The 72,089-nt window shown below is 40.6% G+C and overlaps 1 protein-coding gene across 1 annotated transcript; it reads right to left on the reverse strand.

Annotated features, from left to right (window-relative positions):
* Positions 1-9,383: 9,383 nt before the first annotated feature.
* On the reverse strand, positions 9,384-48,218 carry baiap3 (BAI1 associated protein 3; the record flags this gene model as incomplete). Its single annotated transcript, XM_081367473.1, has 33 exons — positions 9,384-9,487; positions 11,251-11,456; positions 11,552-11,675; positions 13,795-13,915; positions 14,722-14,805; positions 14,886-14,957; positions 16,830-16,938; positions 17,143-17,222; positions 17,306-17,374; positions 17,916-18,131; positions 18,417-18,515; positions 18,673-18,816; positions 19,783-19,906; positions 20,109-20,260; positions 20,375-20,426; positions 20,881-20,978; positions 21,369-21,425; positions 22,520-22,610; positions 22,980-23,104; positions 25,522-25,639; positions 25,855-25,958; positions 26,042-26,134; positions 27,141-27,248; positions 27,350-27,455; positions 27,585-27,662; positions 27,742-27,786; positions 27,884-28,097; positions 28,487-28,553; positions 29,135-29,194; positions 30,731-30,838; positions 30,951-31,028; positions 35,030-35,117; positions 48,070-48,218. The coding sequence occupies 33 exons, from the start codon at positions 48,216-48,218 to the stop codon at positions 9,384-9,386; spliced, it is 3,543 nt and encodes a 1,180-aa protein (XP_081223599.1).
* Between the last annotated feature and the right edge of the window lie 23,871 nt (positions 48,219-72,089).

A 72,089-nucleotide genomic window follows, 5' to 3' on the forward strand; every position in this document is an offset into this window, starting at 1 on the left:
TCATGCGGAGGTATTCTAGTCTTTGTACTAGGGCAGAGACCCTTTATTGATACTGTTTTTGATATATGGATCTAAATTGTCTTTGCCTGGAGTAGCTGCTGTGCAATAAAGACCTACTTTGTCATCGGCAAATGATAAAAGACATATGATATGCCAGTTTTGCTTGCTATAATGGATTGTATCCACCTCATTTTGTGCTTTTTTTTTGTTTTCTGTCGTATAAAGTATCCCGTAATTTTTCCGTGTGAGAAACCACTGCAAATGATTCAGTGTGTGAGTAAACTGTCCAAATGAATCAAACTGAATCTCGAACAAACGATTAGATCAAAAGGGACATTCAGTTGTAAATCTGACATTGCTAGATCTGACTTGATTGCTAAAATAAATCATCAGGGAAAATTATTCTCAGGTGTATTGTATATTTCTGTACAGTAATCTCTATTGATAGACAATGATTTATCAGTAATACTTTTGTAGGTCACATCAGTATTTCGGGGCTCCTGTCCCAGTAAAAAGAGTCATGCCCCTGGTTTCCCAAGCAAGTATGATGAATGGGCGCGAAATTAAATGAGCAATGTGGAAGATGTCAGAAAAACTCATCGTAAAATTTCAAGTTAAATCCTAAATGGTCAAAATAGCAAATTAGCATTTGTCCGATTACAGAAAAACACACTCAAAACAAGAAGGTCCCTGGTTCGAGTCCCAGCTAAGCCAGGAGGCAATTCTGTGTGGAGTTTACATGTTCTCCCTGTGTTTGCCCCCATTTCCTCCAATCCAAAGACATGCAGGACAGGTGAACTGGATACTCTACTCTGTGTTATTTATCCAGGATGTTTCCCTCACTACTCTGTGTCATCTATCCAGGATGTTTCCCTCACTATGACCTAAGATGCTGTAGCATCCTTGCGACCCTACATTGGACAAGTGGTTTGGAAAATTTATTGTTTTACAACCTGGGCAACTGGATGATGAGTAGATGATGATCTACTTCTGTTTGTCCAGTGGGACTATTTTTTGCCATGTTGTTGCTTAACACTTTGGCCTCCTAATATGCCATAGTTAGAATAGCAACATATACCTTCCTTTTCCTTTTTGCACACTTCTTTCACTTCACCAGAGATGACTCTGCGCTTTCAGAAGTCCTCTAAGGCGAGAGGGACAGGGACGATGGAAAGGGGTTGAGCGAAACCTCCATTGCCGATCCAGCTGCATTCCTCAAGGGCGAGCTGTCCAATATCATTCTGCTCCCTTTGACAGGATCTCTGGCAGCCACAAAGGAGTCTCTGTGTCGGTCTATCCTCACCCCAGCTCTCCCAACCTTCCTTTCTGAACTGCTTAATTACCCTGACGCCACTTCCAATCTGCAGCCCACCTGTGGCCTTCTGCCAAAGGTCCTTTCAACAGGTGCCTCTTTCCAACTTTTATCTGTGGGATTCTAATTATGTGCTCTCGTACAAAGCAAAACATTTTACACAATTTTTTTTTGTATAACAAACTTTCTTTTCTGTTGTTAGCATGATTTTCATGGGGTAACCTGATTTCTTCGATACTGTCTATAAATTCGGTGAGCTATGCAAAACCTTTTGTTTTAAGAGCGGATCAGTTTTCTGTGCCTTTGAAGGCATTTGCTTTGACTTGCTGGAAATCTGGAAGTTCCCCGTGAGAGGAGTTCGGCTTCTAGTCAACATGTTTTAACATGAGAGAAGTAAAGCGAACCCTGCTGTTAATGACAGCCCAGCATGCATAAATCTCGAATGGAAACATATCCCCTCTGATATCATTACTAATCCTGAGGTGCGGGCTGCTCATGTGAAGCAGAGCAACGTGCAGGTGTAACTATGTGGTGGGGCCGCAGGGAGTTGGCCTGCTATTGATGAAACTCTTTACTGCTACATTTCTGTGGGAGGATTAGGGCTGTGTGAGAATAGATAAGGGATGTGAGATCAGAGCGCTGTTAAACGTACCTGACAGAGCCAGATCCAAACTTAAACCCACCCCTGAACACAGATCTTTGCCAGCATTCCTCACTCTCCTTCTCTTAGGCCCTTTCTCTAAAAAAAAAAAAAAAAACAGAAATACAAATATACAAAAAATAAATAAAATAAATGTCAATCTCTTATTTAAGTGAAGTGGATAATTTCTGTGCTAAATCACAAAATGTAATTACAAAAAAACAAAGGCTGTTTTTTAAACAGGCTTCCCAAACTCCCGCTGTTTGCCATTGGTTGGTGAAACAGAAAGCACCGCCCCAAACTCACACTATTGGTTGAGCCAGAGTTGCTGTGTGGTTTAACAAAGCAATGGCTGATTTCTGAATACCATACAGTACTAGCATCCTACTCTTAATATTTCTGACATATGCTGGAAGTATATTTTCAATATTTGGCAGAAATTTAAGAGCAATATGCCAGGAGTGGTATGCTAGTATGCTGTTTTGAATAGCCAATGGCTGCAGGCTGCATGGAGTAGGTGAAAAGCAGTATGTGTCAGAATTCACATGACCTACTACTTCCGGTGCATTTTTAGAATCGAACATCTAATGGACACTTTACTATTCCATGAGGTCACAGGAAAGGAGTTGTGTATGGCAGGGAAACAACATATTTTTATGTTAGCCAATGTTTTGATAGCATGATTTACACTTTTCTGTGAAATTAATCTATATTTATTTTATAGTTGTCTTTGTATATATCACAGAAACTAATTTTTTACTCCTCCCTCACATTGTAAAAAAGATTGGAAAACACATCAAATTCCAACTGGAAGTGAGCATCCCTATGCTCTACTACTCACTCTGAAGGCCAGAGCCCTACTTTGGAGGGAGAAGGTCACTTGTGTGTCATAATGAAGCCGTTTTGAACATACTTAGCAAAGGGAGAAAGGAAAGACAACTGCTGCGTCCGAAATTACATATTTTCTGAGTAGGTACAATCTGAATTTGAATTTACTTTGCGACCGTTAAAAAATAAAACTGAATTGAATAAATTTTTTATAAAAAATAAAGAGACCACAGACACACAATTTGTGTATTTTTAACTTCAATCCCATGAAAATGTGAAAATAATCATAAATGTTACATTTGTAGTTGTTTGAGGGATACATGGGTAGGCTAGATGTTTGTTTTATAACAAGTTTTGTATAAAATCTTTTTTTTTAAATCAATCAAATGACATTTTTGTCCACTATGGGATTGAGAATAAAAGGTGTTTAAATCTGAGAAAAAAAAAAAAAAAAAAAACTGAAAATAATAAAAGGTCTTTAATGCCTGAGGTGGGAAAATATGATTTGTTGGAGGTTTGATATGTGCCTACTGATGTGCGGTATTTCGAAATTTAATTATATGTAGTTTAAAAAAAAAATTACAAGTTGAAATATTACCAAAGGAATGACCCAGGTAGTATGAACCCAGACGGCAACATAGTGTCGGCCCAGATCCGGCGCACATCTGGTACACATGGATTGCACACGGCCCAGATGTGGGCTATATCTTGGCAGACACTATGTTGTTGTCTGGGAATGAATGTTCATCGAATGCGCACTTCATATTTTCAGTGTAATTAGTTGGTCATCTGGTAACGTTTCATTTTTCGACCTGTCATTTTTTGAATACTATGAATTCAAAATAAGCCTACTACTTTTTAGGCGTACTGTTTTTCTCATACTATATAGTAGGGAAGTATTCAATTTTGGATGCAGCGAATGTAATTTCATTATTATCTTCACCTGGAATTTTACCATAACAGCTCAGTGCGGCATCAACAGGAATTTCTTATAATTGTTGCAAATAAACATACATTTTATCATTAAGTTTTTTTTTTATAAATTTACTTGAAATGACTATCGCATGTACCCCTTTCTAATGGACTTGTAGTCGGACCCTTTGCCAATGGATTCTGTTGTTTAAAACACATCAATGGTGTCCCCTTCCTAAAGGGCCCTTCAAGGGCACACAACTTCGGTTATGCACTACATAATGTAATTTTAATGGAGTTTGCTCGATGCACACAGTGCTTTGTGGATTCTGTCACATTTTTATGCTAACACATTCCAAAACTAATCTTTAAGTGTTATTATTTCAAAACGGTCTGAAATATTTTTGCGTAAACAGTTACATAACATTTATTCCATTGCTAGGGCATTAAGAACGAGTAAATACATTTTCATTAATGTTTTCAAACTGAGGGATGAAGTTATCTTCTGTGCTAATCATTAGCATCTGCAGCAATAACTTAAGAATAGTCCTTTAAGGGATGAAATCAAACTTTCCAAATGAGTCGAAACAAAATGAAAAAAGTGCTGATTACCCAAATGTGGTAGTTTAGAGAATGTGCTCGTGCTTGTGAAGACGCAGAACTGCATGTATAATAATTCAGGATGTTCAGCAGGGCGTGGGCGTTCCTATCAGCACATTCCATCTTATCAAACGCGCTCTCGTTCTCTGCTTCTCATCAGTCATTCTATGTAATATTTATATAGGAATGACACTGCGTCTGCACTTCTCTCCTCATCTACCCTCTGTTCTTCATTAGCTTGCCTCTGCGGTCCGGGACGGTTCCCCAGCAAGCTCCTACTCTGCAGCAGGCGTCCCAAGCATCATGTGGCCCTCACACATGCACTCAGAAGAGGGCCACACTCCCCCACAGAGAGATCCGCATCCAGGACAGAGTCTTCACCGCCCCTGAGCGAGTACTGAGGGGGGTTACAAAGGCCCGTTGCATCTGTCTCCTTTAACAACACTACATCCAGGAAGTTCGGGCTGGATGAGGACCATGTGTAAGGAGATGTCCATCATGACTAACATGTGTGACAAGTGGAATGGAAATGCTATTAGCCCTCCCCCCGCCACCAGACACGACTAGGCCTGTTATGTGTTAATAATGTGATGTAATGGTCATAAGGATATAGCAGTTCCTGTACGTGACATCAGGGGATCTCATCTATATCCGCCCAGAACATCCGAATGAACGTGCGAGTGAACAAGCGCTTTAAGGGAATGAGTGAGTCAGTGAGCAAACAAGAACAGAAATCAGTTGCTCTTTTCCAAATCTTAGTTGACTGCCTACAGAGGCAGCATTTAAAGGAAGCACTGCATATATTCTCTGTGGAATAGGCAATCCCACAATGCACTGCCGTAAGTTCCCTTGTGGAAAAGAAGTGCCTTAATTGTATTGTCACGCTATAGTATTGTTCAGTCAGGGTTTTGGTGTTAATTGTGAGCCAAGTCTTCCACGCAGACTGCTAATTTTGAGTTGTTCCCAATGTAGAGTGTTCCAAATCACTCACATGCGAGGTTTTATTATGGATGCTGCCTTAGAAGACATCTGACAATGTAGGCCTGTTTTCTGCAGAACTGCTTTATAGATTAAAGAACTAATTTAATAATTGATGATCTTTACAATAGAACTGAAGCAACACTAAACTGACTTCAGCTGAACAATGACTTTTGTTTCTAGAGCTGCTGTACAGCCGAAATCATTGAATCATTTTCCTGTTCTCACAGTAAAGCAGCTTTGAAACAATCTGTTGTATAAAGCGCTATATAAATAAAGGTGATTTGACTTGACTTGCAGTGAAAGGGCTCGTTTAGAACAGTGACAGTGTAAAACGAGTCAGTAAATGTCATGCTAGGTCCAGTCAGGCCCACACACCAGGTGTGACAGTCCAGAGCCTGACCATCAGCAGAAGCCACTTAGAGCTTAACAGCCCATGGCTGGCTTTATGACACGCTGCCAGGACACAAACATGTGGAGAAGGAGACTACAAGTGGACCTTTCAGGTCAGTTTCCAGCACACGCTGATCTCAGAGCACAACTCAGGAGAGCAATGCTGATGTGGATGTATAAACAAGGATTAAAAATAAGAATGGTACCTGCACAAATATCATATGAATACACATGTGATGTGTGAATTACATACTAATTCTACCATGATATAAATACTATACAATTTAAGCTATCCATATATATATATATATATATATATATATATATATATATATATATATATATATATATATATATATATATATATATATATATATATATATGGATAGCTTATTTTACACAGTATAACTGTAATGCGTCAATTGTCATATATATATATATATATATATATATATATATATATATAAACTGTGTAAAATAATAAAAGCTAACATATAACGTAAATATTATAATAATAAACAATAATAAAATATGTTATACTTTTATACATATACATTTTTTTTAGGGTGAAACATGACCGAGGTATGTTTCTGACATGTTTGTGAGGTTCACTCGCCTCAACCAGATGAAATGCATTTAAGCATTGTATCGCTAAAGATATTCTATGACCAGAATGCACGTGCAAAGAGGTTTTACAATACACTTTGTCCTTGAAGTCAAAGCAGTATTAAAACACCACGACATCTAATTTTAGCAGTCTAATGATAAGCTACATTGTAAACAATATGAAGCAATGTTGCCATGTTAGTTTTGAACTAGGACTGCTATCTCAGAAGTATAATAACTATGTACAATGGAGTTAATAAGTAGGTGTCTTCTATGTGCTCATAATTATGATGCTGCAACGCAACACAGATTAGCTTCCCACCTCTTCCAGTGGGCGTTATGCCATTTTATGATACTGTTATCTGTACCTTAAAGAGCCCTGTCAGTTTATAGGTAATGATTCAACGTTTTTTAATAACTGACCTTTTCTTTACGTCTAAATTAAAATGACCCATCTCACCTCTTAATACGCCATCTAGTGTCTGGTCAAAGAACTAAAGATAGTAATACTGAAATCTGTGGGGACACCTGGTGGTGACTCCCTCCCTCAGTGTTTTACTGAGATAGATAGATAGATAGATAGATAGATAGATAGATAGATAGATAGATAGATAGATAGATAGATAGATAGATAGATAGATAGATAGATAGATAGATAGATAGATAGATAGATAGATAGATAGATAGATAGATAGATAGATAGATAGATAGATAGATAGATAGATAGATAGATAGATAGATAGACTTAAAGCAAACTATGCTTTACTTTACAACCAAAACCCACCAAGAGTTTTAATTTGCCTTTTAAAACAAAGCAGGGGTATACACCTCTGCTACTGTTCAGTTCTAGTGTGTAAATATGAATTTGAATGTACTAAGCAATCATTGTATTATATGGCAGATGAGATCATATTGTATTATTTGGTAAGTACCTGGAAAAACTCGTGAGGATGTATTGTGTCTTTGAAAGCATGCAGTGATAATGAGGCTGAAGACGGCTCTGCTGTTGAGATGAGATGTCACAACATCATCTGCGCAAAACGGGTCTCTCCGATTCAACTTGCTTTAATCATAAACGCGTCTCTTTCTAATCGTTATCTCTTTATTGAACTCAGAGTGCACGCAGCCACACACGTGCATGCACACACACCATATACACCATTACTGGAGTCACAAAGGAGACAGAGAGTTGCTGACAGTATCACATTCTTGAGCATCACATGTTTCAAGTGGAGCAGTAATATCAGTGTTGCCGGGTGCTGCGGTATGTTTCAGCAGGCTTTGGCCTTCATTTGTTTGCGAGTGGCTCATTTCTGGTGGGTTTCACTCACCAGGAGGTGAATAGCGCATGAGATGTGTGAAGGTCAGAAGAGGAGAGATGCTGCTGAGGAAAAGTAACAGGCTGAAGTTATAATAGCTGAACAGGAAGTTGCCTGCTGAGAGCTATTCATAATGTACTGATGGGGGGAGAAATGTGAAAGAAGAGTTCATAAAGCCAATAAACTCTGCTTCTGTCACAAAAATAGCAAGACATTCAAAACGTGGTGGGTGAAAAGCCTTTGCGATGTGAAAAAGTCCTACTTTTTTTTTTTTACCTAATCGTTTACTGGCAATAAAAACAAGTAATTTGGCAGAGAAAATACAAGAGAAGAGAACCATCTGAACACTAAACCCGTAAATTGAAGAACCACTTGGCATAAACAAATACATTCTTTAGGAAAGACGACATCTTACAGAAATGTTACGATAAAGTCTCAACACAATCCAGTGTGATTCAAGGACAAATACTGAACATTCACCGTTTAAGATAAAGGACTTTTCTGAAAGTATTTTCCTTGATAAGAGCGAACAGAGAACACTTAATAAGGTAAACATTATCGTATCGGCTCTGCTGTATGATTACATGGAAAAAGTCGTCAAAATTCTGTTGCCTATCTTGCTAAACGTTCAGGCCACATACACACTGCAAGGTTTTGGGAGTGACAACTGCATTTAAATGTGGCAGTGAATGTCTTCCATGTGTACAGAATACAGGAGTCAGTTTTGGCATGGTTATAACCATAGCAACAGTTTGGCTATAAAAAAATAATAAAAAAACAGAGATGCCAACCTTTTCCATCTCAAATTGTTTGGGGAAATATTAAAGGGCAAATGAAAAAGACACTGAGGGTTTGAGACATTTAAGAATCTGTTTAGGGCTAATTGACTGTATAACAGATTTTGGACATAATTAATTTATTAAAAGTTGTGAAGAAATTAATATTATTCTGCAAGGGTGCATTAAATTGATCATTAAATTTATAATGTCACAAAAGATTTCCAATTTAAATCACTGCTGTTCTTTTTATCTTTCTAGTTATCAATTTATTTGGGAAAAAATGATCATGGTTTCTACAAAAAATATTGAGCGGCACAAAATTTTCTGATAATAAATGTTTTTTGAGCAGCAAATCATCATATTAGAATGATTTCTGAAGGATCATGTGACACTGAAGACTTGAGTAATGATGCTGAAAATTCAGCTTTGATCACAGGGATAAATAAAATTTGAAAATATATTGAAATAGAAAACAGTAATTTTAAATTCACATTATTACTGTTTTCGGTGTACGTTTTATTCAAATAAACTGATTTAGAAAAGGATTTTTTGGTAGTGAACCGTACTTGTCTACAGTGTGTACGTGGCCTTGCAAAACTGCTACATGTAAAGAAATTCAGTTTCTTTTGTAGCATTTTTGAAAATCCTCAAGTAAACATCGAATTATTTCAAAGTTCAAGATTTCCAGAGTTCAAGTCACAATCTATAGCTCAGAAAAGCGTTAGAATTCAATCCAACTGAGAAATGTTTCTTTCAAAATAGACTTTCTACTACTAAATTCATACAATTCTATGAACAACAAGCTCCATCAGAGGGCTTCAACATCAAAACACAGCACACACTGAGTGCTGAACAGTGATAAAATACTGATCTTTAAACATGATCATTTACCTCACCTTTTTTCTTCTTCTGGACAACAGTGAAAAATACATTTAAAAGAGTGCATTTGAAGAGTAAACATAGTACAACAGGTAAAAAAGACCACCATCAGAAATACGTGCACTACAGGGGACACATTACTCTTCCTCCATTGACTTCTCAATCTCTTTCAGCTTTCGCACAAACTCTTGAGCCTCTTTGTCTCCCGTTCTCGCCTCCAGCATCTTCATGATGGGCTTCTCTGTATCAAAAGAAGAAATGAATCCATCAGACCAGATGCAACAATAATGTTGAGGTGGCAGACCTCTCGATAGGGAATGACACATGTAATTGGAAATCTTTTCAAGAGGACAGGCTGCAACAGATACTAAACACCAAGCAATGCTGACAAAACATTGAAATCTAACCAGTACACTACTTCTTTTTCTCTCTGAAATCTTGAAATAATCAGTAGCCTTGAAATAAAATTTCATATTTACTGTAAAACTCTTAATTATTCCATTGGGCTCAACAAAGTCACTTATTGCGAGTTTATACTGTTCTACGTTATGTTAAAAAGATTGTTTTTACAAGATATTTATGCAAACTTGGGATTTTCTTCAAGGCTGACTTTCAAGAGTGTGACAATTCATTCAAGAATAAGTGTAGAAACTATCTGTTATTGAGTACAAAAGGACGTAATTGTGAATGCTGACTGTGTAGTCTAGTTTGTGTACTTTTTGTGTAATGTTGATAGTGATAAAGTTAGTTGGGTAGCACTTTATTTTACAATCCTGTTCCCCATGTAGGTACGATGTACTTATACATTGATTACAATAACTGGGTAATAACTAGGTTCTTACCCTGAACCTACTCCTAAACCTTGCCTTAACCCCTGTAGTTTCCTTATATTACCTAGTAATTTCTTAGGTAAGTAATCTATAAATAAACATACTGTAAAATAAAGTGCAACCGTTTGCTGGTTTATAGCTAAAAGGTTTGCGAGACAAACAACAACACAAGAAAGGTATAATACAAAGAAAAGTATCAATTATGAAGCAATTGCAGTTTATAGCAGAAGCAGAAAAGCTTCCTGTGTCTTCCGCGCGCGCACCCGTAGACCAGAGCGAGAGAGCGAAAGCAGTACGCCCATCAAAGCGCTGTGCTCAACTTTAGGGAAGTCAGTGTCACCAAATAAGTGTGTTTTTGGTTGCCAGGGCAAGACAACCCTGCACAGATTCCCAAAGAACCCGGCGTTAAGGGACCAGTGGATGGAGTTTGTTTTTACAGAGCATCAACGGAGTTGTGCAAGTGTTCTTGTTTGTTCCCTGCATTTCGACGATGATTGTTTTATAAACAAGGCCCAGTTCGACGCCGGATTTGCAGATCGTCTAATGCTTAAGGATGGAGCAGTCCCAACGATAAAGGTTCACGGTCGTGCGTTGGAACCGGGCGGTGAGTAAAACTGCTTCAAATGTCTGTGTATTGTTAGCTATCTGCGCGTAAGCACAGCTTTAGCTCCGCCCACACGGCACGCCTCCAGCCGCTGGTTTTTTTTCCGGAAAGACTCGGTAAAGCCTATCTTTCTTTTATAAATATAATAAAACTAAAGACTTTTTGGAGATATGAAGGATGCACTACTACTCTATAGGTACTCAAGATTAACATGAGATTGACTGAAACTGAGTGTTTCACCCCCCTTTAAGAATGAGAAAGAAATATGAAATTGTCTAACACTTTTCTATTTTATTCAGATCAAAATCACTTGACTGTAATCACAACGTAATTGCGAACTCGTGGGTAGGAATTTTACCAGAAGGACTCGAAGGTATACCATTACCTTCAACCCTAATCAAACACATCTGATCCAGCTAATAAAGGTCCTCAGGATAACTAGAACATCACAAGCAGGAAAGAGCAGCGCTAGATCTAAACTCTACTGGAAGGTTCAGTGGGTCTCCTGAAGCAGAGTTGAGTACTCCTGATTTTACTTGTAAGGTGGATACATCTGAGAGATTATCATACCGCTTGGTTTTTGGCGGGACAAGTGCAGGATGACAGGTTGAAGGGTCTTTCCAGCAGGTGTGGCACTCGGCCTGCCCGGCCAACAGAAGTCACTCAATGGGGCCACAGCCTCGCCAGCGAAATCATTAGTGGACAACCAATCATAGTCCATCACAGTGAAGGTCAGACAGGCACATCTGTGCCTGTACTGCTCAGGGCTGACATGGCTGTGATGGAGAAAATGGAATCAAAATGCTGTTTGAGGTGCTGGGACTCAAAGTTAATAGCAGGTGTTCAGGTGAGCAGTTGTTGTGGTACTCACAAGTAAAAAAGCTCGTCAAAAACAGGGTGCAGGGTTTTGAGCTTCACTTGGGTGCGCTGACTCCGAGCCATGGGGAACAGATGGTGAGGACACAGCTCCACGATGACAAACGGGTCGCTGAGGCCTAGGAAAGCAGGAATTAGGAGACAAATCCAATAAACAACAGAAAATTTAAGCAAGTAACTAGATTTGGAAATACCAGTGCCTGCATGGAAGCCTAGGAATAGTGCCAAAGCTTTAGGAAAACTTTCAGTACTTTATAATCAACACACAAATGCAACACCATCTCTGTGATGTATAACTGGCAATAAATGCCAGTTAAAATACGTAAGAAAGACCTGATGTAAAGAAGGGTCACTGTGATTTTGCCAAGCAAGATATGTTCCTGGATCAACAGATATTGCGCTGCATAGGATTTGTTCAAGAATGTCTCCAAAAAAGTGTGTTTTTGGATGTGAGGGAAAGCTTACCGTGTTCAGCTTTCCAAAGAACCCAGTGTTACAGGAACAGTGGATGCAGTTTGTTTTTCCGGGGCAGCAACGGAGTGTACTAAGTGCGGTTGTGTGTTCTGCCCATTTCAGTGACGAATGTTTTATTAACAAGGCCCAGGTCGACGCTGGATTTGCAAATCGTTTGCTATTAAAACGTGGAGCGGTCCCAGTGATAAAAGACCCCATTCATGTAAGTACAATTGGATCAGATTTCTGTATTTTGCTGGAAATCAAGCACTACCGCTTGACTCTATAGCTCCGCCTCCAGGACCTCGGCTTTTTCCAGAGATAATCGGAAAGCTGTATTTTTCTTTAATAAATATAATAAAACTAAACACTTTTTGGAGATATTAAAGATGCACTACTACTCTATAGGTACTCAAGATTAACATGAGATTAGGTGAAACTGTGCATGTTATGTACCCTTTAAATATTTTGTATGCATTTTTGTGAAGTTTGTGAAGTGTAAAATAGCATTTATTTACAACTGTGCTGACACCATTTTTGGCCAAGTGGTCAAATCAATCTTTAACTCATTATTCCCAGCCCATAATTCAATAAATCACTATATGGCATGTATTAGTTATATTATTAGATGTTATTTTGTGGGTTTTAGTGAAAATGGTCAAATGGAAGGAGCTTGATAAAATGGCTAAATCTGGTCAGTCAGTTTTGGATATTGCTCTTGTGCAGGATGTGAATGGCCACAATATCCATGGAACTATTTCAAAGCACAGTGAGACCACTACCATTCAGAATGTAAAGTGCTGTGGCTGGTGAAGTGGCAGACTAGTCAGCATTTTGACAAGATGATGAAAATCACCTGAATGTGGGACCACTTCAAAACCGCTTTTAAGACCTGGATGAGTCCTCCAACCTCCAATTTCATTTTGAACTGTAAACCAACAGCTACAAGAGGCTGGATTGAGAGCTTCTGTATCAGTAAATAAACCATTTATTGGTTGTATCTTATTCAAAAACCACCTCACATTTGCCAAAGAACATTAGGACTGGAGTGTAGAAGATTGGAGCCATGTTCATGTCTGCAGCAAGTGTTGGAAGGATCTATAAAGCTGCTGGCACTTAGAAAATGGACCAATACTAGGGAATCCAGTTGAACACAATGTAGCCAAGTATAGAGGATCTGTTTGGAGATCAAATGTGTATTTTAAAGCATGATCCCAACAATCCCAAACACATTGCACATGCAACAAAGTTGTGCTTCATGAAAGTGTTCATGCTCAGCATTCTGAAGTCTTCAACTGGCCTCCTCAATTCCCTGACCTTAAAGCCATTGGAAACATTTGGGAAATTATAAACCTGGGTTTAGTCATGCATATCTTCCAATGAATCTCAATTTTGGGAAGAACTTGAGGACTAGAAAAATATATCCATATTTAAAACTTTATCAACTGAAATAACTAGCTTCCGGCAGACGGCCTTTGCAAGTCGACTTACGCCAGAAGAGTAACACTGTGTGACGTAGGATGTAGGAGTAGCGTCAGCTTTGCCGTCTCTCGCGGTTCAAACAAACAAGGGTGGGCAACAAACTCAAGCTCCTCCGACATTTCTCTTTAAAAGTTGTCGTTTTAGACTTCTAATTCATGACTGGTGTTTTGTTTTGATCTATCCTCTGCGTGTCCTCTGTGTGTGTGTGTGTGTGTGTGTGTGTGTGTGTGTGTGTGTGTGTGTGTGTGTGTGTGTGTGTGTGTGTGTGTGTGGTGCTTGCAAATTGGTGTAATTGGAGTTTACCATTGGCATCCAGGGCAATGAGATCAGCTGCATGCAGTATCTCCACAGTGAGTCTTTGCTCAGGGGCATCATAGTAACACTTCAGACTAATACGTCCAAAACGACTGTGCTTTAAGATTCTCTGTAAAGCAAATGGGAATTTGTTAAGATTACTGTCTACATCACAGCAGTAATAAGTTTAGAACCAATAACACATTAGCCAAGGTTGAGACTCTATAATTGATTTTAGAGACATGTTTTATCTTAAAGCTAGTGATATATCATTTTTGTTTAGCACTGTCAGTGACACTGGCGTTAAGATTGTCTTCAATTGAAGGTAGAGAATTTATGCTACTTTCTGAGATTGGTCCACCACTCTGTGACCAACATTTGAAGAATTATTATTTGATAATGCAGCCTTCAATGTCAACAACCAAAATGATGCCTGGATTTTCTTTGGTCGTCCGCATCCAGGCATGTCAATTCAGAAGAAATTTACTTTAAGTGCATTTTCTGCAGGCATACTATTGATGAAGTAAAGCTTGCTAGAAAATGTTATACCCACATAAGACAATTTGAAGGCACAATTGTATTCAACACTGAAAACAATTATCACAAGTTAACTTTGTAATGTTGCTGTTAAAGTTGCTGTCTGTTCAGATCAGACATTTTTGAGGTTCGGTTTGGTTTTATAACTAGTAATGTAGACATCTGCCCCCGTAGGCAGTAGACAGCAAGTCAGCTTAGCGGGATTTGAGACACAGTCAGAGACTGCGAAAATCTTACACAGTGCAAAGAACGCTTAGTCAAAGAGGAAATGACTGATGTAAACTTTTAATCATCAGAGGAAGGAATAGTATTTGTGATGTCTTAGCTCCTAATCAACACCTCCTCTCTCGGCAGGGCTGGAGCTAAAAGCTGCGGCAGCCCAGCAAGACTCCTACCCACCTGCTGGGAGATTTTCTCCAGGAAATACTGTTCGATCAGCTCAAAGGAGGAGCATTTGTTCAGACGCAGCTCCTCGTCCAGGCCCTAATGGGAAGGAAGAGGGAATGAAGATGAAGCCATGCTTAATTCATTTGGCCAGCCACATTGGTTGAAGGTGAGAATACCTTATAATCTCCACTCTTAAGGTCTTCCAAGAGCAGCCCTTCTCCATCAGCTTGGAAGAACCGCACCAGCGTCTGCACGAAAAAGAACTTGTTAAGGTGTCTGATCACTACCAGACTGACAATCAACACATGTTTTCTTCTTTTATGCCATTATATTATTCTTGTGCTCTTTCTTTGACTGCATGGACTCCAGCAGACATGCACGGACTCTCGTAACACACTCTTGAGACTTGTTGTGCTAATAGACCAGCTATATGGTTAACAACATGTTCAACCCTTGAGTTTTCATGTAAATCTGTGGTGAGCTCCAGCCAGTTCCTCTCTGCTGGAATACTGTGTCATGAGCTGTGGCAGCGAATATATGATGTGACTGTGACCGTGGCTGAGAATGCAGACAGAGGGAACTCTTGTACTAAACTGCTAGCTGGCAAAACACATTGTTGGCTTTCAGCACCATTTTCGAACTAATCTAGTACTCATTTCCTCCCGAAATGGTGCTGGAACTCAACCAAGGGACCTGTGGACCTCTCTCAAAACCAATTTTATTAATCTTCAGACTGTAATTTCATCCTGTCAGAGGATATCAAACATGTTTGATAATTTGAGCTGATTTTAGAACACATTTGTTTTCATTTCTCATGCATCTCCTAGCACCGAGGCACATTTCTGTGTGAGTTTGTGGTGTTATAACCCCTTGAAAAACTGGTAGTGTGGGATTCTCAGTTGTTTAGTTTTTCTCTGTAACATTTAAAAAGTCGGCAAGTGTATGTTGCCTAGTGTTTTAAAATAGATTTTAAAAGTCATGTAGAGTAATCCTGTATTACAAGTTTTGTGAACATATTAACATCTTAAGTAATTGATTCAGACTTTTCAACGCATTCTCATCCTAGGGCGTCATATACTGACGCTTTTGACATTTCGTCTACATCAAACGCACATGGCACCCTTTAGCGTCAATATGAGACGCAGATAGCTTTGTTCGGTTATGGGTAGGTTTAGGTCTGGGGTGTAGGGTTAGGGTTAGACCGCTAGGAGGCGCCTTCTGGCCCATTTCTATCTGCGTCTCATATTGACGATAAAGGGTGCCATGTGCGTTTGATGTAGACGAAATGTCAAAAGCGTCAATATATGACGCCTTGGGATGAGAATGGGCTGGACTTTTATATGAGCTGCTTTTATGCAATATATAATGAATACAATTTATAGTAATCACATATGGATGTGTTGCTTCGACACATTGGGCAATTATATTGGAGTCTAGTTTTGCAGAGTTTAGATTTGTTTTGCGTTATCCAACCCTGGACTATGATGTTAATGGTGGTTTGAGAGGTTTTTTTTAGCCATTGTATAGCCAATTTAACTGGCCTAGAACCCCCCTTTCTTTGGTGGGAACATGTGGAATGCTTATAGGTTGAGCACCAGAAACCAATCTGGGTAAATGGGCATAAGGAATTAGACAATAGCTCTGGACGTGATACCAAACCAGGATGGTTCACTCATATTACTATGAATGGGAGAAACTGCAACGCAAAATAGTGCACAATACGTACTGCCCTCTAAATAAAAGAGCCAGTGGCCAACTGGCTAAGTATTTGCACCACTGCAGCTGCCGTTAGAAACTCCAGTTCCAGTGTCCTGAGATGTGCACTTGGGACGGCACATGTGCATTGGCTGGACCAACCTGAAATGCTTTTTTAACCATTTTTAAAAATAAGAAATAGCATTTATTAAATAGTCTGTGTCAGATTGTATTGCTGATTTGAAATATGGTATTTAAATGTGAGGCAAGCTGTTTTTGATTCTGTATGTCCCCATTATATACTGTAGGAGTTGGTCTTGCATGAGAAAATAGCTACCCGGACCGTTGCACATATGGCCGCCACGTGAACTGACTTTCCTTGAAAGGGGCTTTGGTGATACTCATGTTGACTCATCCGTACTGACCTCTACAGTGTACTGGAAACGTGAGTAGAATTCCACCTGGACACCCCTGTTTTCCGCCACCGTGTCCAGGATCATCCGCAGGAGCAGCTCCCACAGACTCTGCAGAACCCTAGGGTACAAAACAACCAGAAAGATCACGTTCATGGACACAGTGACCTCCTTCACACGCAGTCAATTGCCACTTTAAACTGCCCAATTTACTTGGAAAACATGCTTCCAATGGTAAATCTATGTGTCATTACTGTTACATTACTGTTATCGCTACAGTATGCCCTTAGGGCCGCTCTTATCACTAAATGACGAAAGTAATTACCTTGTTAGATTCTCTTTAACCAATGACTCATTGAGGATGACTAGAGTGTCATCTAGGTACTTCATCAGAGGAGCCACAGCCTGGAGCAGTTCATCAGAGAGAACATATGTTGAAAAACACATTAGACCATAGCCGAATTCTTTCTCTGTTAATTCATACTTGCCTCGTCATTGTTAATAGAGTCTGGAGATAAGCTGATGTGTTGAATGCATCTCTTGAGTTCAGAAAGCATCTGTGTAGGACAAAGATTTATGTGGTTTACTCAAGCGTGACTCATTACTCTGTACAATCTGTGCAGAAATTGTGCAAAATGAACCAATCAGGAGTGCTTTTCCTAAAAGCATTGATAGCGAACTATAGTCAAGTTCGGTTGTTAATAACAGTTCAACGAATTTGTGTTTCCTGGAACCTGAAATAGTTCCAACAATCATTTGCAAAAAGCATTGCAAAGTTGTGTGGAAGAGGTCTCGACCTTTGGTTAGAAGCATAGTTTCTTGTTAGTTTGACTTGTGGATTTAAATAGATCAATTGCGCTCCACGCTAATTTGTCATGTTTAGTAAATCTGGTCCTATGTCTTTTAGCTTGTTGTATGGGTAACGCAAGCCAGATTGGCCGTTTGCAGAAATCTCATTTTCAGAAAACAATTTTCATGTGCAGTATGCATCAGCGTTAACATAGCTTGCTTGTATGTCACCATATTCATAACACTGAAGCTGTTGATATAATCAAGTCTCTTAGAAGATGAACTGTGCCCTTCGATGTATGCCATTACCCTATCAGTAAGATGTGTGATTAGCCGCTTGGCCTCCCTCTGCAGGTCGATATCAGCGTTGTAGAGCTGCCCATTCAGGGACTTGTTGACCTGCTCCTTCCCTTCCAAGCCGCACGACTCCCCCATGGCCTGTTCTACCCCCCGCCAGTCCAGCTCCCGCGGCAGACCTCCCAGGTACACACGCACAAGCTCCGTGCTATTCAGAGCCACACAAACCTGCGCCAAAGCAGCAGCCAGGAAGAGGAGGAAGGGAGATTGGAAATGAGGAAAGGAGAGGTAAAAAGTGGATAGAACAAAAAGGAAGAAAGTAAGGAGGTCTAAATGAGGTGGAGGGACAGAGAGAGCATATAGTGCGTAATGAAAAGGGGGCGCTAACGAGGGCAGACACACTATGACACAGGCGCACCGCTGAGACGTCAGTGTTGTCAGGGAGAAGCACTCAACGCTGACATTTACTTCGCTCGTAATTAAAGCCAACCCTCCATCGCCCAGAAGCGCTACCTGCACGATGAAACTCTTGTTGTGGTCTTGTCCCAGCTGGCCCCTCTCAATCTTGCGCTTGATCAGCTCGGCGTAACACACCGCCTCGCTGCAGAAATTCTGCCATACATCAAGAAAGAATTGCGTTATCTGAGTGAAACCATCAATTCTCCTTTCCATTACAGACAAGCTTTTTATTTTCAGAGTTTTTGACTGCCGCTCTCCAGCTTAAACTGCATGCTTATGAAAGTGGAGCTTAGAGATCAGTGGTGCTCACATCCGTCAGGCGTGTGATGAAAATGAAGGCTCCCGCTGAATCGGGCCACGCCAGCTGGGCCCAGAACTCCCGCACCTGGCTGAAGCATGTTGTAACGTCCACCGCCGAGGAGCTGTGTTTGGTCTGACTCTGAATCAGCTCTAACTGTACCATTAAAATACACACGTCACATTATGCAGCCAACAAACCCTCATTAACACACTCTCAATGAGGGTACGTTAACTTGATATTTCGGTAACACTTTATTTTACAGTGTCCTTTTTACACATTGCATGTAATGTATAGTAATAACAGTAAATTATGCAGAATTACTGAACCAAACCCTAACACTATAGTAAGTACATGTTGTTACTCACTACATAAATACACCGTAACAAGGACACCTTAAAATCAAGTGTAACCAATTGTTCTTACTTAAAGAGGCTATATCAAAGAAGCTAGAAAATATCAGCTAGAGCCACGTTTCCAAAAATAATTATTAGTAGATCATATAAATTTTCTAAAAATTATAGGTTCAAGCTTGTAGTAAGTATAGACTACCGGAGACAACAGTACACTGTAAAAAATTACTGGAGTACGTTTTACAAGGAAAAACTATTTCAGTCTTCTTCAAAATTTCACATTTAATTCAATATATTACTTGCCGTTACTTTGTAAATATTTATGAAATTTAAAAGAAATTTCTGAGAGGAAATAGTTTTAAAGTAAATCCTGCACCAATTATGTTTCCGTGTATGAATAAAATTCAGTGGGAGTGGACATGCTGTCTTTAAAGTAGAAATGGGTTTTAAAATGACTCACTGACATGGATGGAAACCATTGCACATGTCTCGGCTTGTCATGATGTCACCCAGTGCCTCATCCTCCATAACCTATTCCTCTCTTGACAATTCGCTAGCAGAATTGCTACAGATAGAGCTATACAATGAATCTGCCTATAACACAGTTTCCACATTATTGTGCGCCCCACGGGCCCAGGCCAGTTAATCTGCTGCTATTTTATGCTATTCTTTCTGACATCACCATTGAAAAACTTGTATTGGTTGGCCATGTATTGTTTTGGTAGGTATAATATATGCTATAACACAAAAATGTTTTGTCCTTGCTCACCTGATCCATTTCCACAGCTTTGCGGATCCTGTCAGTGGATCTTTCATGTACAATCTGCAGCCATTTGTGAATAGAGGTCTTAAACCAATTGTGAAATCCAGTCAGAGCCAACATCTTAGTGTCTCTGAAAAGAAATGTGAATCACCAGTTTCTTGGCCATTCTCATACTCAAGAGCGGATAACTTCATCAATTATGGGTAAAATCATTTATCTATTAACCCTCATGTACATTCATTCACTCTCTCCATGTGAGTCACTCTTTACATAATAGCTAGGTGATGAATTAGCACTCATGCAGATGGATGAAGGGCAACCCAATGACTAACTTGAGAGGCAGGTACTCCCTGAAGCGTTTGAGGGACTTCAGAGACATGAAGAGCTCAAAAAGGGTCTCTCCCATGGTTTGGGTGAACCGAAAACTCTCCTGCTCCAGGTTCCCACACACTCTCTCCATTGCCACATTGACGTCATCTGCCACCTAGGGACACAACACAACATTAAAGCCCCTCTCTATCACCTGGCTCCTGTTTATCGAGGCAAGACTTATTTTTAACGGAGATCTATAAGTGTTTCCAGGGGCGTTCAAACTCACAAGCTTCTCTAACTGCCGGTAGGAGATGCTGAAGAAGTCAACCTTCACAGAGCTGAAAGACAAGACACAAAACATGTATTTTGTGGAATTTTTGTTTTGTTTTGAATGTTCAATTTCATTGTTGTTGTGTCCCAACCCATCTCATTAAAACTGAATTGTGTTTTTTTTTCTCTGTTAAAATAATTTCTTCTATCTCAGCTTCATTTGCAGAGACAGCTATAAAAAAGAAAAACTATTTCACTATTACACTTTCCAAAGTGTAAACAATATGGCTGTGCGGGGCAATCAGAACATTGCCTGACCAGCCCAACACAGAAAACACTGACTCAACCAATGGCGTGAGTTTGGGGCGGGACTATCTGTTTGACCTATCAATGGCAGACGGGAGGTGTGTGCGTGTGTGTGGGGGGGTGGGGCTATTCTGGAAACCCGTTTGAAAACAGTCATTATTTTTGCAATTCTGAAATTATACACTTCATCTTTATGCAAAGTTCTACAAAAGTTACCTGTAATAAAGCTTGTTGTAGACATTTTGTCCTCTCTGCACATCATCACATACTGCATCCACCACCACAACCAGACGCCTCAGCTGCTCCTCTAAAGTCTGTAGAGATGTTCAGAAAACAAAAACATCGGCTCGACCAATGCTATCTTGCTCAGTTATGGCCAATAGAGAAACAACAGGAGCTCTATTCACAGCAGTATGTCTTTTCAGATATAATATACTACTATATAAACTATCCCTGTAGCATTCCTGCTGGCTAGTTCCAACACTAAGGTCAACACTTGATTCCCAGAGAATGCTTGTACTTGTAAAATGTACAACAACGTAAAAGGCTTTGGTAGAAAACCTCTGCAAATGCACATAAGTAGAGGATCATTGAAACTAGGTGAACATTTATGTTGTGCTGTAGCTAAATGAATGGAAGTATATTTGATTATATATTTTTGGATATATATTACAAATTGCAATTGTTATGAAATTAATACTTACTCCTTCGTCTGGTTTAATGTTTGATATTATTCCTTCATACCACTCAACTGTGCCTTTCTAAATTCAGGAACAAGCAAAGAAACCCAAAATTACAAATAGAAAAAATAATATCAATGCACCCACAGTACATAAAATATGCTCCTGGTACTATTTTACATTCAACAGATAATATTTTAAATTACTGTATGCAGTGGCCCCAAACATATTTGGACACTTACTATTGACATTTCGGAATGTCACTGCATTAGATATAAAATATCCGCTTGAGCTTTTCTCAGAACTACCTTCCATTTTCTGTGCCATTTTTGCAGTGACCTTTAACATCTGGTCTTAGGATGAGTAGTAGATGTGTGAAGTCAGTTCCTCTCTAGTTCACAAAAGTGTCCTAGATTTACCACAGGTGGACTTCATCACATTTGCTATGTCCCACAACCAAAGTGTCACAAAAATGTCTTCATTTTGAACAATTGATTTAATTTATTTAATGGAAACCAAACAAACGTCTTTTTTCCCTTGCTAAATGTTGTTTGAAAAGTGTACTTGTGCTGTATTTCTTGAATATAAAGTGTCACTTGGTTTAATGTTTAGTAATATATTGCAGAGACATTCATACATTACCGTTAGTTTTTTCAAATGTTTATAAGTCTCTTCTGCTCACCAGGGCTGCATTTATTTAAAACAAAATTACAGTAAAACAGTAATATTGTGAGATATTTTTACAATTTAAAATAACTGTTTTCTACTTGAATATATTTTAAAAATATAATTTATTTCTGTGATCAAAGCTGAATTTTCAGCATCATTACTCCAGTCAGTGTCACGTGATCCTTTAGAAATCATTTTAATATGATCTGATTTGCTGCTCAAGAAACATTTCTTATTATTATCAACGTTGAAAACAGTTGTACTGCTTAATATTTTTGTGGAAACCATGACAAAGTTTTCTTTGATGAATAGAAAGTTCAAAAGAACAGCATTTATTTGAAATAGCAAAGATATTTATACAATATATATACAACTTTTTTTATAATTTTTTTTTTTTTAATTTAAAGCATCCTTGCAGTGTACATTTTTGGCAAGTGTGGCTTCAGTGTCCAAATACCCCTCAGGACCACTGTATGTCTCACTGTTGGTCTGGAACACCTAGTTACCTTTATAACTGTTGCTATTTCCAAGTGCAGTTCATTGCGGTTTGAACACACTTCTCTAAAGGCTGCCATTGACTGCATGTGACCAATGCTCCTAAAGCACACATACACAAAGATCAATATCCAAAAAACAGTTTCAACGGCGCTATCTGGAAACTGCAAGCTTTGTTCATACAGTATGTTTATGTGTTGGTGTGTGTCTGAGCCTAGAGTACTGTACTACATTGTAGTAGCAAAAACCCCACATGAAATCCATTTTCGTGTGTCCCGCTACCCAATACAGAGTCCGAAAGGGCAGATCACCATGAGCTTGCAGACACAGCTGCTGCAATTGATGGGAGAAATATCTGAATATAAATAGATTTATTTTGGTCCTTCGGCCAGAAAATCGACCGTGCGAATGCCGGTCTGCGAGCTCATGATTCTTTGTAGCCTGTGTACATGTGTGTGGGTATAATTTTACCTCAGCATAAGCTCACAGCGTATGATGGCAGCAGAATTGTTGCAGGGGAATACTTGACGCATACTCTTCATTTGAGACAGGCAGTAATCACAGTAAAGTCTGAAGCTCTCTGCCAAGAGACTCTCCTGCACTCAGAAACACACAATTACAGGATGGAGCCAGATGAAAAGAATTAGTTCCAAACTAAAGCCTTAGGGGGGAATTCACAAAGAATTAATTACACCTGCTCATAGCAGCGTTTTTTTTTTTTTTTTTTGCACAGGCTGACTGCATTGTTTTAGTATCCGATTTGCTAAAGGAACGACACATTACATTAGCGCACAGTGCAACTCTTCGATTCTGAGCGCAAGTTTGTGGGGAATGCGGCACTTTTTTTCAGTGAAATGGCAGACTTTTCTCTGGTGATGTATGCTGGACTTCTCCAATCATTTAGTCCATTATTACAACCAACTAGCTCACATTCAGATCTGCCTCCATCCAATCAACAACCGATGGATAGTCCACGCCCTACATTTATTTTTCTTTTATTAAAACCGTTTCACTCAAATGTACGTCACAATACGGAAGAAAACATCCTTTACTAATTATGTTACATTCTGACTTTATATAAATATGCACTGCATATTGCGCCTTATTAAAAGTGGATTGCGGGTGGTTAGTGAAGACGCAGATGTTTGCGCTGAAATCCTGGGAGCAAAAGTGGTGCAACTGTTTACACTACTATTACCTTCTTAGGTTCACATAGGTCACATTTTTGGATTCAACAAAAATCTGTGCATGAAATCCGTTCTGGACAGTCCTCTTGTTCATTAACATTGTCAGGGTCTGAATCGGGCTCGAATTGGTTTGAAATTGACGCCATCCTTACTCATATTTACACTGGAGAAGAACTCGAAGTTATGGAGGGGTGGGACATTTCCCAAACATGCACTAAGCGCTAGTGATGTTACATATGACACTGAAGCTTCAAAGCGCGTATCGAGTTCGTAGCGAAATTTCTCATGAAGCTCCGTGCCGGAACGCGTATTTCGTTCAGAGGAACACATGATCAACGAAAAACGAAGCCTCACATTCTTTCCAGTCACGTGAATGCTTCACTTTGCGTGTCGAAATGTTTGAACCCAGACCACTACTCTACAGGTTTTTTGAAGTTGAAGTCCATTTACTATTATTTATTTTTGTATTTATAAATAAGCCTATAGCCTATGTTACATGATCATGTATTCTGTCATTATTATAAACAGCATAGAAACCATAAAATAATTAGACCACCATTAATTTGCATCAAGCAATTCTTTTGGTATTTTTATAATTAGTATTAATATAATTGTTACATTTAATTTATTGCCACACTTTAATATGTGAGTTATATTATCAGAAAACTGAACATTTAGCATTGTCAGGCTTTTATTTGTGCTTAATACATAAAACAATGGCGCTGCGGACTCGGGTTTATGGCTGCTATAAATTTGACCTGCCACAAGATGGCGATGTTTTCGACACTCTTGATGCTTCTAATCTTTTCCCAGAACAATCAGGGAAAAGCCTCAGTGCTTCATGAGGCTTCATTTGCCCATCCCTATTAAGCGCTGCCAATCACAACACACTGGGTCAGCGAACCAATCACAACACATTTCGTATTTCGGAAGGAGGGGCATCATCAAAACCGGCATGTTCGAGCCAGACTGGAGAGAGAGGAGCTGTAATAATGTAAAATATGTGAAAAATAACGTGTTTTTTGAACAATCAAGCATGAAAACATATTCTTGTTTACCCCAAAAACAAAATCAAGACTTCATAAAAAGGACATAATAGGACCCCTTTAATGTATTTTGTCTTGGCAGACTAGGTCTGACACGCTGCGGTAGATTATTGCTGCTGCTGTTGCAGCAGATGGCTTGCTACAGCTAATAGATACACAGAAACGATGGTGTGAGCATGTAAGATATGCTGCTGCTGCATGAATTGACAGTCTAGAACACCCCAAAAACAAAATCAAGACTTCATAAAAGGGCATGACATAAAGGGCCTTTAAACTTTTTAAACTTAAAAAAAAAAACGAGTCTCACGACCCCACACTTTTTTTTTAAACACAAAAACGTGTTTGATTTGTGTGTTTTTTCCAGTATACTATCTAAATATCTTTTAAAGCAACATAAGTTTACTTCAGCAAAATTATATGTATGTTGTTTACAAAAATATATTAAAACATCACAAGTTTAAACTATTTTCAAGCATAAACCTGAATGCATATTTTTTAGATTTACGTTTAGAACAGAAACATTATTGTCTCCAAAATATTCTCAGACAATAAATCCTGATATCATGCAAATTTGCTTCTAAAGTAAGTGTACGTTTTTCTACAAAAGTTGACATTTTACTGGAAAACGGTGGACAAATCAGGAAAATGCTTTTTTGCGCAGCATCAGCAGAGTGAAGTCGCCCCTAATGTGTAAAACTCAAACAAGTGCTAGAGTGATGTCCAGACACTGTGTTACAGCACATGGACGTTTCCCAGATGTTCAGAGTTGTAAAGACCCACCAGCTCCCCTTGCACAGCGGTATCCTCCCACTCTGCCTCCATGGTTTTCAGTAGCCTGAGAAGCAGAGCGTAGCTCATCCTCTGAGAGCGGTGATGGCTGCTGTAACACTGCCAACGGCTGCAAACACATTCAAAAACATCCGTTTTACACACTAGTGTCAGTCTCACTGTTGGCAGGCATGTGTAGCTAAAGCATGCAGTGATTATCAGGATGGGCCTTGGTGTTATGATAAGCATGTGCTGTTTTCATGCTGTAGTGCTCATCCTGTCAATAAACACGCCGACTGCGTGGCGAGATATGATCTCACTGCAGGTTTGATGTTTAATACGCACATGATGGCCTGCTGCAGAGGGGACAGGTCAGCCTGCACTGCATGATGGGACAGCACAGTCCATGCAGCCGCACACACTTGTCCATTCCAGTTATAAGGCTCTTTCTGCAATTAAAATGGATTATTTATGACAAGCTCTAAGCTTGATGCAGATGAATGCTAGGCAATGTAATACAAAAAAGTGCAACCTGAATTTGATTGTGTTCATAGTCCAGAATCTGACTCAACATCTTCTTGTGAATGGTTACATTGGAGGCCATTTTACTCAGTGCTGTGTCTCTCTATTGAGCAGAAAAAAGAGTGATGAATACATATTATAAAGATGAATAGGCATTTTAATCTTAAAGGAATGAAGTCATTTACTCACATCCTGTCATTCCAAACCATCATGCATTAGAATGTACAGCACCACTCAAAAGTTTGGGGTCGGTAAAGGCCCATTCATACCAAAAACAATAACTATAAAGAGAACTCTAATTATATAGCATCCACAACAGCTGACGATAGCGGTCGGTTTATTCTAAGCGCAAGCTGCAGCTTTGTCGTCTGCCACTTTAAATGATCTTATTAGCTGTCAATGTTTTTTATTGTTCATCAGCTGGAAAAAAAATATCTGAAAGTGATTCCAATGATATAATTTCTCGGTGCCATTATTGTTATAGCTGTGGTGTGGACAGGCCTTTAGAGTTTTAAAATCTCATATGCTCATCAAGGCTGCATTTATTTAATAAAAAATACAGTAAAAACAGTAATGTAGTGAAATATTATTACAATATAAAATAACTTTTCTATTTGTATTATATTATATTGATCCTTCAGAAATCATTCCAATATGCTGATTTGGTGATCAAGAAACATTTATTATTATTATCAATGTTGTACAGTTATGCTGAATAGAAATCTTCTTAATGCATTGACACTTGTGATCAAATGAATGCATTCTTGCTGAATAAAATAATTAATTTCTTTTTGAAAATCTTACTGACCCCAAACTTTACAGCAGTAGCTGCTCTTGTCTATTTAAATACAATTAAATGGGAATCTGGGCTTTCGAGTTCCAAAATTACAATTGAAGCTCAACAGCATGGATCCCCATCGAATAGGTAGATGGAAAAGCGAAGCCCCTTTGGGAAATGTTGAAGAGTACATTCTTCAGCATTCAATGTTTGTGTTCCACAGATGAATAGAAGTCATGCAGTACTTGAAATACATTAGGGTGAATAAATGATAATAAAAAATTCAGAGTGGACTATCCCTTTAATGAGTGCTGCTAGATTCCAGCAGTACCTGAGTGGTGAAGAGGCGAAGAATCAGGTGACATTCTCCCTGAACTTTAGAGGCGCTGGATCTGGGCTCCAACTTAAACCATTTATCATAACCAACGACCGGGATCTCCTAGTGAGAGACAAAAAAGTGGCACAAAAGTAGATACAGTGACAAACTCGATGAGTTGCCTGGCTATTATAACAACTTAAATGTGCAGAATTAGAGCTCACATTCAATGGGATGTTGATGCAACCTAGGAAATCATCAGCATTCTCCTCACTTCCTGATGCAGCGGCCCCGTTAGACCTCACGGATTTGGCAATTTGCTTGAAATATCTAAAATCATGATGCAACAGTTTGAGTCATACATTCGGCATGCATTTTAACAAGCATTTGCAGAGAATGAGTCAGATGCATCTCAGGTTCATTAGCTTTTAGACAACAGACAGTCGTTGTGTGATCTACCTGCCCATTCCTCTGAATCCACTGATTTCATTCAGCTTCTTACAGGCTTCCGCAACTGAAACATCGTCATCGTGATCCCTAGGGTGGAAAATAACAACTTTTCGGTGAGAAAAACAGACTGCTCTCGTTCTGAGGAACATCTGTTGATGCATCTTACCATATGTCCAGATGGAGAAGGTCATTGTGAACGTCATCAATGTCACTGTGGAAAACAATCACATTTAAAAACGATGTCCCAGTTACATTCTAACTGATGATTACAGATTTTACATTTTCAGTTCTAACAGTAAGATGCTCACAAAACAAAGTGTTCATTCCACACTGGGTTGAGAGTCTCTGGTTTGACTTCGGTCACTTGGATGTCCCTTCCCGCCAACACCTCCTTAACACTGGAGCGCTTCTCTAGCTTTTCCCGTCTCTTGCGAAAACTGAACCTTCTCTCTTTCTTCTCCTCGGTGTCTTTGGGTGATTGTCCCAAGAGAATTCCCAGCATGCAGTAGGGGTCACTGTAGCCTACCCAGTGTGAGGCAAAGAAATGTCGGCTAATTAATTCCACAAAGGCTAGGATAAATGGTTTCAAAGCAGATAAAACACTTTTTTTCCACTCGGTTTTACTGAATCATAAATGTTGTGTGAATTTTGGCTCATCAAAAGGAGAACAAAAAAAATTTGCAGACAAAATAGAGTCTAAAACTAACACAGCTTCTATGATGCTTTAAGTAATATAAATAAAATGTCCTTTGAAGATTTTCTAAGGGATGCAGGTGTGAATGTTTTGTCTTGCTGTTCTTGTTTGTTTCTGGTTACTCTGAAACAAAAATCAATGCCACAGACTACAACAAAAGGTCATGATTTTTGAAGAAAAGCACACGAATAATACACGAAAGGCTCAAATATCTTACCATTGGCATCTTTCGCCATGAGATTTTTGCCTTTCATTACCGAGACCCTGAGAGAAAAGCTGGCTTTCTGCAAAAGAACGTTTCACACCTGGATTAGAAAGCACTACTGCAGTAATCAAACCGAAACATGTTTCATTTTGCTGTTCGACATGGTGGCGGCACCTTGAGTGAGTGCACAGTAAAATAAACGCAAGCATGCCGTGCTTTAGTGCCAAGGCTTGTCGAGAGCAAAGAAGTCAAAAGAGGTTTTCTTTTTTCAGATGTGAAGTGAGTATGTTGTGTATGACACAGGCAGTGGGAGACTGCTGTTCAAATGAAAGCTTGGATCATTGTGATGCACATTGAAATGGCACAACATTTTTCTGTCCTTTTCAAAGACCTTCTAAGAGGTTACAAGAGGTAACTGGGGCATCTTTCACAGTGATATTTCAAAGTTTAGTCATGTAGAAACTTGATTTTTATTGATTTGTTTAGTAAGAGAGGCTCTATGCATATCAATATTTTCCACATGTTGAAGATTTCTTTAGTCTTTACTCATACAAAAGGAAAAATAATCTGCATTTAAAGAAATGATAGGTTGACACTTGATGTAAAGCTGGCAGCAGTATATGCTGTGATTGTCAGAATAGGATCAGACAAAACCCTCACCTTCGATTCTCTGACTCTCTGGAGGATGATGTCATGCTCCTCTTGACCCATATCAAAGACCTGAGCGAGAAAGTGATCAGGGGAAAGATTAGTTTCTGGAATCATTCATGATTAAGAAATGCAATGACAGACATCTTCACAAGTCTTACAGTAAGTATTCCACAAAAATATTAAGCAGCACAACTGAAGTTGGAAGTGCATGCAAATATAATAGATGTTGTACTGTGTATAAATGCATGTTTTATTTTTGTTTATTATTTCATCATAAACAAATTTATCTATAGGCTTATTAGACTTTTCTAGAAACTATATGACAACAAAAGTATAAGATAATGTATTTATGTCTAAAAAAAATGTCTAAAAATTGTTTAAAAAAATCAACAACTCTGAGACAAGAACGAACTTTTAGACAAGTTTGTTTGTTAATGGCAGCTCAATTAGACATTTGTGTATAAAAGACTTACTTAAAAAATTAGTTCACTTCAGAATGAAAATCATTTACTCACCTTCAAGTTGTTTCAAACCTGTATGAATGTCTTTCTTCTGCTGAACACAAAAGAAGATATTTTTGAAGAATGTCAGTAACCAGACAGTTGATGTCTCCCAGACAGAAGAAGAAAGACATTCATATAGGTTTGAAACAACCTGAAGGTGAGTAAAGGATTACAGAACTTTCAATTTTAAGTGAACTAATTATTTAAGTGAGTCTTTTATACGAAAATATCTAATTGAGCAGCCATTGACAAACTTGTCTAAAAGTTCATTCTTGTCTCAGAGATACTGTGATATTTGGAGAAAATGTTTTTCCTTGTAGATATAAGAGTTGTGTTGTTCACAGGTCTCTAATTTGGAGTCCGAATGAAGTATCAAACTATTACTTAAGAGTCTTAAACACAACTTGATCCAGAAGCTCTGATTAGAGTTTCTATCACAATTTTCAACTTTCGGAAACATTGCATAGAAAACTCTTTATGGCATCTAAACTTCTACATAAAAATGTAATTCAAATGAGTGCTGACGGCCATTATTCTTGGGAAAGGGGGTTTTGCCTTTCATAGAAGTGATGGTAATCAAAGCTCAGGCTATGTCAGTTTTTTTTTTTTTTTTTTTTTTTTGGAAGAAAAAACATTATAGATCAGACACTTCAAACGGAAGACCTGCTGCACCTGAGTGTTAGAGGTCTCAGAATGTAATCAGGCTCCTCTGGAATGACAGGGGTTTCATAGGTGTAATATAAGCACCGAACATCAATCCCCATTGGGCACGGGCTTTGATGTTTAATCATGTCTGAGACAAGAGCATCTGCTCCAACTCATAAAACCAAGTCAAAGTAAACAAACCCCCCACCACCACCCACATACAACCCTCCGCTCCCCCACAATCCCTTCAAGGAACGCAAGCACTTTGAAAACAAAAGATAAAACAAATATTCCTGTCAATTTCATTTCCATTTAGAAATCAATCAGAGCACGATATTTATTTAGGTCTTGGTGGTTTTGGAGCACCAAAGGCACAACAAATATTGTGATATTTGTGTTGTTATTGGAAGGATGTGGGAGTGTTTAAATCTTTATTAAGCAAATAACAGAGTCGCACCTTCTGCAGGTAATTAAAAATGTCCCCTTCGCTGGTGACATATTCTGGCGACGGCACCCCGACTAGATTGACCACGGTGTAGATCGCCTCCTCATACAACAAATCCAGCTAAAACAGAAAGATTGATTTTACGATTGGAGAAAAACAGCAATGTGCCACAAGAAGGAATCATGCAATCTGAATCATTCTTGCGTTTTGAAAGGATAACCAGGAGACTCACCTCATGCCTGGTGGCTCTTTCTGGAACAAAAGCCTGGTCTTTGCACTCTGGGGGTGGAGGAGCGCAGCTGCTCTCCTCCTGTAAATGCATGAGGACGGAGAACCAATAGAAACAAAGATGACAGGTGAGGTGATCAATGAAGAGTGAGGAGATCATTAATTGTGCGTAACAATGAGCTCAAAGCAATTCCGTAACCATGTAGATTCAAGGGCTGCGAGCAATGAGCTGGCCAAAGGAGAGTTTATGAGCTCTTCAGAATTACCGTCTGTGAGAAATGGATAATTTGATCCAAAATATGAGCTTTTATCTGGGTTACGTTAATAGATGAAAAGGATCTCGACAATAGCACAGTGATAAACTCGCACTTTTGTCAATGAACATCGTTTACTTTTTAGTTGGTGAATGTATAACACAATCAGTTCTCCAAGGGGAGTGATTTGACTCAAATGTTTTAATCAATGACTTGACAATCAGCTATCAGGAGTTTCAGGGAGAATCTGAAACAAAATAAAAATAAAACAGGTTTTATTCACAACACAGGCTTATGAAGTGATTTATGAGGCGCTCAGATAAAAAAGTTCTACCATGGTTTACTAATATTGTAATACCTTGTGGTAGCTACCAGACAAACCATGCACCATGAATTAAAGTCCTCATTCAGTATAAAATGGCTATTAACTAATAACATCATGTTTGCTATTCATAATTAATTAAAGATCCATCCCAGACAGCAACATACTGTAGTGTCTGCCCAGATCCGGACCACATCTGGTACATGTGGATTCCATGCGTATACCAGATGTGGGCCGGATCTGGGCCGACTCTATGTTGCAGTCTGGAATTTTGAATTTGAATTCAGTTCCTGCAATTTGAATCAAAATGGCAAACATGTTGCAGTTATACGAATTTCTTGGAATTTCAGTTTATTCAACCTTAAATTTAAATTGCAAAAACTGAAATTCCAAGAAATTCGTATAACTGCAACAGTGTGAAATTTCTAATCAAGTCTTGATTCTTTGAAACTTTAAAGGAGTAAAAATGTTTTAGGCCTGGCAAACAAAGAGCCAACAGTAGATTGCACTTAATTTACATTTAACAAATATATGGACCAGGATGGAAGAACATTTAATTTCCCAGAATGACAAGACCTGTTCAATTTCACTGTGTTGATAGAGTGTCGTCCAGTTTTCACAGGTATTTTTCCTAATAATTTTTCCCAAAGGGACTTATTTAAGAAGTCTTCCTTAAAAACTTAAATGCCATGATCCAAACCAACAAGTTATGAGGTGAATCAACATTAGAAACTCTGATTCTAAGAAGAAAAAAAAGGTACAAGACTGTGTCCATAACGGCTTTAATGAGCCACGCTTAATATTCAACAATATTATTGATCTGACTATACTGATGATGTTGTATGAGAACTGAACTGAACACCAGGAATTCTGCTGTTAAACATGATTATTTAAAAAAATAAATAATTTGAAATAATGTGGACTGCCAGCTTCAACAGAAGCATATACCATTGATTAATAGCCATGTAGCTCACAATAGGTCTGTCTTTAATGTTTTGTATGTTTTCATTAAAAATCAATTCCCTTATGGAGAAAATTAATTGGATTTTTACTTGCGGAACCTGGCTGTTGCACTCTATTGTTTGTCCACTTCCCGTAATCCCGATGCAACTTCCTATGGGTGTGGCCAATTCAATAAAAATTTTAGCAACTGTAACTTGATCATAAAATCCAAGGAAAACAGAGAAACGGTTTGCTAGCAATAACTCTAGCAGTTACTGCTGTCAGAGTTTATGAATCCACTGTAAGGAAAACACTGGGCAAGAGTTGTGCGCGTGGGAAGTTATTAAGGAGGGATTCACTGCTCGCCAAAAAGAACAGTGCTGCACATTTCGGCTTTGTTAAAGACCACAAGAAAGGTCCAGACACATTTACCAGAGTGACAAGATAAAATTCAATCTTTATGGCATAAATGGGAAAGTTATTTTCATCCACAGCAAAATGGTGAATTCTGACATCAGACCCTCATAGCAGACGTGCCATATGGTGGTGGGAGTATCATGATTTACAGCCTAAGAACTGGATAGCTTGCGGTCTTTGTGGGCATAATGAATCTTAATTGTACTCGGCATCTCCCCAGCAGAAACGCTAGTGAATTTGACTGTCTGCTTTCTATTTCTTTTCAATAGGCATTGTATTGTATTCTGATGAGATGAGATGCAATGAGATGAATGGCACTAAACCTGACTTGATTTATACAGAAAAATATACTTGTGAATGTCATGACAACAATGCATGAGGTGACGGTTAACAGAGTGTAGGTCGTGCATCGCAATGCTAATGATCCTAAACACACAAGTAAATCAATAACGGAAAGGAGCAGCCAGAGAAGTTATCTGTTTTCCAATGGTCAAGTCAAAGTCCTGACCTTTAGCCGAATGAAATGTTGTGGCATGACCTGAAGTAGGATGCTCAAGCGAGACAAAAATCTCAATGACTGGGTTGGCCTAAGAAAAAAAAAACCTTTGTGATTCACTAATTCATGCATCCGAGGGCTACAGGAGTATATATAAATCAATATTTTTATCATTTTCCCCACAAAGATGGTAAATGTTGGATCACTGTGTTCAATGAAGATGTGAAAAAGCATATTTTCATACATTAATTGCGTGATTAGATTGTCAGGACTACATATTTCTGTAGGATGCTTCAATAGTGAGTAAACAGTAGCCATTGAAAGTGGTAATGACATTTTTATCACCGAGAACCACTTGAAGGCAAAGTCTCAGCCAGCATTGATTGCTGTCCTTTTCAACATATACTGCTAGAACAGTGGGAGAGTAACGCTCTTCAGTAAACATCTAATTGAAGCACATTAACTCTGATGCTGTCTGTATATTAGGGGAATAGTGAGGGTGAGTTTCTGTGATTGCTGAATCCCACCGCAATGTTCAGGAGAGAGAACTACTTTAAAGGTACAATATGCAAGATTTTTTGGCCGCTAGAGGGCGCTACATTCCAAACAACAACAACGGCGTAGCTTGATGACGATGTGGAGCGTGGAATGATGGGAACTGTGGGTTTAAATTCAGCGTGGATGTAAATCAGTCAGACGGGAATCGAATGTGCGTTGTGCGCGACTTTTGTTTGTTTTATTTTAATAAAGTCCCAGTCACGACGACTTTCTTCTTCCTTCCTGACTCTTGAACCTCATCACACTTTTATTTCATTAAAATGAATTAACCGCAAGTTTAATACTATATTGGTTATCATAGATGTTACTGTATGTCGAATTCATTGTTGTGATAACGCGGCACAGTTTTACGTGTTCTAAACAATTGTAAAAGTACATTCGAACATACCCACATCATTTGTACATTGTACCCACATGTATATTGTAGTTGTACCCACACATACTGATTAATCTTTATGTATAACACATGCTATATTTATTTAAATTGCCATAAACACCAGATAAACAATGTCAATAAACTAACCTTAAACACAAATCTAAAGCAATCATACTTTCCTTACATAAACATAACTATTACCGAATGCTACATTTGGAAAATATAAAATTAGGCATGCTTTGTCGACAGAACCAGCAGCAGTTGGTAAAGATAACGACTGCACGAAACAAGCCAACGTTTGTTGCTTGATAGACGCTACAACAACAACTTCCGCATTTTGTCCAGGACTCCACCAAAGCCCCTCATTAGACTTTCTCTGACTCCACGCAGTACGAGCGGAAACCGAGGGTAACGCGGATATGACGCAATTGACTGGCGACTCCCAGATCTCCCCTGCACTAACGCCCCATTTCCTTGGTTAAAATTGCATTTTTCTCACGATTTAAAAATAGTTGGAAACATTTGGGATATTGTAAGTAATCAACTTAACAAAATATATAACACTGGCCTTGAGATTTTGGGATATTTTAATGCAAAATTCTTACATATTGTACCTTTAATATGACCTGATTCTTCAGATTGAACACACAGGGGAATATGGTGACAGGGATACACCCAGGAGAAAGCAGCGATGCAATATTTTGAAGAATGTGGTTACCTCCGTTTGGTCGGCAGACAGCAGACTATCCTGTTTCTGGAGGATTTTATTCATGCGGTCAAAGAAATCTCCGTTTCCCCTGGCAACCCTGGAAATAGAGACGGATCAGTTCAGTTGCGAAACATTTCACCTTTGTTTACATTTAATTACACAATGTGGCTTCAAAAAAGAGTTTCCCTTCCAGCCGAGAATGGGACGTTTTTTTCCTGGTTCTGCTTCACTGTAATCAGTATCACATATATGCTGAAATGTCACCTGGACTTCTGGAGTGCTGCTCATTCACACTGATAAGATAAGATGAGCAACACTGATAAATCTTTGACAGGCATCCAGCAAATGCTTGTTTTGGGTTGACATGCAATTACTTGAACAGAGATAAATGGAGAAGTGGTAAAAACCTGTCAAATTGTCAAGTTTAGGCTGAAACTAAGAGCGATGCTGACATAAGACAGGATGAGGAGAAATTAGCATGAAGCTTTTACTTTCAGACTGTGATCATGGTTTCAGGAGAAGTTAAACTTCTCTGTTCAATGCAAACACTAATGTGAACAATAATACTTAGTAGCAGTTGCTACTATAGGGATATGCTGAATACCTTCTACTGAATACCACAAATAATGACTAATAACAATGAATAATAATTCAACCACATAATAATAAAAGAAAATTTGCTATAAAAATAAGCACATGGAAAAAGTACCTTGTGGTAAAGTGGTGTGATTTCAAGCGATTTCAAGTTCTGGTGGTCACACTGTATCTCAATTTATTGGCCGTCCCAGAAATTAAACATTTTCAAGAACAACATTAAACTATGAAACCGTATCATACCTATTTTCTGCTGTTTAAAAGTAGCCTATTTTTTAAAACTTGCAAGATAACATGCTTCTATTTCTCACTTTATTTTAACTGACAGGTTGTAATAAAACAGGGAATAAATAATTGTATGAAATCCACAGGGAATATTTGCAATAGGGAAACTATGAAATACAATTACATAGAAAAATAGGCCTTTCATTAATGCCGATGAACTTCCTGTTTAAGCTCCGCCCACATCCTGTTCTATCTGAATACAGAAAAGATTATTTTATCATTGCAATAGATCAACGCACTCATAGCAAGTTACATCAATGGCAAATTTGTGACCAATTTGTATGAATTTATATGATATTCTCATGTTTTCATTCAATATGTTAAGGGGTGGACCTTCATGCTTACTTTTTTTCTAAAAATGGCAAGTTTTCATGCGGCTTACATTATACGAATTTATACGAAATTGCCACGAATTGTTTCCTCGTGAGATCAGGTTGCAAAAGACACTTGCTCTTGACACGTCTTTTCTGCACACCCCTAATTGCTATACCTTTAGTGGTTTGTTCTCACCAGGCGACTTAACCTAGATCAAACAGCTTCTTCAGATGCATTTCTCTGGTGAACACTGCTTTGATACTCCACATGTCAACTAGTACCAAACCAGCACTAACCACCCCGGGGCATAATGGAAATGTATGCCGGTCTTTTCAGCGAGGCAGGTAATCCGTTACTTTACATATCTAAAAGAAGGGGATCAGAAACCAGATGTGTCTCAGCCAAGCGAAACAAACAAACATGCTGGGAAACACTGACAGCGGATTTCAGAACTTGTTGTGGACCTTGTTGATCGAGTTTATCTACAGAACGCCTGCGCTCACTGGGGATTGAGGTGACAGGCCTCCCCATCCCTCTGACAAGCCTGAAAATCAACAGCTTGAAACGCGTCCCTGAGAAATGGCCTCCATGGAGATAAGAAGATGATGGACATTTTCCGCCCTCATTAGAGTCCCTGCCGCATGCACTGCTTAAACATCGTCAATGCAACAATTATACAATCGTGTCTTGCCGCTTCTGATCAAGACTCTTACACCCTGTCCAACTTCATTTATATTATCAGGAGGCGATCCGGGGAGCGGGGAGCGGGGAAGGGGAGGGGGGGTATGCAACTCCCACAAAGCGGGGTGAACTCTTGGACCCCTGCCACTTGCTAATTTTCCAGACCCGGTCGTCATGGTGATGATAGCCGTTCAATGCGGGATTGGTTGGCAGAGCGCAGTACCTAGGGAATATCGTCCATCTCTCGTGCTCTGCCCTGCCTGACTTCAGTAGAGTGTGGAGGAATGAGCGGGGAATGCATTAGTATGGCCATACAGCTGTCAGACAGACCAGACCCCCTCGGTGAGCTCCAGCCCTCCCGTCTCTCATTATTTATCCAGCCCACAGCACTCCAGACAATTTTTTTATCAACAGCATCACAGCAGGTGTGCATTAGATACCTGCACCTCTAAATATCCAACAGAGCGCTCCTGGGATTCCCTCAGAAGATGAATTAGGGATGACACCTTGAGTCTGCATACATCCATATAAATATGGACTAAATGAGGCCGCACATTAAATCATTGTCTGATAAATCTAGGGCTGTCTGGACCGTTTTATTCTTACTCGTGAGAAATAAAAAAATCGCAAATGAGATTTAGAGATTAGAGTTGTTCCTCATAGACGGCAGTGAGTTAAAAAAAAAGTGCAAAGGTGCTGCATGAGAGCGATTTTAGTCATTTTGTTAACGTCTATAATTTTGTTAATTTCAAGAATGCACCCTTTCTCTAAAACCCTATTTTCCAAAAACATGTCATCAGACCACAAGGTGTCAAGATTTGGCTGGTTAGCATGGACCCAAATGGCCAGTCACATTATAATATTTGTTTTAGTCACTCCCATTCATAATCATAAGCATGCAAATGCTCGAAACCGCTAATGCAAGCTCATGTGAATTTCGCTGTGATTAAGTTCGCGTTCGAGTTTGGAGAACTCTGACCTGCAAATTCGTATCGCGTGAAGATGTGACCACTGACCAACAGAAGAAATTATACATCACGATGTGACCTCTTAGCTGAATTAAAAGAATAAACGTTAAAGCTGCAAGAGTCAATTGTATATTTTTACATTTTGTATTTATTATTATTTGTTAGATACTGAATTATGTTTTTAAAAAGGATGGCACATAAAGATGTTGCATTGTTGGAAGTGTCTGAATGTGGTATGAGACCCTGCTGGTAGATGTTGTAACTATGCCATATAGTTTTAATACATCTTTCTCCACAGATGGACATTTAAAGTGATCCTTCTAGACTGACTAAATATTTTTTATTTTTTACTAATTGTTAATATTTCACTATATTATAGTAATTACCAGTGCTCATTTTTTAGGAGGTTTTCAAAAATGTGAAATAAGCTTATATTTTTCCCTGTTCTTGTGCTGACATCAGAACAACAATAAGTGTGTTTCAAATTCGGCTGGATGTAACTGATCTCTGAGATTTGCCGCTTGCTGTCGGAGAGACATGAATTTGGATGTTCCCATGGTGACACCTGTGAGGTGTTTGCATACTTATCACAGACGAAGTGATTAGATGCAATATTTGACAAATACACAGAGATTTCAGATGTTTTCATAGAGCAACACTTTTCGTTCAATACTTAATGCAGCCATATGTACAAGAATAAAGTTTAACATAAGCCTATACAATTTATATAACATAAAAAGTTTATATACTGCAGTTTTATTTTGAAAAACATGACACAACATAATATTAAGATTATATGAAAAGAGTTTTTACTGTTCTAAGACCACAAATTTGTTAGCATCAGCTGAGATGGTGTCATAGTAAACACGAAACACAAGTGATTGTTGTTATTGTTATTGGCCAATCGTGAAACAGCTGTGTCGTCATCAGATCTCGCACAGACGCTCTGGAGAAGCTGCGCAGAATGAGCCAGCTGGCTGCTCTTAAATTGCTATTGCTGTACTTTCATGGCAAATGTCAGTCACGTGGCGTCAGCATGTTTTTACAACAATTGATGATTGCACTAAGCTACAGTATATCACATTCTCACAACCATGCATTGTCAAAATTCATACAAACGTTTCTGGGCAACTGGTGAGTAAAACCGTTTCAACGCCAATTTTTACCCGCATTTGGCACTTTGAACCCCGGCTAACATGCTACGGGTGTTCCACAGATGGTGCCGTGAGCTCATGCAGCGCTGTCAAAAGCAATTCGTGCATGAAAGTACTATTAGAAAAGCGATTTCAGTCATCATACAGTAACCAGTAACCATCATACAGAAACCGGAAAATATGCAAATCCATATAAATAAGGAAACATCACATACCTGTTTTTCAGAGGCTGCTTCTTTCACTATTTTTAGCTGTTTATAGAGCCTAGTACTGTTATAGTGACAGGTAGCGATATTTATTTCAGTGAAATCTGTCAGGTAGTGATTACATTTTATGTGTGGTATTCAAAAACACTGCTTAGAGCACATTTAAGTTGCCTGTTTCTCAGATTTCTCTCCTGGGAAAATACCTTAGTCATCTCCTCTAGAGCTTCAGAAGAGATCTCCAAAGTGTCAAAACTGTGCCAAGATATCAAAGTTTTCCATTAAAAGCCAAAGATTCTAATATAAACTCTTAAAGACCCCCTGTGGTGAAAATAAAGTTTTTAATGTTGTTTATATGTGATGTTTTAATATGCCGTAAGACAAACCATTTGCAAATTCATAAGCCAACACCATTGCTGAGTATTTTCTCCTTAAAACTCCAGTGAACCAAAGACAAAAATGCAGTTTGAAATGGCTGGCGCAAACTACCTTGTAACCAATCACGTCAATGTGCGACGGGCTTTAGCATATCATCATTACTATGCTGTGAAGCAGGGGAGTCTCAAGAGAAGCCTGGTTATCCCGGTATAGTTTTCTGTTGATATGAAAAATCATGTACATTTAGCAATATAGCAGGTGAATTATGTATATGATGTATATATTACGATTGTATGATACTTTCTCCACTGATGTTCTAAGTTGTTCAAAGCATTTCTAAGGATGCTGATTTTTAGAAGGCATCTATCTGACTCTGAGATGACGAATGGGAACATGGTTTGTGTAACATTAGCAACACATTATTAGCTGTTTGATAACGTAGTCAAGCAAAAGGCTAATCATATTAATTACCGTAATGTGTCCAATGTTGTAGAGAGCGATACATAAAACCCATTACCATTCTGATACATCGACTTGAATACCAGCCTGTATAACTCTTCCACTTTTTCTTCTGACTCAGATCCTGACTCAGTTTTTAAAACGGCATGAGCGTAACGCGGAGCGTTTTTTTCACACTGAGCGCTCGGTGTTTTTTACAGGTCGCCGAGAGTTGAAGAATGTTCAACTTTGGGTAAAACGCAGCGCTCATCACTGTCACTTTTACACAGCCGTCCAATCACAGTGGAGGAGGGGCGGGACAAATACCACACCGACCAACTGTCACAACATTCTTTCTGTACAACGACAGTTAACCGAACAAAATGGATGAAAAATTAATTTTTAGTATGAAACAAATTATCTGCGTACAACTAATCTGTGCTGTGGATATTCTGTATCATAGCAACGAAGCGTCTCAACTGAAAAAAAAAAAAAACGCTCTCAAGCGCCCACAGCTAGGCATTTTCAACAGCGCGTCTAGCATTTTCAGCTGGCTAAAAACGCTTTGGTGGACACACGGCCTAAGAGCTGTGCGGGTAAAACTTACTCCCCTGGCCTGAAGAGACGGAATTGTGACTGATGGTAGAGGCTGTGGTCTTTGTCCCCAAGTCCTTGTTAGCGCGCTCTCCTCCCATGATGGTTTGAATCTTGTTTGGAGCGGTGTGAGTAGAACCAGAAAGGTTCCATTGGTGCCGTGACCCAGATAGGGGGTGAGTGTAATGGTGGCCAGCTAGTAAGAGCTGACACTAAAGGCTGCGGTCTTTAAGACCAGGACACACCAAGTCGACGGGCGGCCATCAGGCAACATAGGGCCATTTTTGAGCATTGGTTGGCTTAGTTTGTTCGGAGTGTTCCACACCGTTGGCTCTAGTCGGATGCCATCTGGGCTTTTCTGGGCCGATTCAGAATGTTGAATCAGCATCGGGCTATCGGTGAAAAAGAGAACTCTAATTGGCTGTCCAGTTTACTGAACAAATTAATCCACGAGAATAAAAGCGAAAGTGTTGATAGGGAGCAAAGAAGTCAAGATGGTACAGACATAAGGCTGTTATAATTTTATGTAATCTTAACTGAGCTTTCAAATGCATGACTATTTTCATAATAACATGAGCCTAGCTTTTTGGCGCAGCTTTTTGGCCGAGACGCAAACGACTAGAGGTGAGAGCACAGTCGGCTTTTGTTGTCACTAGTTCCCTTTCAGTTGGGCACGTTCGACGTAGTCGACGTGTCGACTGATTGGGATCAGGCTAGGGAGCCTGTCATCTTCGAGTATTGTAAAAACGAAATTGGCGTGCGTGAATCCCATCACATGCCCCGCCCCGCAGCGTGGGTATAAATACGGAAGTGGATGCACGCACCAGTTGTCTTTCACTTCGGAGCCGATCGGTCTTCATGTTGAAGTCTCCGAAGAGTATGTTGTATTACAACAAGCGAGTGTGTCAGTGCTTCAGGAAGTCTTTCCCGATGCTGATGTTTACAGTGCGTAACAGCGGTGATCACAAGCTTTCTAAGCTCTCAACTGCTCAACTTCTGTTTTAACAGCAAAGCAAATCTCTGTTTGTGTTTGTTTGTCTGACGGCCGGTTGAGGGCGAAGAGAGTGAGTGCTTCACTGGTACAGGCTGCACCATCCTTTTCAGTGTTGCCGCGATTATTCCCCTGTGTGCTCCGGCACTGGTGAGAGCGTTTATTTCCTGAAAGAGCAACACGGGTGCGCTTGCGTCTTTTTCAAGATGTCATTTCGCCCGTACGTTTCTGAATGCGGTCGTTCCCTGTCCCCCTGTGATGGTCACAATTGTTGCATCATGTGTTTGGGCTTACAGCACACTGAAGCAGCTTTTGTGGATAGTTTGTGTTCTCATTGCGGGAACATGAGAACACGAGTCCCCATTTCTACACCCCACCCTCGGGTGCAGTGTGATTTGGGTGATCGTAGGATAGTGATGGAGGTTCTGCCCGGTAACCATTCCCCATGGACTCCTCACGATGTCATCACACCGATACCAATGGATTCCTTTGTTGAGCGCGCTGGCTTGTCTGTAATGGACGGGCCAGAGGTTCCATTGAAGGTTCCCCAGGAGGACAGGATGCCGATTGCAACATCGGAGTGTGAGCTGGGTTCTGAAGGTGATAACTCAGCTGCATTGTCCCCTTCGGGGAGTTCAACGTTGCCTGAGCTGGATCCACAGTTATCAGCTATACTGAAACGGGACGCTGCGGCTGTCAGGCTCGAGTGGAACCCTCCACCGTGTCCCGCTCAGTCGCGGTTGGATGATTGGTTTTTCGGGGCGGGCCGTGCTGGTCCTCAGCCCGCCGCTTTTACTGTTGGAAATGATCTGGATAGTTTCTCCCCCCTCACTACCCTTGAAGGAGGTGCAGTGAGAGGTTACATGGCTGTCCCTTCAGTGGAGCGGTCTGTCGCGGCACACCTGTGTCCGGCGGCCGCTGCATCTGGCTCGGGGGAGCCTCGTTTCGTTCGTCTGTTCTTACGGACGGAGTTTATAGAGCTTGCGGGCAAGCACTCATGGATATGCACAAGGGTAGTCTAGACCGTGTGCTCATGAGTGAGCTCCGCACTGCAACTGACTTGGCTCTGTGATATGCACCCAAAACACTCATGGATATGCACAAGGGTAGTGAGCTCTGCACTGCAACTGACTTGGCTCTCCGGAGCACAAGCGGTGCGGCCTGCACGATCAGTCTAGTGATGTCCACCCTGGTGGTTCAGAAGCATCATAGTTGGCTGGTTGATATGGTGGATGCAGACAGGGTTCGGTTCCTGGACTCCCAAATTTCCCAGGTTGAGTTGTTCGGCGACGCAGCGGAGAACTGCACCCAACAGTTCTCTGCTGCTCAGGAGTAGATGGAGGAGGTCTGACACATTCTGCCCGCTGCTGCCATCACCCCGTCGCTGGTGGTAGTTCCTCCACCTGCACATAGCTGAGGGCGCCCCCCTGCCTCCGCAGCAGCCTTCACTGGAGTAGAGAGCTCTTGAAGATGGTCACCGATCCACTCCCTCCCCCCGGAGGAGGACTGGCAGGAGTCTATGTTTGTGTAGGTCTGATCCGCGGCTGGCTCTCGTAAAGCGGAGCCAGCGGTACCTACATTTTCAAAGAAAGAGCAATTTCCTCTGTTCCTGAGTCCATAGAGGTTTAGACTGTTGGTGTGCGACCCTGTACAGCCTTGCAACCTTCAGCTACCTCTTGCTTCGCCAGCCAACAGTTCGGTGTGGTTCGAGGACCCGATTTCGCCTTCTCACGCACTCTCTGGGGTCATCTAGAGACAGGTAAGAGTCGCACTACACACTCAGACCCTGTCTCGGGCCGCCTCTGGGCCTTTCGAGCTGGGTCCCTGTTTGTTGCCTGAAGGCTGTGGCATCCGTGGTTCCGCTGCTTCGCTCAGTTGTAGCACTACATGGTGCTCTTGGCTGATCCAGCGGTTCCCCTGTACCTACAGACTCGACTTCTTTAGCTGGCATTGAGTGCATTCGAGGACCCGGTCATGCCTTCTCATGCATTCTCTGCAGCTACCTAGAGACAGGTGTTTACAACTCAGACCCTGCTACAGGCCGCCTTCGGGCGTTCAAGTTACTAACCAGTACGTATTACTAATGCCAATCCCTATGAATGGTCTGCAGCGTGGGGCCTGAAGGACGCGTACTTCAGATATTCCTCTGAGCTATAATATAAGGTCAGTAACCAATAAACTTGCAGCATAAAATTTATGAACACTTTTGTGTCTGTGCCTGGTTTTACATATCCAATCAAAGCTTTTAAACCTTCCTGTGTTGTTATTACTTGAAAAGTGATTGCATGGGAGGCATGGATTATTAGAACTTCTGTGATTTATACAAATGCAAGTGACACACACACACACACACACACACACACACACACACACACACACACACACACACACACACACACACACACACACAAATAAGCACACTTATTTGGTCGACCACATTCATGTTGCTAGGAAACAGAGTTTTCCATGAAGCTTTTTATTATTTTAGCGATATTGTTTATTTTCATTATTCAGTCTTCAATGGTTGTATCGGAGAGCAAAAAATGAAAAAAAGTAAATGATTTACTGACATATCACATTTGAATGTAGAAGCTTCCCGTCGACTGACATGAGAAAAAAATACAGCTTGGCACTTATGAATCAGATGAATGCCCAGCTAAATGAAATGTTAAGTATGCAATAATCATTCTTTGGTTAGGGAGACATTTAGAGACAAACCATTTTGCAGAGTTCATGCAGAAAATAAAAGTAATGCTCACCCACACAACAGGAAATAAAATTCTGGATGGGGCTCATTACGTCTGATTCCATCCGGGCCCTTCAGGTCGTACTGCATGTGATTACACTAATTTCTAATGCTGCCGCCAATCAGCCGTATTCCTCATATTTTCCACAGTGTACTGAGGGCGCATCATAATACAAGATTTTTTTCTTAACCAGGTCATTTGGATGTTTGTCACAACTATATGAAAGTTACACATTGAGGCTCCTGCTGGTGTGTTTCTCACAACCAAGTGATTACTGTATATCAAGTAAACAATGAACATTCTCATTCTTATGGATGATTAAGAATGAAAAATATTTAATCTATAATTTAACATTTTTGTTTAGTTTTTTGCAGTTTGTCACGTTCCAGACTGTCATTTCTCAATTTATTTGAGCAAACACGAAGGACATACTTATATAGAAGCACATGTAACACAGAAAAATGTGTAACACATATGCAATGATGTGATTCAATCAAAAGGTTGTGTATTTTTGTATTTAAATACAAATATTTTTTAAATACAAGTATTTTGTATTTTTACATTTGTATTTTATTAAGCAGCCATTTTGTTTTTTCTGGTGTTGCTAATACCAGCATTCTCTAAAAATGATGCCAAACTATTTATTTATTTATTTTTTTACAATTTGTATGATGGTGATGACATACCATGTATTTTACACACAAAATATAAGCATAATTGCATTAAATTATACAAATATAAATAATGACTGTAACACTTCAGTTTAGGGTCAAATTCTCACTATTAACTTTTTAGCATGCATATTACTAGGATATTGGCTGTTATTAGTACCTATAAAGCACATATTAGTGCATTATTCTGCATGACCATATTCTACATCTTTTAATCCTACCCAATACCCAAACTTAACAACTACCTTACTAACTATTAATAAGCAGTAATTAGGAGTTTATTGAGACAAAAGTCATAGTTACTGGTTAGTTAATATTGAGAATTGGACCAAAATCTATAGCGTGACCATAATGACAAAAGGTAACAAAACAGCTCTGAAACCTTATAAAAGAGGTGTCACTTTTTAAATAAGTGATAATATAGCAATATAAAAGATCTCTTAAGAATCTGTGCCTTTTCAAACGTTTCCACAGATCTGTAGATCTTAAACCGGCTGTAATCAGGGTCACCAGTGATGTAAATAAGGAAGGGACGCTCTGCACAGCTTTGGATCATTTGCATAATATTAATGAGTGAGTATCTGGGTTACAGGTATTACTTCTCTTCGGCGCTAATGAAGGAGACAAACAGCTTCCTGAAAGCCTAATGATGGCAGTCATACAGCCCGAGGCAAATCACTACAAACTACGCAGTCTCATAGGATGCTGACTGAATCCTGTGTAGTCCAGCTGCTAGTTAACAATGGATGAACTGTGTTTATTGATTACTGCTAGTTACATCTGGCCAGCAATGACAGCAATCACCCTTGCATATGGTATAAATAACATCAGCGAAGAAGGGTACATCAAATGAAGTGCAAAACAATAATTTAGTTCAGTTCTGCACGTAACAGGTGTTTTGTCCCCTCCTAGACAGAAGAGGTGCAGTCATTAAAAATAAAGCAGCTCATATTTTAGGAGCAGCTGTGATAAACAGACGTGTTTGGTTGCTATAGAAACCTCAAGGTTCATATGCCCATCATTACGTTTGGCTTTGAAATCAGTCGAAAAGGAAATAAAAACAAGACAGACCGAGAGGACGGATGAAAAACAAATCAACTTTGTTTACCTACAGCAGTGAACCCATTCACCACATACATGTCTTTGGACATGACTTTGATATAGCAGAGAATGGTCATGTGACCCAAGACACAAGAAGTCATGTGCATGCTCAAAGTGATGTCTTTACGGGTGTTTAGAGCAGTAACCATGTCCAGATAGGGTAGAAAAACATATTCTGTTCTTGTAGACATGGTGGAGAAGCGCTGGAATACATTTTAGTCGTATCACATTTAAAGCCTCTGGTTTCTTTGCATTTTCGTAAAGATCAGACTGACCTGCATTATCGTTCTTTTCTAACCACAGAGACCAAACCACTTTTATCTTTGCTTCCTGGAAATTGCCTTAAAAAACCCTGGCCTGAACGGAAAAGAAAAGGCCTTGTGATACCGCTTTGAGACAGAAAGGTAATTGTTGCATGATCCTCACAAAGGCCTTCTTGTATTGAATTGTTAACACCGATAAAATTGAAATGTGATAGAGCAAGGTGTCGAGATTGAGTCATTCTAAAAGCATGAATATACTATAAACGTAGTAGGCGTTCAAGAGCTAACTGAGTCACTGGCCTCTTCATGGACATCAGACATCCCACCATCTGTTAAGATCTGGGGGAAGTTAATAGATCAATACAAAACTCTAAACATTAAGAACATTGAAGCGATAGCCTCCGTTTGTTATTGTGTTGTATTAATCTCTGCTGTATCACTCTAAAAAATAAAGTTGTTAAAGCGACCATGAAATTGAACTTTATGGGTGCAGTTTCTTTCCGGTATTTTTTTGAGACCGGTTGGGATAGGACATATTGAAGTGCTCGTCCTTTTCAACTCGCCTTTAGTTCACAAACCTGGTAAATCCACACTTGACAGGCTAATCATAGATGAAAACCACAAAGACATTTTCAAAATGAATACACTTCAGCCGCTTCCTCAGTAACTAATTGGTGGTTGGGAAAGGAAATTAATCAACAAACCATGATCTGCTGCTGCTTCTAGTTAAAGGCAGATAGTAAATTATAAAATGTGCACAATACTGTTCAAAAGTCTGTGGTAAGTTACTTGTAAGTTATATATATATACAGTATATATTATTCTTTATGAAGCTGGAACTATATATTGTAAAAAGCACACACTCTAAAAAAATGCTGGGTTGAACTTTGGATCATATATGGACAAATTCAGCCGTTGGGTTACATTTTTAAATTACAATTTTAACCCAGCGTTTGGGTTTTTACATATTTGGCCCAAAATTGGTAGCCTGGTAATACCAAACTCTGCTACTTCGCTTTGCTTCGTAGACAGAGTCTGGAATGGCATAATAGAAAAGTGTTTTCTCTCTCGCGGGGGTCGCTTGTCTGAAGTTTAAAATCATTGGTTACCCGTAAGCCAATCACATGACGTTTGGTTATGGCGTGTGTTATGCGCATGCTCAGCCGCATCTAAGCGAAATACCGGAGTGAACATGGCTGTGAACGACTTTTGCAGATTATGTGAAGTAAATCTACGCATCCACGGTACAATCAGCATCTACGTCACGGCTCTCAGCCCGCCCTCTGTTCGTTGATTGGCCCGGCCGTCCGAAGGCCGCTGGAAAACTGAAAGATAGGCTGCTATCTCAGACTGACTACAGAAGCGAAATGAAATTGAGCGGAAGTAGGAAGTCTGACGTAGTCAGGCTACAAAATTGGGTTAAAACAACCCAAAATTATTTAGAGTGCAATACATACAAAAACAAATTGAATTGATTTCATGGTTATTTGGATTAGAACTATTCTCTATACTGGTGCATTAAAGCAGTGTTTTTCAATCATTGGCTGTGTTCCACTTCACTTTTAGACATTCTAAAGTAAATTATAATAAAGAAGTGTGTTAAGCAGTGTCAGGTTTTGAAAGCCTTTTCGTTTTTTAAGAATGTGCTCTCATGGTTTAGACTCACCTGTGTACGACGGTGCCAGAGCGGCGTGCGAGCGTCGGGGGACTCCCTCCAGCGCTGGTGCTGGCCGGTGGCTCCCTCCTGGTCCTCAGGGACTGGCTCCTCTGCACCTGCCTGAGCACACTGCTCTTTAGATCCAGCAGTGTCGACATGCTTGTTCACTGTCTGCAAAAAATACCACACAATGCATCAGCTACGCCATAGGAGAGGAGGAAAGGTGACAGAATGAGGGGACGTGTGGGGCCATTATCAGAGAGCACTTCTCAGAAAGGCGGGAGCGGGTGAAACAATTAACCCAGCGTCCACCTCTCAGGCTGACCATTGGCTGTGCTCGCAACAGGCACGATGAGTAATTACAGGCATCATCCCTCCTTCTCCTAATCCAGTTATAAACGCGCTTTGCATAGGGCACATGCGGCTGCTGTCCAGTGTTAATTGACGTACGTGTCAGGCACATTTGTCTTCAGCCACAGAAAGCGGTCATCTGTGTGAGAAGCGAAGCCTGCAATTACTCTCAATGTCAAGACGGCGGCAAATTTTTCACCCATCAGCTGAGATGTGGTGCAGATGGAGATTGTGAGAGTTTGGCAGAAGCTCTTAATACGGTTATGACTGGAACCACAGGCTTAAACTCAAGGCCCTTAACCTGAGGAGTCTTGAGAGGTGAGAACAGCTACTTCTGGGTACAGACTCACTGGGTATATGATTCACTAGTGAGCCACATTCAGTCACATCTTTGGGAATAGCAACGGTTCTATTCAGAGAAAGAATCAAGGGGGGCGGGGGTTAGCGTAAGAGACTGACAGAATGAGTGAAGGAGAATAATTTTGATTGAGATGTCATATGCAGATGTACAAATAGTTCTTTCAGCTCATGACAGTTTTCCTTTGTCAAATCTCTAAATGTTACGAGGAGGAGTTCTGAAGCCCACTGTCATATCAGTTGTTTTCTATGCAATGACTCTATGTTTACTTGGAGATCTAGCGTGTCGCTGGTGCATTCATAATACTACATCGGCAGGTTTTTGTAGTAAAAGCTATATTTTTCAGAAGATTTAGCATTTTAAATCACCGTAGACTAGTTTGGACCAGTTTATATTGCAAAATACATGCTGGTTGTTGTATTCCAGCTTGACCAAGTCTTGGATACGATCAGCCAAAACAGCATGAAGGTGCCTCAAAATGCCTTGTACTTGTGAAGAAGATGCAACAAACTGGTCATTTATGCTGGTTACAAGTTTAGCTAGTTCAGGCCATTTGCAGGGTTGTTTTGAATCGAACCCAGCTGGGGAAAAAAACAAACATCTTAGCCTAAGGATTTTCAGTCCTGCTTCTGGTGGATCACCTTCCTGCAGATTCCTGAAGGCCTTGATTAGCTGGTTCAGATGTGTTTAATTGGGGCTGGAGCTAAACTTTGCAGGATAGTGGCCCTCCAATAGCACGATCAGACACCCCTGTCTTAGCTGGTTGCTGGACTTAGCTGGGCGCTAAAGGATGCTAAAGACTGCAGCCGCTAGCATCTGTCACTAGCACGCCTCTTAAAGCCAGGGGAGTGAGGTTTACACGTACAGCTCTTACTAGCCTATATTTATATTTATATATTTCAAGCGAAATCGAAGAACGAACTGATGTGACTTCATTTCGGACTAAATCAGGCCGAGACAAAGTTCTTTTGGGAGTTCGAAACTTGATAATTAGTTATTATCTAACTAATAACGTTAGAAAATCATGAAAATAAAAAAATAACATGACAACTTATCGTTATAAAATCATTATTTATTTTATTAAAAGTTAAGAATTCAGGTTTGTTTATCAGTACCATAGCAACGCTAACTTCCGCTGGAATTGTCGGATAGGAACCGTCCGTAGCCTTTCGCAAGAGTTCAATTTTTTGAACGCATCCGGATGACCAACTGACATGTTTTTTTTCACAGACCCGGTTCGGACCCATTCGCATGCGGTCTGCGAATCTCCATAGGAAATGAATGACTTCCGGTCGTTTCGAAGCAGTATCGGAGCTGATTTCAACTGCCAGTGTGTAGGTGGCGTAACTGGTCTGAGTCCATTACTTGAACACATCAAACTCATACATGCAGCTCACTGCTAGAAGACGCCTGACAAATGAAAACAACGTCTTCCAAAACCGGCTTAAATTATCGAACATGTTTGAAAGCCTCTGACAGGATGGAATTATAGTATACAACTAAAAATATTGGAGTCTGTTTCCATCATACCCAACATGATTTTCTGTGAAATATGTCAACTCAAATCTGCAAATTGGCTCTGACTTTTGGCAATTAGCGTCAACTTGTGGTATAGTGGTATAGTGTATTCCAGCCTTTGGTCTGGGTTAAGATCATGTCTGGTTTCTCTCAGCTTGATTAATCCTGCAAGACATGAGGACAGGGTGCGTTTGCTTTTCAGCTTCCTTTAATCTGACCAGATGTCCATTAAGAAATGTCAAAAGATGGGCCAAAGCAGTCTATCTGAGTCTCAGCACCTTTCTCGAATCCCTCCACAAAGCAGATTCCACCAGTCGCTGTGCTGGAATCGAGCATAATGCGCATTGAAGGGCACAGCAGTGCATTCACTTGAATTCTCAGCTCTTACTGGTGGCAATTAGCACCAGGCCACTGAGCAGCTGCTTCCCAGGTGAACACATTTCAATTACGCACTCCGCCACCTGAATTGAATGTCACTCCATCGCAGTCATAAGCTCCCATGAAAGGCGAGAACTGACATGCTACCAAACACAAGACAACAGCTGCCAAGGGAGCGTTGCCATAGCCGAGAGCAGGAACATCGGCTCCTTCTCACCAGATCATCCCCGCTAAGCCGCTGTCCCTCGCAAAGGCTCTTGGGCCACATGAATGACACCACTGCTCAATAGAGATGGTAAGCCTGGCAGTCAAAGGCTTCTCGGCTGGGGATGGAGGGGTCTCTATGGTAACGGTTGAGCAAGAGGAACCGTCAATGCAGGTACACGGGATTCAACAAAAGCTGCACAAATCATGCTCCTCTTTTGCTTATATCACCTTTTGTCAGGGCATTTAAGCTAGCAACAGTGACCAGAGGATTCTGGGAAAGATTCAACATCATCTTCTATTTCTAAACTCGCAAGTAAAAGTTAAGAGCGCCACAGCAGATAAGCAATATTGCTGATATGCTTCTCTCCTCAGCTTCAGGTTTATTGATTTCAATTTCTCCAATTGCTACCAAATTGTTTTATTGATTTCATAATCTTCTTTTACATAGATTCCCACTCTCATTCATATACAAAGGCTGAACGGCTGCTTTTTCATATGGATTTTTATTCTCATTCATAGAGATGAGTTAACCTTCTGATCTTTGTCAAGCGAAATGAGGCAGGGCTGCTGTATAATGCTTTCGTTCAGTCTGACACACAAGCCTCACCAGTGCCTATTCCTCAACCTCCATTTATTTGTGGCAAATTCTTTCTGACAAGATATGCCATCCAAGGAAGACCTTTCAGACTACAATGAGGTTTTCCAGGTCAGTATGCATCTGTTTTATGTGAGATGTGAGCCTCCACTAGCCATATGTCACCAAATAGACGTTGTATGATTCTGGCATCATCAGATAGCAAATAAAGTTCTGTATTGCATTACTTTCGAGGTATTTCAACATAAATCGCATGTGCTGGGAAACTCTGCATGCTCTTTGACACTATTTCCTATTTATTCTATTGCTCTCTGCCAGGGCTGTCGCTAGTGGGGTGAAAGGTGGTGACAATTATAGGGCCCCCGCTGCCCAGAAGACCCCACAAAATCCAGCAGTTATACTATATAGGCCCCCTGTTGTATGAACAATTCTAATATTTATATTAGTTGTTTGCCTGAGATTTAAATGAAAACCACAAAAACATGCAATTTGGTTAAATATTTTTTTCAAATATCTGCTTCTCTTACCTCCCTAAAAATGGTTTAGTCCGATCCAAAGTATTTATTAATTATTCAGTCAGTGACAAACATCAGATGGACCCAATAACATTGTAAGTCCCAACCCAGCTCGTGAACAAAACCAATCAGAGTTGAGGCGGCAGTGCCTGAGGTTAACAATAAAGTTGGTGGAAGAGCAGGAGACTGACTGACTGAAAAATGTTGGGGGAACGAAAACATAAATCAGTGTACCAGAAACTCCATGAAAAGAAGGAGAGGGAGGCCAGGAGAGTTGTTGTATACCAGTCGATCAAGACGTTCTTAAAGACAGGTTCGTATTGTTATTTCGCTGGGAATAAGAAAACTACCGTCTACAGCCTGCCGGGTACTGTCACTCTTCATTATCGGTGCGCACCACAATCGACTGAATGATTACGTGGTCAAAATGCCTGTCTTTTTACACTATTGTAAATAGAGTTAAAAAATTGACACGAGTCACAACGCATTGCATTATGCACCTGACCAGTCGGCTGATGATGTATTTATTACATCAAGAAAACACGAATACAACACACTGCACTTGGATGAATACATTTATTAGCTTTATTTAATAATATTACCAGTTCCATATGATCTTTATTAAAAAAATAATATAATTAAATTATTTTGTTTGTAAAAATTGACTGCATTCTTGTCAATTTCTAAATGTTTACTTTTTGATTTATTAATTATTACAGAATGACTGAAAAAAAAACTTTTTTAAAATTGGTTGTATTATTATTTAACAATTTTTTTTTTTTTTTTTATTAGTTGTCATTTTTATATAAACATTTAACTTTAAAAATAAAGGTTTTACAACAACATTATATGTGGGCCTCCATGCTCATCTATTGTACAGTATATGATATTGGTGGAGGGTGGTGGGGGCTCACATCAATATTTTTTCAGGGGGCCCCGAATCCTATAGCTACGGCCCTGGTCTCTGCCCAGGACGCGCAGATGGCACTGGGGACGGGGGGGACATGACCCCCCCAGATTCATAGTGACCCGATCCGTCCCCCGCCCTCACTATCCCTACGAAACGCGACAAAAATCGGTAAAACAGGGGATTAATCACTGTTTTCGCTATACATTATGTGTATACACTATAGCCTACATAAACGTGTTTTTGCAAAACGGATTTAAATCCGATCTTCAATTCCCGCGCTTGGTCCCGCGTCTGTGACTTACTTTCACTTTGATTTGCGATAGTTTGCTTGATGAATATGTTCAGCTTCTCGTCTGTGGCGATGCTGTTCCAGTAGCGTCGCCATATCTGGCTATAACATTACATATAGCCTATAACACGCTCTCACACGTTTATTTTTTAGCATTTTTGGAAGGAGTAAAATTTACATATATGGTTTCAACAACCAGATGCATTTACACTTGTCCAGTTTCGTCTGGAATGCGGCCCAGACCTCCTCCTGAAGTGGTTTGAGCGCTCGGATTCAAATCTGTCTCGAATGCGTTTCGGAGGGCATTTACACCTGGTCTTTGCACGATCGGATAGCTATCCCATCACAGAAAACGCATGAAGTGGCCAAGTGTAAACAGCCCCTATTTCTGAGCTGAGCCGGCGATTTTCTGAACTGAAAAAAATTGACTGTATAAATGTCATATAAAGGCGATGAAGAGACAAAAAAAATCACCTCGTTTTTTCAAAAACCAAACAATTAGTATTATTATTATTTGCACATAGGTTCTTTGCTTTTTTGTTCATAATGATAGACTTTATGCTGAGATAAGCAAATGTTTAAAAAAAACATATAAGACATGAAGTTTTTGGTGGGTGATTGGCATACTAGTCAAATAACAGTCTGATCATGCATTGCTAGTGGTGATCAGGTAGGCTTTTGTTTACCTTTGGTCATTGTTGTTTATCCATGATTTCAAATAACAATCCCCCAATGGCTTTTTAGTGCAAATCATTAGCCCAAATTATGCAAAGTTACTACTTGAGCACTAGTTAAAGCCCAAATTACGAAAATAACGAATTGAGTTTAAATCATTTGCTGACAGCTTGGTCCCCCCCAGTTAAAAAATTCTATCTGCGCCCCTGTCTCTGCCCACTAATCCAACAGCAACACTGTTTTCATAATAATTTATGATGGCAGGCCCTGTGATTGTCATCGACGCAATCACTGCTCTCTTCTCAAACAATGAATGAATAAGCACTGGATAAGCACTGAGAGACGGCACATAACCGTGTCTCCAGTATTTCATAAATTGAAGAAATGTCAAGTGTCTTTCTCATTATGAAGCTCTGAATGGTGGGGTAAAAGGTTACCTGTAAGGGTGGCAATTTTTTCACTTCAATAATGAAATGATATACAAGTATATTTAAATAATTTAACCTGCCTATAGCCAGAAAGTAATCCAATCAAACCAGACCCACAATTCTTTCCCAAAACGTGTCATCTTTATTGGTTGTGTGGGTGTGGAATACCCTAAGCTTTTCTCATATTTTCAACCCGCTTTGTATTGTAATGTTTACTCGTTCTCCGTGTTACCTGGACCAAGAAATTCAGAGTTATTTGTAAGCAAAAGTCTGGAGGCAATGCCTCCATCGCACTACGACTGGATATGATTGGTTTATGCGATAAATCCCGCCTCTTGTTTTCATACACGTTCGCGAATCGCTCTGAATAAATGAAATGATGGTGTTAATGGAAAGACTAATTAAAAAGTAAGTAAACAACTCAGCCACTTAGATATCACCGCTTTATGTCACATCAAAATCAAACTTGAAATGGCCTGAAAACATGATGACTGTGGGTTTTTTTTATTGACAAATCAGTTTGGGAAAATGAAAGGTACATCTCCGTGTCTGTGACAGACAGTGTTTACCGAGCTTCATGATTGATGGAAATAAGTTCACAAATAAAATATATTGTTTAAATTGTTACTGCCTTTAGTTATTTTGGAGTACATATAAAAATGTGTAAAATCAATAACTTGATGAGATTCATACTTGGTTTTAATAAATAGCACATTGATTACACATGCCTAGTTAATGTAAAAGAAAAATACAAAATAGAATTGTATTTTTGTTTTTTTTATGTATTTTAGTTGACCAGGAAAAAGTGACAACATTAAGTGTAACTGGGACATGAATTTACATTTGATTTATAAAAAAAGATTTGAGAACTTTGCCTCGTCATTTCAGAACACCACTGCGCGCCATTGAAAAAATTATTATAATACTTTCCACAGATGTCTTTTAGCAGAAGCTTATTCGCATAAATAGACTTTAGACAGAGGTAGATTTCTAAATTGCTCCTGTATAAAATAAGTCAAAAGGAACATATTTCTGGTTTGATGAGAATGAATTGGTACTTAGTTACTACTATTGCTGGGCTGTGGGGGTCCTAAGACAAAAAAGGTTAGGAAACACTAATACAGGGCAGGTAACACAGGGGAGGAACCGGGGCACATATCATTACAATCTAGGAGTCGATAAGACCAATAATCCTCCAGGCTGTGATAAAGGTGTATGGGGCCATCAGGGGATCTATGCCAGCTTATTCCCCACTAGGCCATTTTCACAGAGCCAATCTGCAGTGTTGATCAACGTTAACGTCAAGCATAGTATCGCAGAGACGTTTCACAATTGGGATCGATCCGACTCGAAGACCCATTGGTCTCTCTGAAATGAAACTAAATAAGAATAGCTATAGTTCTTTGTCTGTCCAAGATGCATTTGAGATGTTTACAGGCATTTACACTCACCATGTGATGGAACAAATCAGATAGACATCCAGTGACACAGTCTTTTACTCTGAGTGTGTTGTGTAACTGGATGCTGAACAATGACAGCTAGTGAAATATTCGCCCAGTTCCAAAACCTAGTGAGCTACTTCGCTGCTTACATAGGAACTTCATCCTATAATCATTATGGCACCTCAAATGATTTTAAAAACTCTCCACATAAGCCAAGCACTCACTACAAAGACAGAAAATGTCTCCCTGCGGGCACTAAAGGACTCCTGTCATGGTGGTGTGCACACACTATACAAGTGATCGCTGACTAGGTGTGTAAATTGCAAGATTGTTCTTCTTCACATGATCCTTGAATACATTTGCTCGCATACAAACGGGATTGCTGATTCTTGACAATATGACAACAACAACATGCAGTCATCTCACAAGTCAGCTCAGTAGATGAACTTCAGCGGATGGCGTGCACTACGATATGTGACTTCTTGCTGCAAACCAGTCATCAGCTTAACTCAATCAAAATCTTTGAATCCAGCACAGGGTTTTTAGCTATTGGCAGCAAGACAAATAGCGATCTGTATAGGAGACTTGACGCACACAATTGATTTCAATAGAGTTTGACATTGTTGCTGAGGTAACACTGCACTATTCTTAAAGGTAGGGTAGGTAGGATTTTTGTAAAAAACTTTTTATCAAATTTGTTTAAACTGTCTTTATATACCCATACATAATTAAAATGTAAGTGCTCTGAAAAAGAGAGTATAAAAATCGAGTGACTGTAGACCTTTTAATCTGCAATAAACACAGCTCATTATTTCCATTCGGGACGAAACAATTGATTGGTTTGGGCGACTGTCACTCAGTCTTGCAACCATGGCTACCACCCCTGTTGCTAGATCTGCCCATATGCGCGTGCACCCGTTTGATTTGAGGAGTGCAAGAGGCACGGAACCTACGAAGAGTAAAATTATGGCAGAGAAAGAGCATTCAAAATTCAAAGCACCTGCATATGCAGTCAGCGAAGGCAAACAAGGCAAAAACTACTTCCTCGGACCCTGGTTGCCCGCACTCTTGAACGACCTCCTCTGCTTCGCCCTCGACCCCGGACCTGTTCTCGAACCGACGAAGCGGTACTTGTCACCGGAGTGTAACGTTAGTCCTCATCAGAGTCAACAATGTTTTCATCATGGAAACTCTTACATGCAAAACACCGTATATGTTATGAATCTAACACGAAATTCACCTTCATCACAGTGTAACTGATGGTAATGGAAAAACGTGTATCAATGCAACCTGTTTTTAGCTTTGCCTTATAAATATAGCTCGTTACCGAATCAAACAAAATATATTTTAAACTTTACCAGTATCGATATGCTAGCTTGATAGTGAGTTCTAAAAGAAATCTTATTTGTTTATATTCATAGTGATAAAGGTATTTTATTACATGTGATTCTGACATGATGTCACTGCATGCACTGCGCTCCTTCCTCTCCACTCGTCTCAGGTAAATAAATGCGTCTTCCAGCTGAGCCTGAGCGTTTGGCGTCGCGCGTTCATGTGTTTTGGGGGCGTGGCTTTGGAAGGAACTCAGAAGGGAGGGGGTGGAGTGAATGGAAATAATGAGCTGTTTACAACAGTCGTGAGAGGTCTACAGACACTCGATTTTTATACTCTCCTTTTCAGAGTACTTACATTTTAATTATGTATTGGTATATAAAGACAGTTTAAACAAATTTGGAATGTTTTTTTTTTTTAGAAAAATCCTACCTACCCTGCCTTTAAGGATAAATAATGCGAAGGACTGAAATCTTGAGTAAAATGTTATAGAATTTTTTTTTTATTACACATTTTTATTTAATTATAAATTATTTGTCCAATTGACTTTAAAAAATGGCATGCAGTGTCTTGCAAGTTGCCATCATTTTCTATGAGGATAATTACATATTTGGCCGCCATTGGCCAATCATATACAATGTTCTGTCATAAAACTCTAGATGGCGCAGGCTAATAGATCCTTAACTCAATCTGCTTGCAATCACATCATTCTCTATAGGACACAGGTGATTGGTTCCTGCTGAATCAGTAGCCAATTAACTCACTGCTCAACCTTCTAATACTGGGTCAGCATTCGCTGTAGCAGGACAGCACGCTTTCAGAAACCCTCCACCTTCCCCAGCTCCACATTCTGCTATGGGTAATTCATGTATGCTATATTGTACTGCTTACTTGCTCACAGCAGCGTGTCGTGTGTTTATTGGCAGCAGCAAGTCCTGTACTTGCTCTGCAGCAGCAGCAGCAATAACAGCAGCAGCAGCGTAGCATATCTATTCCGCCAAGACCAAACATATCAACTTTTTTTTTTTATTATTGAATTATTTTATTTAAAAAGTAGCCAAAGGATCCACAGAACGCTGCACTGAAATTTGGCCAAAACAAGGCATCTTAGGAAGCAGCTTAATTTACGATGCTTAATTAAAAAAAAAAAAAAAAAAAAAGCAATTTAACTGGTTTTCTTTTGGATACTTTGTTATACAAAACTTAATTATGTACATTACACCATGATTCTACTTTTTGTCTACTGCTCTTTGCATACTGAAAATAACAGAAGTAAGATGATGGTTCAGTTTCTGAGGAATTCTTTCCCCCATTGTCAGTCAATCTAGACAAAAAAAAAACCTGAGCACAGATGAGCACAGCAGATGAAAAGCAGATGAAAAGCAGATGAACGCAACGCACTTAATCAAGACAGTGGTATTAAAAGACCAAACTCAGGGGCTTTGGAACACCATACAAATAAAGCGTACAGAAAAGCAATTGAGCACCGCGTTAAATTGTACGTTAAGCATTTTCCGCCCATAGAAAACCGAGAAAACACTTAATGAGGCTTAATGGACCATTAATGGACCACTTTATGGTTAAAAAAACACAAAAAAACCCACACAATACGTTATACATGATTAATAAAACACAAGCAAGTTTATTTGCACTGAACACAAATTTGCTTTCTTTCATCATATTCTGTGCTCATCTGCTTTTCTGTAGTATGCATTATTCGTAAGGTGTTTACTGAGTTTGATAATATCATTTATTTCTTTTAATATTTCAGAGCGTCGGGGACACGGGTTTCGTGACATCATCGCGTACAATAGAAGTCCCATTTCATTGGCTAGGCGCCAACCAATAAAACGGCTCCTTCAGATTTTTATTTGACAGGTTTTCACATTGGAGCTGTGAGTATAAATGTTCACGTACAAGTACGAATATTTATTGTACAAGTTCTCAAATTCGAGTTTTGCTACTCTTTTACCTTCATAATTATCTCTCACCCTCATGTCGTTCCAGACACGTATGACTCTTTCTTCAGTTGAACAAAAAGCTTGACAAAGGCTGTTAAGCTCCATAACAAAAAAAGGAACTATATTTCCAGGCTTCTGCAACCATATGATAGTTTTGTGGTTCTCTGGTTCAACTCACTGACTTTTCAGTGAACAATGCCTTAAATTTCAATTTGTTCATCACACAACGCTTTACATGACTAGAATACAAGAATGATGCATCGTACGGTGCATTTTGGGACCTATCACTATGGATTATCATCATAATGAAGTGAAGATTCTGCAACAATTATAGATTTGGAATGAGATCGGAGTGGGTAAATGATGACAAATTTCTTTCTTCTGGGGTGAACTATTACAATTTATACAATTAATACAGAAATTTTCCAGTTGTCAGGATGTGTAGTCCACTTCATAATATCATAGGAAATTTACCTTGTGATGCTTATTTCATGTGACAGAATAAAACAATAATATTACAGATTTATTTTAACATTTACGGTCAGGGTTTTAACAGGCCACTGTTAGAATAAGAGTGGAATACATTTAAGTACTCAAATCAACAGCAAATTTCAAGCGGCCTTTTTAAATTAGGCAGAAAACTGTCACTCTACTAAAGTGGAGCAGCTGATTATTGAGTAAAATAAAGGGTAAATGATGACGAGCCATCATGATTTTAGAGACTGATGAAAAATGGATGGACATTTGCAAGCCAACAGCTCTAATAAACTTTAAATCAAAGGAGCTCTTAAACTCCAAAGCAGCATCTGACAGCAACACATTAAAATACACAGTCGTTGCAAGAAAAGGAAAACAATTCCTCTTGTCTTTCTCTAGCTATACTGAGACGTTCACTGCAACTCACAGAAAGACAGATGAGAGAATGGAGTGCTGTCTTTCACCTGTGGCAGGAAGCTCTGCTCACATGTCTGCTCAAGCCCCCATTAAGAACAGCACAGATTTAAACTGTCAATCAGAGACCAAAGGGAAGTCTGCCGAGCTTTCACATTAAATTACACTGGGACAAGCTCATGTGTGAGCGAATGCGTCTCTATGGAAAAAGAAAGACGTATTTTCCATCTTGATACTTCAATCTTGTATACGATATTTCTGAATTCTCAACATTTTATTAAGTGATGTTTACAATGAATACAAGAGACAAACACACTGAAAATGTACATTTTAACATATCTAAAAAAAATTCCACTCACATTCATTTCACTAAGATCATCAAAGTTGTTATTTAAACCACTGTTACAAATTACAAACTCCACTTCATCTATCTTAATCCATTTTGCCATGTAATTCTAAAGCTTTTTTTGTTTTGTTTTTTTTGCATTGAACTGAAAAGTTTTTGTACCATGTTTAAATAAATATACTAGACTTGATTTATAATTTGCTTCTTGGATTGTCAACCTCATCTTCTGTCTATATGTGTTGTTGTCTTGGAAACGAACTCCCTTGTGCACCATTGCACCATCAACACATTACGGGGGGGTGGGGGGTAAAATAAAATGTTCGCATTGGGATGAAAATACTTATTGGCATTCTAAGTAATCCAGACACAGGTCTTTCAACTATTCATGCATTATTTCTACTCTTGGTTGCTAAAACCCACATGCATTTTACATTTCTGATTTAAAAAAAAAATGTATTTTAGTGTGTGGGGCTGTTTTAGAATTCATTATAATTTACAATATGGACAATTGCATGTGATATGGAACAAAACTTAATTATGTCACTTTTTTTTTTTTCATTTCATTTTTCAAAAAAAGCTGCGCCCTCTGAAAGCTACTTTGCCAGTTGCCCCCTATAACATCTGTTGAGATATAGCTACAGGTGTGCAACTACTATAAGACATAAACACAGATCTGAAATAATCTTTAAAAAAAAGTAGCAACATTAAATCAAATGCTTACAAATTTTAAGCAATTCTTTAATGTATAACTAAAACGCAATTCAACCCCAAAATAAGCCATTATGCAGACTAAAATACAAATATATTGCGATTTAGTTAAACAGAAATCCTGCAACAACATGAGGGAGGTATAAAGCAAGACTAAACAACATAAACACTGACTTATACTCGCAGAAAATAGATTAAGCTAGTAATATTTCCCGCTCATGCGAATTAGACTATAATTCCCCGTGTTAAATTAATGGATATAATTCAGGCAGCACAATGCACGTATAAATCCATATAAATGCGAGCATCTCACCTGTGGATTTCTCATTCACTGCTGTGCGATGCGCGCGCGACTGTTTCCGTGCGTCTCAGACTTTTCTTCTCCCATCGAAATCTACGCAACTGGTTGGTGGTATATCTCTTTAAGACGGGAGATGTCAACTAAGCAATAAACGTTAATTTGTCCTCATCTGATGACAGGAAAACGTTTTAATTTCTCCGAGACGTTTCCGTCTGCTCTCGTGCGCACCGGTATAATCCATATATGGTAAAGGGAAGTGCAAGACTACTTTGCATGCCTCGAGCTGTTGCTGAGGGGCTGTCAGCCGCTTTGCCAAGAAAGACCGTGTTTTATACTATTACAGCATAAGAGCACATTTCACTGTTATGGGTATAGCATGTACTATAACATGAAATGCATATCAGAGACTTGCAAAAAAAAAGCATCAGGTAAAACCTACAGAAAGTGTGAAGACAGCAAGTGTTAGCTGCTTTATATAGAGAATAATATATTCTCTATTATAGTTGCATGAGTATTGCCTGCCAAACAGATGAATATCATAATTTGGAAAGGCTACAATTTTACAAATCAGCCTAATAATTGACTCTCCCTTAACTGTGGGTTTTGCATGCTGTGCCATTGCATAACTTGGGCAAATTTCACAAAATTTCCATAAAAACTCCAGGCTATTGTTTTCAGAGCTCACAGAAAGAAAGCCACAGCCAAGACTTGGCATTTATGTAGGTCTCCTCTATTTTGTTCCAATTAGACAAACCAGTAGGAGGAGGTGCTACCCTGCAGACAGTAGATCTGAGACATTTATTAGTATGAGTAAAACAGAAGCGTGGACCCGAGCTTCCAAACAGTGCGGTGACTCATACTGTCACAGACCAAACGTGTGAGAGCCTTGTGATCATGGACATGTGTGTGAGAATATGATGAAACATGATATTTTTAGTGCTTGGAGCAAGGGAAGAAAGCAAAGGACATTGAGGATGAAAATTACCTCCACTCTCAGATGTTTTGTTTTCCTTATTCTTTGGTGTTGTCTCCAGACAGATTTATTTAAATGTGCACACGTGACATAGATGGGGTGTTCTTTCAAATTAGCCCACTTTTTGATTAATATATTGGCTGATTTTATTGAGCTGCGGTTATTGATTACTGGTCTTTCAACATGGGAAACTAGATTAGAAATAGATTAGTGTCAAAATACCTATTGGACTAGCCAACGTCATGCTCAACAGACAAATCTGGCAAGTCAATTCAGGAAATTAAAACGCAATCTTTGCCAAATACCAGTTGTTAATTTTTAACGCATCCCTCAGGTCTTTAGTGACCTGGGAAGTCATTCATACCCTGCTCCTCTTTACATTTTTTTTAAAGATAGACTTCAACCTTCTTCCTCAATCAATTCATTATAAACAATATAACAAGAATATATATATATATATATATATATATATATATATATATATATATATATATATATATATATATATATATATATATATAATAGAATGCCTGTTTTCCCATTAATTTATATTTTTTCTGCACAACAATAATTGAATCTTTGATGACTGAATAGGTGCAGTTCACCTTTATTCCACAAGGTGGTAATGTCTGATACACAATGATGAAGTGACTTTCACTCTTAGGGCCCTATTTTAACGATCTAAGCACATGGTCTAAAGCGCATGGCGCAAGTGCACTTAGGGCGTGTCCGAATCCACTTTTGCTAATTTAACGACGGGAAAAATGGTCAGCGCGTGCGGTGCATGGTCTAAAAGGGTTGTCTTGTCCCTATATGAGTAATGAGTGTGTTTTGGGCGTAACGTGAAATAAACTAACCAGAGTCTCATCTCCCATTCCCTTTAATAGCCAGTTGCGCTCACGCCATGGCGGATTCCCTATTTACATGGCGGAATTTGCAAGCGGAAAGACTGAACTCGTCTCCAGAGCGCAAACGGATCTGCTCATGCTCGAGGTTAAAGCGTGCAAGCAGACCATCTATGGGACAAGCTGGATTCCACCATATCTTTATGTACACAATATTAATCTGTGTGTGTAATAAGCAGAGTGTACACGCGTTGTGGACCTGCCTATAGGCGCACATTACTAACATTGTGGCACAGCCACGCACGCAGGACATGAAAATGATAACTGCGTCGGGCTGAAATATGCTTTACTTCATTTTTCTGTAATTGTTACTCTTATAAGAGTTTCTAAGAGTAATCTAAGAGTTTTATATTATCGCGGCAGGTAGAGATCCATCTGTGTTAGATCCGGGTCGCTAAAGACTTGAATATGCAATAATGATTGGCAAAACATTCATTGGTTAACATTTAGATTCAATGGAGAGGAAACAGAGACAGTCTAATTTTCTGCCTATTTTTTTCCCTCAGAAAAAGACCTTCACACAGGTCTCCTTTAAAAACAATATCCCAATTTGCTAAGATGCCAATGTCTGCAGTTAGATGTCAAATCTCAATATGAATTTAAATTTCACATCAAATTCTTCTAATAAAAAATATCTGAGCTATGCTAACAACATTCATTTTATAGCTCTTTGCTCTTCCTATGTCAACAATTGTCTATTTTATTTCTCATCATGAATTGTAGGAGAAATATTTGACACAATTTAGATTTATTTTAGACTCTATTTTAGAGGGATGCCATGCTCATAAAAATAAAGGTTCTTTATTGGCATTGATGGTTCCATGAAGAACATTTCCATTCCACAAAAGTTTCTTTATAGTGGAAAAGGATCCTTTAGATTTTTAAAATATTTTTTACACGAAAGAAAAAAAAAATCTTTTAAGAAAGATTGAGGAACCAAAAATTGGTCTTCTATGACATTGCTCTTTTGGAACTTTTATTTTTAAGAGTGCACAGCAAAAAAAAACTGGTTCCCCAAAGAAGCTTCCAGTGAAAAGTTCTTAAATATTTTTTTTTTCTTGTCTGGAGAACATTAAGAACCTTTTTTCCCCATTATAAAGAACTTTTTGTGGAATGGAAAGGTTATATGGATGTTAAAGGTCTTTTGTGGAACCATGCCAATAAAGATCCTTTATTTTTAAGAGTGTAGCTGAGAAAATAAAACTAATAAAAGAGTAACACTGTTGAATTGATCTCAAACCTCAGGAAAAGTGTCTAACAAGGATTAGCTGACTCTGGAAATCCTCTCAAGATGTTTCTAAACTCGATTCAATTTGTGTTTTTCATTGCTACATCAGACCCTGTCTCAGAGCGTTTCACTATTTGTCATTCACGTATGAAGCCTCAGATTTCATGACCAAGAGGCAACGCAAAGTGCTTCCCAGCTCGTTCCTTACACCCCACCACCATCATACCCCTCACCCATCTACACGACCCACGTCTTCACTGCCTTTCCTCGCTACTATAAATAGTCTCGGACACATTAATTACGTAGCTGCTGGGGTGAGGTGCCTCTCAGTACACTGAAATTATTCTTTAGCAGAGCCAATAAAACAAAGCGCCAGCCAGGCATCTCTTCTCAGCACAGGATTTCCAAATGGCTGGAAGAAGCTCTAAACGGCTTTACCTGCACACAAGAAGGTGGGGGATGTATCCAACCATTATTTACTTTCATTGATTTCCCAGCTGTGCTGAAATCATAGTACCTGGCTTGAATGGTGGAATGGATTGGGATTGTCTCCATCAAAAATTCTTTTGGTGATGCAGTTTTGAAATTGCTGCTTTTCAAGCAACAAGATAATCATAATGCAAGTGCACTCAAGTGACTGTTTTGAACAAGCTTTTAACTAATCTAGAGGCTACAAACCAAAAGTAGCTAACTATTCTGAAGTTACTTACGTTTCGTCCCCTGATGGCATAGAGGTATGATGAAGACATACATAATAAAATTTAAACACACTCCTATAATGTGTCTCTGGAGAGTACTGTGGGTGAATGACACAAGGATAACTGAGATAACTGCAAGCAGGTGGTTCACTTTATTTACGATATGCAAAATATAATTTACATAAAACAAAAAAACAAACTTATTTATTGCTATATATAACTTCAGCAAAAATAAAATAAAACCAATAATTGAAATAAGCCACAGACAGAAAAAAGATGAGTTGTGCTAAACAAACAAAAATAACAAAACCAAAGCATACACTAACTAATCCCCACCCTCAAAGCTAACTGAAAACAAAAACAGAAAAATAATTATTCCGCATTTAACACGGCATAACTAAAGCTTCACTAACTAAAACAAAACTTACACAGAGTTGCACATGCTCCTTACCTAGTGTGTCTAAAAGAGGTAGTTCTATGTGTTTGCAATATGTATTACGTACTTAATTCACGTGGCGTACTTTCCTTTTCTCTTCTCTCCAGACTAGTAATCAATTAAGACGTCCTCTGAGTTAACACAATCAATCAAGCAAGCAAGCAAGCAAGCCAGCGAACCACCACAAAGTCAGTATACTTTAACAACAAAAGTAGCACAGCCATCAAGCTCCTCCTCTTCCATTCTCCAGAGTGCCTTATATCCCAAACCACAGCTGATGATTGGTTGTTTCCAACCAATAGCAGAATCTGGTCAAACGTACTTGGTTACTTACGTAACCTCGGTTCCCTTAGAGATAAGGGAACGAGTACTGCGTTGCAGACGCTGTGGGAAAACTCCTTTTCTCGAGAATATTGAAGCCTTTATTTTAAAACGCATTGCATGCAGCACAGGCGAGAGCATCAAGCTCGCGTGAGCGAGCTGATAGGCTGTGCTGTGGGCAACTGCACGAACCAATGGCGGATCGGCAGAGGCGCGCGAACCAATCAGGGAGCTTGGCACACTGCCAGTGTCAAGCGCGCGAAACTGCACGTGACCAAAGCATATAAATATAGACAATATTCCGCCATTTGACAGATATAATCGACTGAAGCGAGAACACCTGACATAAGAGAGATTGCACGGCAAGGCAACGCAGTACTCGTTCCCTTATCTCTAAGGGAACCGAGGTTACGTAAGTAACCAAGTACTGTAACATTGCTGAGGAAGACAGGTGAAGACGAGGATCTAACCGCAGGGTATTTTAATAAAGTAATAAGAAACATGGAACACAAAACTCAAAGGAACAAAACCAGGGAATCACAGAGGCAACCATTACATGTACAACAACTGACAAAGTAACAAGTGAAACACAAGGGCTATAAATACACTGGGACCAACAAGCTAAACAAGATAACAAGGGGGTGTGGCTAATTAGAAACACCTGGGAAGACTAATAAACTAGAAAACTACAGAGGACTACAAAACATGGCACAGAACAGGAAATAAGTCCACACAAGACAAGGGGAACACAAGACAGGAATCATGACAAGTACGTTCCCTTACGAGAACGTTCTCTCGTACTGCGTTGCAGACGCTGTGGGAACGCTTATTTAAAACGCCGTGCAATTAATCTCTTATGGCCGCTCTGACTCACCAGAAGTTCCGGGAAGTTACAGAATAGCCAGGATAAAACGAGACCGCATTTCGGGCCCATAAAATATCCAATAATAAAGATCTGGGCCAAGGGCCAGATTAACTTCACCACAAGTCCAGTGACAACTGAGTGTCCAATTTCACAACTAGTCTGGGTCCACAGAGCCAAAGTCTAGAAGGAAAAATTGTGTCTGCAAAACAGAGACATATAAGTTGAAAAAACTCACAAATGTGGACGGAGTGGACTTAGCCGGCCGCCACACAAATATCCTGTATAGGAACACTCACGTGTTCAGGTCTGAAGTCAGACTGAGTCCGCAGAGCCAGGTTCTGAACAGAAAAGAGCTCGTGCCTGCAGAGCAGGAACATCCAAGCTATAGAATCTAACAAATGTGGACGGAACGGACCAACCGGCCACCGCACAAATGTCCAGATAAGAACACTCATGTGTCTGAGTCCTAAAGTCAGCCTGGGTCCGCAAAGCCAGGGTTTAGACAGAAAGAACTCGTGCCTGCAGGGCAGGAACGTCTAGGTTATAGAATCTGACAAATGTGGACGGAACGGACCAGCCGGCCGCCGCACAAATGTCCTCGATAGGAACACCACTCGACCAGGCCCACGAAGAGGCGACACCTCTCGTGGAGTGAGCTCTAACACCTATGGGACAGGAAAGGCCCAGTGAAGTGTAAGCCAGAGCAATGGCGTCAACTATCCACCTGGACAGCGTGAGCTTAGTAACAGGAAGGCCCTTGGTTCGGCCCCCGAAACAAACAAAGAGCTGTTCAGACTGTCTGAAAGAGGCCGAACGCTCCAGATAAATTCTCAAAGCTCTGACGGGGCAAAGCGTGAGAGAATCACTGTCCTCTTCGGAGGAGGGAAGAGCTGACAGAGAAATAACCTGGGCTCTGAACGGAGTTGAGAGCACCTTAGGAATATATCCATGTCTTGGCCTAAGGATGACCTTGGAGTCATTAGGGCCAAACTCCAGACAGGAAGCGCTAGTAGAGAGCGCCTGCAAGTCCCCTACTCTTTTAACTGACGCCAGTGCCAGAAGCAGGGCGGTCTTCAGAGAGAGGGGCTTGAGATCTGCTGACTGAAGTGGTTCAAAGGGAGGTCCCCTAAGAGCCCGCAGGACCAGTGAAAGGTCCCAGGCCGGCACAGACGGTGGCCGAGGCGGGTTAAGCCTTCTGGCACCCTTAAGGAAACGAACTATAAGGTCGTTTTTACCTAAGGAGGCTCCGGCTTCCAATACATGAAAAGCAGCGATGGCTGCTACGTACACTTTGAGAGTGGAGGGGGAGCGACCCGCGTCCAACATCTCCTGTAGAAAAGAAAGCACTTTTGGCACTTCACAAGTGTGTGGGTCGAGGTTTCGAGCTTAACACCAGCTGGAAAACACTGACCATTTTAGGAGATAGAGGCGTCTAGTAGACGGAGCTCTAGCCTCCATAATAGTGTTTAGGACACCTTCTGGGAGATCCTGGGGTACCCGTTGAGTGGCCATACATGTAGGGCCCACAAGTCGGGACGAGGATGCCAGATTGTCCTGTTGGCCTGAGCCAGAAGGTCGCACCTCAGTGGAATTGGCCAAGGGTCTATTACAGACAGTTGCATCAACTCTGGGAACCAGATCTGGGTCCGCCAGAGAGGAGCCACCAAGAGGACCGCGCTTTTGGTGTTCCTGATCCGTTCGATGACCTGAGGGAGCATCGAGACCGGAGGAAACGCATAGAGAGGGAGGTTGGGCCAGTTGTGGGCCAACGCATCCCTGTTCTTTGAAAAGAATATTGGGCAGTGACAGTTGTCTTCTGAGGCGAAAAGATCTACTTCTGCCTTCCCGAAGACCTCCCAAAGCAGGAGAACCGTCTGAGGGTGGAGAGACCATTCCTCTGGGGGAACTCTGCCCCGAGAGAGCATGTCTGCTCCTGTGTTCAACGTGCCTGGCACGTGAGCTGCCCTGAGCGAGCGCAGGTTGGTGTGAGCCCATAGCAGGAGCTTCGTGGCTATGGCAAGCAGGTTGTGGGACCTGAGGCCGCCCTGGCGATTTATGTAGGAGACCACTGACATATTGTCCGTTCGGACCAGCACGTGGTGTCCAGCCAGGTGAGGGAGGAAGGTTTTTAGGGCTAGAAAAACTGCTCTCATTTCGAGGCAGTTGATGTGTAGGCGTTTCTCCGAGCTCGACCAGAGGCCGGAGGCAGGCCTGCCCTCGTACAGCGCTCCCCAACCTGAGTTGGAAGCGTCTGTTGAAATCACCCTCCTCTTTGAGACCACCCCCATGCTTACGCCCTGCTGGTACCAGCTGGCGTCTTTCCAAGGGGCCAGGGCTTGAACACAGCGCTGGTTCACCTTGATAACCAGGTGGCCTGAATGCCAGGCGTGGGGTGGCACCAGAGGTGCTAGCCACAGCTGAAGAGGACGCATACGCAGTAGGCCGAGTTGGAGTACTGATGATGCGGAGGCCATGAGGCCAAGGATCCTCTGGAACGTTCTGAGGGGTACATAAGAGCCCTCTGTGAACGATGCTGCGAGCTGCTGAATCGTTAGAGCACGGGCCGGTGTGGGCCATGCTCTCATAAGTACGGAGTCGAGAACTGTTCCCAGGAACGTGATACGTTGGCTGGGCAACAGAATACTCTTGGCAAAATTGACCTTGAGCCCTAGACATTCTAGATGTCTGAGGAGCCAGGCTCTGTGAGTATGTGACTCCGCCTCTGACTGGGTCAATATGAGCCAGTCGTCGAGGTAGTTCAGGATGCGCATTCCCCGCTGTCTCAGGGGGGAGAGAGCTGCATCCATGCACTTTGTGAAAGTACGAGGTGCCAGTGCCAGTCCAAATGGTAGGACTGTGTACTGGTATGTCTGCCCCTCGAAGGCGAATCTCAAGAATGGCCTGTGGTGGGGGTTCACTTGAATGTGAAAGTAAGCGTCTTTTAGATCTATTGAGAAAAACCAGTCGCCTGGGCGAATTTGCGCCAGGATGTGTCTGGTCGTGAGCATTCTGAACGGCCGTGACATGAGAGCCTTGTTCAGATGTCTCAGATCTAAAATGGGTCTCAGGCCGCCGTCTTTCTTTGGAACAAGAAAGTAACGGCTGTAAAAACCTGACTCGCTCTGAGAAAGGGGGATCTTTTCGATGGCCCCTTTGGCCAGCAGACTTAACACTTCGGTGCGGAGGACATGACTCAGTGTGCTCCTTACCGTGGTTTGTATAACCGCACGGAAACGCGGTGGTCTGCGGGCGAACTGAAGCGAGTAACCGCGCTTTATGATGTTCATTACCCATTCTGAAACTCCGGGGATAGCTTGCCAAGCTAGAGCCCGCAGAGACAGAGACATTATCATATCTGGAACGCCCAGTGTTGGGGGTTCGCACTGACATGTATGTGAGGGAGAAATTTTGCTCGATTTGTGCTTTTTGTGGGTCGCTGTTAAAACAGCGTTTGTGTGCAGGGGTGCGTGACAGGTGACGGGCCCATGTTCTGCATTTAATACTGCTCCAACCGCCTGAACTGAAGAGGGGGCTGAGAGTAGCACTCGAGCGATCTTCGGGGCTGGTCCGGCCGCGGCGGGACAATGACCCCTTTTTAAGCCGGCTAGGACGGCTTCTTGGGCTCGTGATCGAGCGTGAGCTTCGGTCGCGAGCCCTGCCGCTTAGGGAACGGGAACCGTTTTGCAGGCTTCATGCGCTGGCTAGTCTCAGCCACTGGGCGGGGCTGGAGGACTTGTGAAGCTACCCTCTCAGGTCGCGGCGTGCTCTTGGGGCGCCGTTGGACTGAACTGGAGCGTTTGGGGAGGAAATGCTTCATGGCGCTGGAGGCTTTCTGAGCCTCAGTGAAGCGTTCGGCGAAGCCGCTGACAGATGGGCCGAAGAGACCAGATGCTGTGACCGGAGAATCGAGGAAGGCGGTTTTGTCTGCGTCCCTGATTTCGGTCAATGTCAGCCAAAGGTGGCGCTCTAAAACTACTAGGCTGGCCATGTTGCGGCCCAGTGCTTGAGCGGTAGTCTTAGTGGCCCGTAGTGCTAGATCTGTCGCACTTCTGAGGTCCTTAAAAGTGTCTGGGTCAGGGCCTGACTCATCCATGGAGCGGAGGAGCTTCGCCTGAAACACTTGGAGGGTCGCCATGGCGTGGAGAGCAGAGGCGGCTTGACCGGCGGCAGCATAAGCGCGGCTGGCCATGGCCGAAGTAGTTCTGCACGGCTTAGATGGGTGCACAGTCTTAGACCTCCAACTTCCTGCAGTGGGAGGGCATAAGTGTGCAGCGACCGCTTCCTCCAGTGGGGGGAGACACACATAACCTTTCTCTTCAGCGCCGTCAACAGTGGAGAGCGTTGAAGAGGCAGATGAGCGCGTTCGCGCTGAAAAGGGCGCGCGCCAGCTTTTTGTGAGTTCTTCATGGACCTCAGGCAGAAAAGGGGCGGAGCGCTGACGAGGGGCCTGTTGGCACCCCGGCAGGTACCACTCGTCGAGGCGGCTTCTGGCAGGCTCAGCTGGGGAGAGCCAGTCGAGTCCCAACTCGTCAACAGCGCGAGACATGACACTGAAGAGTTCGGCGTCGATGTTCGCTCGAGTGTCAGAAGGATCTAACTGAGAGGGGGGGGCGGGGTCCGCGGAGCCCGACCAATCCTCACTCTCAGATGCCGCCACGGAAACTGCGTCATCCATATCATCAGCAGATCCGCCGAAAGAGACGAGCCCAGCCGCTTCAGATGAGGGGCGTTGGTCGCTCTGAGAGAATAGAACAGGCGAAGAGGGCGTGGGCGAAGCACGTGGAGAGAGGCCCGGCGTGCATTCGCTAAACTCACCGCGTTCAGGAAGCCTCTGATCGCGCCGCTTCTTCCTACGGGGCTCGCGGGGCGCCGAAGATGGAAGATGGGCGGAATCACTCACCGACGAAGCGTGCACGAGCCGCGAGCGGAGAGTAGAAACAGGCATCCCGTCGCAGAGAAGGCAGCCGCCTTTAGTGAGCGCTGACTCGGCGTGCTCAGGGCCGAGACAGGCAGCACACTGTGTGTGTCTGTCAGACACATGCAGAGGAACCCCGCAGGATTCACAAATAGAGAGCGGCATTTGAAACAACGCCGCGCGCTGTGAAAACAGCGATTTAGCTCTTTTAGAAAGAGAGAGAGAGATAGAGAAAAACGATACTCGTCGGATGCCACAGGGAAACGCTCAGCTGGCAGATGCCGGGATGCGAAGCTGTTCCGCTGGACGGCTGTTCAACGACGAGCGGCTTCTTTATCCGGAGAAGATCAGCGACGAGGTGAGTCGAGCTGAAGGAGATAAAATCTGTCAAATGGCGGAATATTGTCTATATTTATATGCTTTGGTCACGTGCAGTTTCGCGCGCTTGACACTGGCAGTGTGCCAAGCTCCCTGATTGGTTCG

This window comes from Scardinius erythrophthalmus (genome assembly GCF_964197995.2).
Source record: "Scardinius erythrophthalmus genome assembly, chromosome: 1".
NCBI classification, from domain to species: Eukaryota; Metazoa; Chordata; class Actinopteri; order Cypriniformes; family Leuciscidae; genus Scardinius; species Scardinius erythrophthalmus.